Source organism: Lactuca sativa, chromosome 3, assembly GCF_002870075.4.
Source record: "Lactuca sativa cultivar Salinas chromosome 3, Lsat_Salinas_v11, whole genome shotgun sequence".
NCBI classification, from domain to species: Eukaryota; Viridiplantae; Streptophyta; class Magnoliopsida; order Asterales; family Asteraceae; genus Lactuca; species Lactuca sativa.
This window is the reverse complement of record NC_056625.2, coordinates 92,939,201-93,011,289: the sequence shown is the minus strand read 5'-3', so window position 1 is coordinate 93,011,289 and position 72,089 is coordinate 92,939,201. Positions and strand designations below refer to the sequence as shown.

The window sequence follows — 72,089 nt, the reverse complement described above, 5'->3', positions numbered from 1 at the left end:
TCTATTTGCATGTTGGTTATTAATCACATGTGATTGATCTAACAACTAACATGGTTCAACTTGTATCCCCCCATAAAGCATTTAAAACATTTAAAAGCATTTCAAAGGTTAGTTAAAGAGGTATGAACTCACTTGCAGTGATTGGATTGGATTGAAGTGTCGGATACGGTGCTAGGTGACAAATGGAGATTTGTACACACACCTGAGCCTAGTTATCATATAATAAACATATATATAACTAATTAGCCAATTTATAACTAATAAATTAAGTTGGGACACTCTAGAACATGAAACACTTTGTTTTAAGTGTTAAAGATCACAAGGGTTGCATCCAAGTGTTTGTAGGGCAAGGCTAGAGTGTTTGGGGTTCAAGGGTAAACTCCTTTTGAGTTTACGGTTTTCATGACCATTACCCAATTAGTTTACGGCAGTAAACTCAAGGGTTTATGGTCGTAAACTCTACACTTTAAGGCCATATGTTGTTTTGAGGTTTTACAAGTCCTTTGAAGCATTTCTCCGTGATGGTTAGGTCTTTGGAAGGGATTAGGGCATCATTACACTCCTTTGAGGAGTTTATGGCCCCAAGGTCATTTCCTTTTGGTGTTACTACCGTAAACCCATATGGAAAGTGGTATTTTATGTTTTCAAGTCCTTAGCTCATCAAGGTAAAAGTCTAGGTTAGATTTTTGGCCTAAGGAAGGAATATGGTCCATTTATACACTCATTGGGGTGTTTACGGTTTTAGGAGATCCCCAAACCGTAAACACATATAAATGATGGACGTTGGTGTTTTTCAAGTCTTAAACACATCAAGGAAGGATGTAAACATCAATCTAGGGCTAGAGAGAGACTGAGGCACACTTTGGTGCCCTTACTTGGTGTTTACGGCCCAAGAACATTCTTGGACTGTGAACACCTTAATCTTTGTGTTATATGGACATTTTCTTGATGCAAACATGTATAACAAGCTTTATAAGACTCTAGGATAGAAGTACTTACTATTTGGAAGCATGAAATGAGTTAAAAGTCCAAGAACACTTAGTGTGTGTTCTTGGTGTTTTGGAAAATCTAATGAAAACACAAAAATGGATGGATGAAAAGATGTACAATCACTAGATTAAATGTTATACCAAATTGAAATGGCTAGAAACACTTACTAGATTGAAGATCTTGTATAAAATCTTAGATGATACTTGAGAGTGTTTTGATAGTGTTCTTGAGAGTAAAAGTAAAAAGTGACAAGTTTGGGGAGTAAACTCATGCTTAAGGCATGAGTTTACAGTTTTTGGGGGAGTTTACGGCCCAAACATAAAAGTTTGGCCGTGAACTTCTAAGGCACGAGGTATTTGCGGCTTTGAAATTTCAAGACCCGAGACGACACTTCCTTTCACCCGTTCGTTTAAAGAAAATTTAATAAAATAATCAAACGAACTTTAAATTTGCTAAAAATGAATAGTAGTGAAATTGACTTATAAATTGAGTTGATTGACTTTTAGGGTTTGACCAAAAGAAAATTTCGTATTGTCACATCATCCCACCGTTAAAGGGAATTTCGTCCCGAAATTAAAGTCTAAGCAGATAAAGTATAAATGATGGACTTTGGTGTTTTTCAAGTCTAAAACACATCAAGGAAGGATTTAAACATCAATCTAGGGCTAAAGAGAGACTTAGGCACACTTTGGTGCCCTTACTTGGTGTTTACGGCCCAAGAACATTCTTGGACCGTGAACACCTTACTCTTTGTGTTCTATGGAGATTTTCTTGATGCAAACATATATAACAAGCTTTATAAGACTCTAGGATAGAAGTACTTACTATATGGAAGCTTGAAATGAGCTAAAAGTCCAAGAACACTTGGTGGGTGTTCTTGGTGTTTTGGAAAATCTAATCAAAACACAAAAATGGATGGATGAAAAGATGTACAATCACTAGATTAAATGCTATACCAACTTGAAATGGCTAGAAACACTTACTAGATTGAAGATCTTGAATAAAATCTTAGATGATACTTGAGAGTGTTTTGATTGTGTTCTTGAGAGTAAAAGTAAAAAGTGACAAGTTTGGGGAGTAAACTCATGCTTAAGGCATGAGTTTATAGTTTTTGGGGGAGTTTACGGCCCAAACATAAAAGTTTGGCCGTGAACTTCTAAGGCACGAGGTATTTGCGGCTTTGAAATTTCAAGACCCGAGACGACACTTCCTTTCACCCGTTCGTTTAAAGAAAATTTAATAAAATAATCAAACGAACTTTAAATTTGCTAAAAATGAATAGCAGTGAAATTGACTTATAAATTGAGTTGATTGACTTTTAGGGTTTGACCAAAACAAAATTTCGGGTTGTCACAAATAGGAAAGAGTTAAAAACTAGTAAACTATCACTAGGAAATAATGAGTAGCAACACTTGGAATGAATTTCTACAATGTATTCGGCTCTCACTAAAATACTCCTATAGTATTTTATGTTGAATGCTTTGTTCTGTTGATATCTTGAGGTAGGAATACTTGGTAAGTTTTAGGCCTGCTGCAACACCACAGTCACCCCCAAGCACATGTTGGTTATGTCTCGAATAAATATAGTTGGTCAGGCTATATTGACCCTAGACATGATTACATAACTGCCTAGGTTTAACCGCAGTGTCCAACATCTAAATACTTTTGTTTTGTTCTTTTTACGATACAGTTTCTGGCATGAAGGTATACTTGTATACTTTTTGTAAAAATACTTATATTAAAAGTGTATGTTTAGTTCAGAGCGCTTCGACCCCTTAGTGTTTATATTTGTATACCATGTAAGGTTCGGTATACTTAGTTCACTATAAACAATAGCTCTGATACCAATCTGTCACACCCGCATTACATTACAATACAACGTCCGTGGGCGGGTGACGTCATGCGTAGTATCACAACAATCGTATCATACCGATCAAAGTAAACACAACCATTACATTACAATACAAATATTTACATCTGTTTGGAAACACAGTTTATGTACATTATTTTAAACAAAAGATAAAGACGAGACTCCATAAATGCTTCGTCTTATCCAAAAGCTGGCAAGGTAATTGTCTATCGTTGCCATGAGAATACAAGCGGTTTTGAAAATGTATCAGCATAAAGTTGGTGAGTTCATAAGCATGTTTTTGTATTGAAAACTAGTCACTGAGTTTGTACAAATTGTTTCTTTTCATTATAAGTAAAATGTTGTTTGTATCGAAAACCATTGTTATCAAGTTCTGAAATATCTATGCATTCTTTCCAAGAAAATCCAATATTTTCTAACATGTTTGTTGATTTCTATATGAAAAGTATGTTCCATTTGAAAACCCTAGCTACCACCAGTATATAGTGTAAGTTCTATTCGAAAACCCTAGCTACCACCAATACGTAGTGCATGATCTGTTTGAAGACCCTGGTTACCACCAGTATGTAGTGTATGATCTGTTTGAAAACCCTAGTTACCACAAGTATGTAGTGTATGATCTGTTTGAAAACCCTGGTTACCACCAGTATGTATAGTAGTTTTATTACATCAAATAAAACTATAGAAGAAAGAAATCTCGTAAACAAAGGTTAGTCTATACTTATTGTGAGTCGTATAACCATACTAATATAACCGGTGACCTCCTTGACGTTTCTTCAGGCGTCGTACGATTACAATATTTGTCACCCCAGGCGTGTCCGCCTAACTGTAGCTAACAGTTCAGGTGTGGGATTGTCGGTCCCGAATAGATCTACTCACTAGTTTCACGCTCTCCCTCCATGAGACTTAAGTTATACTACTAGAGAGGATTTATTGGTACCCCAAGGGGCATAACGAACATAGGTCTCACAATCCAGAATTAACTAGTTTACGTATGGTTCGGTTGTTCTCGAGTTTGAATTTGTTTGATATAGTGTAGAGTATAAATAATTATACACAAAATAATTATTTAGCAAGATACTCTAGTTTTATGTACGTGGTAATGGATAAACTAAATCTGACATAGTTTATGTGTTTGACGTTGCATGAACTTTGAATATATAAAACCGACAATGAATTTCGCAAACTATACCTATTATAGTTTTACTGGTTTGTTATGTTCATGTACTGTTCGGAAAACTATGCAATTAGTTTTAGAAATCATCCCTTATGCTCTACATAATACAAAAGGGTTTAAGTATCTAAATGTATGATGGAAAAACCGTTGTAATTCCATCAGTTTTTAAGTTATGAAAACCTTTATGTGTGGCTTGTATCCCCCCCCCCCCCCCGAAAAACGTTTTAAAAACTATAAAAGCGTAGGGGTATGAACTCACAGTTTAACATGGGATTCGAGTGTATGATCGGTATGAGTGATGAGTATCAACGGATGCTTCGTATGCAAGTGGTCCCTATTAACTTATCATATCATATATATGTATTAGATTAGGGTATTTCATGACTATACATGACGGGAAACCACTATAAGGACTTGGAAATGCTTGTACTAAGTGTTCTAGGTCCTACACTTAGTGGTTTTTGCAAGTTTAAGGGCAAATATGAGCATTAAAGTGAGTGTAAGGCCATAAAGGTGGGTGTGCGGCCGTACAAAGTGTGTACGCGACCAGAGTGTGCGACCAGGGTGTGTGTGCGGCTGCACACAGGAGTGTGCGGTGGTACAGAGTGGGTGTGCGGCCGTACACAGGGGTGTGCGGCCGTACACTTTCAAGTGATGAAGAACATGAAGAGTTTCAAGCTTAGATCAAGGTGTCTTTCCAGTATAAAAAGCTAAATGATGGAGTTCTTTACGTTTTTGAGGCCTTTGGAGTGTTCTTGGATGAGCATTTTAGAGAGATAAAGTAGAGTGAAGCCAAAAGAAAGGAATGAGTGAAGGGGATCACCCCTTATATATAGAGGGGAGTGTGTGGCTGGAGGATGGGTGTGCAGCCATACATACCTCTCAGGAGGGTGTACGGCCTAGTTTTGTCCCTATACGACTTGTTGACTCATTCTTAATCTCATTCCCAGCTGTACTCAAGTTTAGAACTCTTAATGTTGGTAAAGTTGACCAATCATACAGAATGAAAGTTTTGGGTTGTCACACGAAATGTGAATAGTATGAAGAGAATTAGTTTGAAGTCTAAGAACCAAATTCCTAATTGGATCCAACTCTACATTAATACTAGACTCGATGTTCAAAACCATCTTAGAAATGAACTCTTGAGAAATTGAAGATTGAGTCGAAAGATCAACTGTTGATAACGTCTCTTTAATACCAGACAAGAATTCTTCAACTTTTTCAAAAACTTTATTTCCTTCTCTATTTTGACTCGAATATAATGTGCGTAGTCTTTGTTGATGGTTGTTATATCTTCTATCAACCTTGTAGTTGCATTTTCTTAAACACCCACCTTCTTGTGTAACAAAGAGTAATTGTCAAAAAAATTCTTCACATATATACCCATTAACGTTCTAATTTCCTTCAGCTGGTTCTCTAGAAAACCTTTCGTGTCTTCAAGTTGTTTCTAAAAAGGTTCATGACATTCTTTTGCTACGTCACACAGCTTGGAAATCTCATGGTTGAATGTATGAGAATGAGTTACTACTCGATCATCATTGCGCTAATCAACATTTTCAATTAATCTCTTCAATCAAGACTCTTGAGCTTTCAAGAGATATTCAAATTCATCCCCATTGACTGAGTACTTGCTTCTAGTATCAACTAAAAATTGAAGAATCAAATTCATTATTGAACTGAAGAATTTTTAATTGCTTACCTGACATGATTAAGTCCTCATGTATACCTTCTACTTCATTATTGAACTGTAGCTCAATAAATGAAACCATCACATTTTCATCATTAGTTTCATCTTCATGAATTGTTTTCTCAGCTTCTTTTGATTGTGGTGAAAAACGAGTTGTGATTGGTTCTTGAATAACCCCAAAAAAAGGTTGGTGAAACTGTTGTAACATGAATTGATGTTGTAACAAATGTTGAAATTGGTGATGATGGTCATGATAGAACAACAGATGTTTCATCCATCGACTTAGTTTCGATTGTATTCATTCCTTCATCCATATTAACATTTGTATGCTTATCAAATAATTACTGAATGATGTCTGGAGCTTCGACCTCCTCCATAGCGGACTCGGTATTCGAAACATCGGATGACATCACTTTTGGCTTCTCAGGGATGGTTGTGGGTTGTTATACACCAGAATTGATGTTTGCACCCGTATCTGATATGTTTGCAGTGACATCAGGAATTCATGTCTCCTCTAAAATCGATTTGACAGGGGTATGCTTTCGTGGTGATACGTGAAAAGAATCCACAATTTGAGTGTCTAACCCATATTTATCACTATAATATTCAATCTCCACTTTTACTTTCTCAAATTGAACTTCAGCTTGATCGTGCTTTCACTTTTTTTAACATTTGTGCAACATCTAAGGCTTGATGATTCTTGGATGTTGGAGATCCATGACTCAAAACCTCACAGAGTACAAATCCCCTTCTGATAAACTATAGCTTCTTAACTCTTTTCAAAGCACTCTTTTTCGCAGTTGGTTTACCTTCTTGTGTAATTCTAGTTGTACTAGGAACAAGATTCTTCATGGAAGTTTTCTAAGCTATTGGTTCAACAACTTTTACAAATGGTTCATGATTAGGCTTCTTGTTTCAGAATCAAAAGATTTCTTAGCATATTTATTAGTACTTTTGAGTACCCCTTTACGAGTGTTCGTGGGTACACTTTCTTTAACCAATTCCTCTTCCACTTCATTTTGCTTTTCTGCTTGTTTCATTGTCTTATGAGCCTTAGACCTTTTCGATAGTCCTTCTACCCCTTTTTAAGAAACCTTTGGTGGAAGAACACTAGTTGGAGTAGAATCTATTTAAGCCAAATACTGCACCAATAATGGATTTTTAGGATCCGTTAAATTGAGAATCGAATTAGGGATTCGAGCAACAACATGAAATAGCATGGAATCTTCTACAATGACTTATGGAAATGTCATTATTGGAAACTCAGTAGTATCTACATCAGTTGGGATAAGAATATTGTTCTGGATATACACCTCCTTAAATATTAATTCCCAAAACCTAGCACCCGAAACCCCGATTCCTAGTTTTGAATGAGAAATAGAAGTTCCAAATTCCTCCCAAAATGATGATGCATAATTGACATTATGACCATAATATAGACCATCCATAACATAATATAAACCTCAATCTTGGCCTTATCAAGTTTTGTACTCCTCCCTTTTAAACACCTTAGAATAATTTCGAACAAGAAACTCCATACAACCGGCAATATGGATTTCTTAAAACGATAGATAGTCAAATAAGTAGGTTGATGACCCATCTCATTAAACATGTGAATCACTTGATCAGTTTAGACTTCATATAAATTACTTGAAGGTAACTGCAATATTTGTGTGAACTCTTTCTTGGTAAATTTCTTCATTTTGGAAGACGACATCTAGAACGTAACAACCTTGGTCGTCTTCTTGTACAAAGCAGTTGAAGCAGCAAGTGATAACCATTCCATCAAAATGGAAAATGATGTAGACAGTACAAATGAAAGAATATAATTGTTTAGAGTTGGAAAAATCATCAACAGTTCATTTGGATAAACATCGGGAGATGGATAAAGATGACGATTTGTATGTAGAACCATCATCGTTGGTTGTGAAATCTCCTCATCACTGGTGGTAACTGGATCAACATTGAGTTGTGTAGCATCCATTTGAGTTAATCAGAGAAAACTTTTGGAGAGAAAATTGGCGATTAATAGTTAGGGTTATTGAGAAATTTCAGCGATTATAAGCTTGAAATTGGAAGAAACCTTTTCCTTAAATAAGTAGCATGAATTTTGAATTCAAACCATTGCCCAATAAAATAATTCCACATGGAATATTGGTTATCTAAACATCCCCATAAAAACTTCCATATATACAAGTGATGATTACTTTTCTCCTAAATTCTTGTTTAAATCTTGAACCGTCACTTCCACCAGATCTTTCGATTCTCCCTACCAGATAAGAACTGTCATAAGTTTCATTACTAAAAGAGAACCATCCTTTGGTATGGAGGCTAGGCTCATTCAACTAAGGGAAGGATAAGCAAAATCATATGCCAGAATTTGCAAAATCTATGATGGTTTTGGTATTACTAATATCATTTAGGATTTTAGTGCTCAAGTGTGCCAAATAAAAATATAGAAGCAAAGTAAGAAAATTTGGGTTTTAGTGATATCAAAGATCCTTTAATATAAAAGAAAATTAATCCCGGAAAAAGATCTCTTTATTCGATATCAAGAAAGTTGACGAATGGCTTTTGTGGTTTCCCATGAATGACAATCGAAAACGCATTAATGAGTATCGTAGGAACTTTTTCCTTTAGGTTTGATGGTAGCTTCAATTTCATACAAATTAACAACTTAACATAAGTGTGGATCATTTATATGCGAATTATGACCTCATACTAAATGATTTAGAATGTGATGCAAACAATCGAAAGACCCACTAATCGAAGCTGATGCAAACAATCCAATGTAAGATGAAATTCATATTCATGTTAAATTCAAGGAAAATTATGTAGAAGCAACGTCCTTTTCGAATGGCTTCATAAATAAAAATAGTTAAACTGTTATTTGGAGAGAGAAGAAAAATTTATTATATTATTATATGATTAATAAACTAATTGGAAATTATGGAAATGGTTTGTTACTATATAAATTGGTTAATATATTAATTGGAAATAGATGATTAATTTGTTAATTTATTATGTGATTAATAAATTTATATGACATCAATAGTTAAATAGTTGATTTGTTAATTTGTATGGGTAATAAATTAATATGAAATCAATAAGAATTAATTAATTATTAATCAGGATTAATCTAGAACTAAATTGAGATTGATTGGAATTAATTGAAGCTGCAAGGGGTGAATTGTAATTGTTCAATAGTTGAACAAAAGAAGAAATTATAAAACCATCCAAGCGTGGACGGTTTTGAGAGATTTTTTAAAGTTTCTGGAAGCCTCCTGGTAGCCTATAAGGAAATGATTTGAACTATGATTATATCTATTATTTAATCAATTCAAATCTTGCTTTTTCTACAAGTTACCTAAACTATAAATAGGACCCCTTGGCTTGTACTTTTTGTTCATCACATTCCCTATAGGCATATGAAGGATTATCCCCTCACATCTCATCTCTCCTCTTCATTCTAGGGTTTTTGATTTTAGGTGTGAGCCAATAGAGGCATCATAATTTTGGTGCAAGGTTTCCAAGGTCAAGAATTATTCAATAGTGTTGTTTGCAATGACAACACAAAGGAATGTACCCTCACAATTGAATTTTGATTTTACTAGGGCTCTTGTAGCTCGTAGTCTGTTGTTATTAATTGTAAAGACTTAGATGCTTAGGTTGCATGTGCCCTTCAGTTTCAAAAGAATTTCCACAAACATATAGTTTTTGTAACCTTAAAAAGCCATCATACATATCATAGACTCATGGCTCTAGCACAACTGATGAGTTTTACTAATGCTCTCAAAGAACAAATTCATAGGCTGTAGGAACAACAAAAATTTTTCTAAGGCAAGTTAAGATATAAACCCTACAAGGATCACTAGTCTAATAATATAAACAACAATGATAGTCAAGAAATACTAATATTTGGCAAAACCAATTTGCTTGAAGATTCCTATTGTGTGTCTATTTATTGAAGCTTGTGAAAGGTATAATATCTAAAGTAGAATGCTTCTAAAGTGTCACACCCAAAAGGAGAAATGCTAGAACCTGAAACTAATGGTCCTTAGAGTAATCCACTAGATTTCAAAAAGGGAGAGGGAAAAAAAATCAGTCACAAATGTAAGAGCATGGGAACAAAATTATAGGAGGCTAGGAGGGGTATTTATAGCTGAATATGAATGGTTGGAAAAAGAAAAATGATAAGGACAAATACCAAATTTTAATCATTATTTAGTTTGAATTCAAATCAACTTCTACATCCTCTCATCAATAGTGAACTTTGAAAATCCGTAGGGATAAAACCTAGCTGATTTTCGTCCCCTCTAATAAGGTCAATATTCTTGTTGTTTAACATTGTAATAATTAACATCTAGTCTATGTATCTTTATTTCATACTAAATTAATTCTAATTAATGTCAATTGATTCTGAATTAGTCTAAACTAGTTTCTAGTTAATTTATCAAACTAACAAAAATAATAAACCATTTATCTCTTTCTCCTAATTTATATTCTAACTCTTTAGCTCTTGAGGGCAACCCGAAAAGGACTTTATAATTATTCGCAAAATTATATCAATTAGTTATGGCATTGGACATCTATTTCTAACAGTATTGCATGATAGATACTTTATATGATGTTTTGTATGAATTGTAATGATAGGTTCATAATAGTGTAAGCAGATACTTTATATGATGTTTTGTTTGAATTGTAATGATAGGTTCATAATAGTGTAAGTGACATGAAGTGTTAATGTTATGTGATCTTATGCTTGATTTTTTTTAATAAATCAAGATTTATGTGATGATAGAACAATGCATGATGGTGATTCTATATGCTTTCATAATATGATGATGTATTATGTATGTTTACATAGTGTTGTATTACATAATAATTAAAGAATGAAAATTATACATGACAATATAAAAATGTAAATGTCCCTTGTATGTCAATTAATAACAAATTAATAATACGGCCAAACATACTAAGAGGCACAACAATAGCAACCTAGAATTAGGTGTATCTTATTTAGATTGTGTGATGTCCTAATACGTTAAAAGAGTACACATAGGATATGTTTTTTAAGCCAATAATAAAGTTCAACGTTTTTTCTAGACAACCATTTGATACATGGTCCTTTTATGCTAGGTCTGTAGTACTGTTGGTGGGTGGACGGCGCCATGTACAAATATCACGTTAGAGTAGGAAGTATATAATGATGAATAGATAATGATATGTTCCATTCTCAAACGAGACACGCATAATACTTTTATGTGAATCATCATATTAGCGAACACAGCAAATCGGAGGGAGTGTTATGGGTGAGAGTCGTGCTCACTAAGTGCGTTGGTGCGAGACAGTCAATTAGTAGTGAATGTGATATTCATTTTTGAGTATGGTGAAAATTAATAATAATAATAATAATAATAATAATAATATTTACAATGAGGAACAAGTAAAAGTAATTATGATGATTAATTAACAATAATAATAATTACAATGAGGAATGAGGACAAATAATTACAATGATAAATTCTTATTAATAGTAATTCAATGAAGAACAATGACAACTAATTAAAATGTAAAATTATTAATGATAGTAATTAAAAAGATGAATGAGGATAGGTAATTACAATGATGATAATGAAAAGTAATATTAAATATACTAAAATGATGTAAGTGATGATAACGAAGATCAATATTTAAAATATTATAATGATGAACAATGATAAATAATTACAAACATGAATAATGTGGGCTAATTATAGCGAAGATTATAATGAACATAATATAGTGATGATTATATGAAGTATGTGATATTATGCGTTGTGTGAAGTTGAATACATGGTATATGATGATTGATTTTCCCGTTTTTAGATATGTATGTTATCATTTGACATTATACTTATGATTGAATCACTTAGCATTTGATGATACCTACTCTTTTGTTGTGTGTTTGCCTTGCAGTGGTTCAGGTGCTTTAGGACATTGTCGGTGAGATCGAGTTTCTTTGGGTAGTTATGATTTTTGTATTTCCTTTTATAGTTGATAGCATCTTAGACATGTTTGATTGATGTTTCACTTACAGTTAAGTTTAACCAGCTTAAATTATTTTGTTGGTTATTTTTGGAAATTAATTAAAATTGGTGATGTTTCTAAATAATTGCAAAATAAGACTTCCATTCAAAATAAAGAAAAACAATCTCAGAAGAAAAATCATGACGTTACATGTAAGGATTTCCATCATGTTGATGTATTGAATACTTTCTCGTAGGAACTATAAAGTTACGTAGCTTTTTCATATATTTCACCGACTAGCCTAATTTGGACTTAAAAACATATGACTTCCCGGCATCCAACTTTGAAGTGTATTATATCCATCAAAATTCCTTATTATGAATAACACAATAGAAAAGTAGATAAACAAAGTTTATATGAAATAGTTATGAAGACTTGAAATTGTTTTTTTTTCTTAATTTTCACCATCTTGCCTACTTTGGAGCTTAAAAAGTATGAATTTCAGACATCCAAATTTTGAGACAAATATCCATGCAATGTCCTTGTTCCAAACAAACAATGAAAAACACAAATCAACTAAAATTGAGATCATATAAAAGATTTATAAGGGTTCGGAGTTTGCAAAAAACAAAATCACAGACGATGTCCTCTAGGAAAATTGTGGCTAAAATTGTTATTTTTCAAATTTTTTCTAGGTATTTTGTGGGTCTTTTTATTTTATGAAATGTCTATTACTGCATTTTCAATTATATATATATATATATATATATATATATATATATATATATATATATATATATATATATATATATATGGGATTTTATAATATGTGCCCTAAGAGCACATATAAAAATTATTAAATACATTAATTATATGAAATACTATCATAATTAAATATAAAATTCATTAATAATCTCCACAATTAATGCATATCACATTTAATTATGATAATAATTATGATTAACTAACAATTGTGATTAACTAATATTTCTTATATGCGCCATTAAGGCACATATTAGAAAATCTCTCTCTCTCTCTCTCTCTCTCTCTCTCTCTCTCTCTCTCTCTATATATATATATATATATATATATATATATATATATATATATATATATATATATATATATAAAACTTGGTTAACAATATAAGCTACATTATATTGAGAAGGTAAATCTAATAAGGCTATCTTCGACATGTTATAACTAGCTGGTTTTTTTTCGAGGCTTTCATGAGTTATCAAGAAAGCAGGATATAGACTATTTTCATTAGAGTTATTAAACTAATGTTTTATGAAGCTTATGAAATTCTCCAAATATATATTTTTTAATTATAAAAAAACACACTTTTAAACACATTTTATATCATTATATATTTCCAAACAAATTGCTCGTTAGTTTAATGGAATGTTATTCTTTACTTTAGTGTTTAAGTTGTAAGCTTGTTTTTTCAGGTAAAATTTCAGCTTGTATAGAAATATATTAAATTATAGCTTTTTAATATGTAAAAAATCTTTTGAAAAACTAAAACCAATTTAAAAGATCGAATACTTATGAGATGTTACTTCAAAAGCTTGTTTTTCCGTATATTTTAATTTTGTTTTAGGTTATTCCAAATTGGTTTCATATTTCTTAGGCTTTATATTTAGTTAATTAATTAATTTAGTACATAATATAAAAATTAATATATGAAAAAGTTATATTATTAAAAACTACTCATCAAAACTTTCAGAATTAAAATATACTAACATTTACAAAACAAATGTAAAACTTTTACCATTTGAAGAAAAAACATCTAACCAAGTTGTTTTTTTGCTTTGTTACTAAAAGGATACTCCCGATGAATTAAATAAAATACTATTCAGAAAAAAAAAAATTAGCTAACCTAAATTTTTTCTGAAAAAGTTTATCATTAAAGAAATTAGATGATAGAATGTTTTTATCTAATAAAAATAGGAGGTTAACTAACTGTTGATTTTGTTTTACATTTGATTTTTTTTGTACGCAATATACGATCAAACTTGTTATTTGTGTTTACCGTAACCTTTTTGACCGGTTAAAATGGTTACAATAAACACAAACAACAACTTTGATGCTATTTTGCGTACAAAAAAAATGGACAAAATGTGAAAGAAAAATCAACAATTGATTATCATTTTGAGTCGGTTTCCATTTTGTTACAAATGTGTTAGACAAATACTAATTGGAGATCAATGAGATAAATGGGGTTCTTCAACGATTATTGGCAAAATCGTTTACAAGTGCAAATCGAAATACAAACAACTATAAGAAAAACATAAAGAAATTAATTTTGATGGTTATTTCATTTCGTATGTATGTAAAGTCAACGAACATCCATAATATTAACATCAAATGCTAAAGTTGAAGTTGGTCATCATAATCTGACGGCAACTCTTGTCAAACTTTTTATAATGATTTCGGGGAGGACATTTATAGGGTTTCTTTATATGACGAGGATGGTGAATACAAACTTTTATCAATGAACAATACTATAGTTTATCTTTTTTTAAATATCCTAGTAGGTCAAAAGATAGATTTACTTGAGATATCTAATGAGTATTAGTGAACATTTTCTACTGATAACATTGATACAAGGAGAAGAAAATAATAAGTAAAATTGTAAAAACGGGAGCGTAATTCACTATACACAAATGTTTTCATGTGTAAAATAAAATGAAACCTTGCTTTTGGGAAAATAAAGAAAATGATTTAGGATAGTAACCAATTATTGTTTTTGTTTATATTTTGTAATTTTTTTTATAAAGTATACCATCGAACTTATTATTTGTGTTTACATAATCATTTTGACCAGTTTTTAACTATAATAACAGGTCAAAAGGATTATGGTGAACACATACAAAAAATTTAATGATATATTGCATAAAAAACAAAAAAAATAAGAATAAGAACAATCAACAATTAGTTATCTTTATGCATAATTTTCCTATAAAGATAATGCGATTAGAACAAAATTTTGATAAAAATTAACCATTAAAATTATTCTAAAACCATAAGTTTAAACATTAACTAGTTCGGGTACCGCGCTCTGTGGGGTTCAGTTTTGATCAGGGTTTTATTTTTTTCCTTTTCGGTATGTATTACGAAGTAATGTTTGTGTTTTAATGGATATTTTATTTTTGTAACATATATATATATATATATATATATATATATATATATATATATATATATATATATATATATATATATGGTAAATTTACTGGATAAAAATAATAGGGTTGAAGGGACATAAGGGAATGATTAAGGGGACTTGAGTTATATTCAATAAAAGTTCTTACAAATTTGACTAAGAATTTATCAAAAAAGTAAAAAAAAAAACAAAAAAAAAAAAAAACATAATAAAGTACATTGCTATTTAAAAACCCATTGTAAGCTTGAAAATAGATTTAATTAGAGCTTCATCGGCTTCTTAAGCAACGCTAAAATCATAACATTAAGAATTTATCAAACACTATAATCAGAACATTAAGCATTGGAATCTTAAGCAACACTAAAATCATCAGATTAAATAGAAAGTGGGTATCTAGAGACTGAACCGACCATTGATTTGCTTTTGTAACCGATTTTTTTTTTGAAGTGGATACCCAGAACCGGAATTGGAACCGCCTATTCCGGTTCCAAAATATTGGGGAGAACCATTTAAGGTGCCAAAATCGAGTGTATACACAATTCGTTGGCACTTAAGTGATGAAAAGAGCTAAGTGCAATGCGTACCTGTCAATGACAAATTTCAAACACTTCACACAGTAAACAAAAGCATTGGTAAATTCTTCATCACACCGGGTATGACATATTGCCCATAAACATGGTGTTATGACAAAGCAATTTTAACTATAATTGAGTAGATTTTCCAAATTAGAATTCTTTATTAAAAATATATTTGAATATAAATTGTTGTAATAAAAGAAAAGTAAAGTAGGATGGTATGAAATTATATTTCTATTTCATGCAACAATCTCTATTCTCTAAAGTTTAAAATAATTTCATAGGTTTTATTTGAATATAAATTGTTGTAATATTTCTATTTCATGCAACAAAGACGCAGCTCTTGGTTACTAAATTATCATAAGACTGCCAATAAAACCTTCATAACTATTTTCCAAAAATAACACAACTTGCACATAAACTATTATTTGGAATCTTTGACCAATTAGCACACTCACAACCTCCAAATCTCAAATATTCAAAAAGCGTAGTTGCTACCACCTCCACCATGAACATCCATCTTTTTCACCGTTCTTGCAAATAAATGAGACAGTCCTAACCTTCTGTAGTTTCACCTACATAGACATCCAATCAAGATGAATCACAATAAATTTGACACCACACACATTTAATTTCACGTTATGTATTTTCACCATAGCTTCTGTAGTTCTAATCTTCGAGGTTTTTAAATTTGGATTTGTCTGGCAGGATTTTACCTTCGAGCTGAATTTTACTTGTAATCTTTCTCCAAAGCATTGTCCAATTGCAGAAGTGCACTATACATCACAAGGGTATTTTGATCATTTAAGAAAAAAAATGAAATTGAATTTCTTCCATCTTCCCTCATAGTAATAGTGAAATTCATCAAACATGAAATTTTAAAGATTCTAATTGAATTGGAATGACATTTCGGATTCCAATTCTATTTGAATCCACAAACTAAACATACTTTTAATTATATCATTCTTGCAACATTACGTTTTATAAGCAAATTTAGAGCTTCTCTAGATTCAAACAATAATATTGATTTTTCTTATCAAGTAGAATATGCAGTAAATATAATGAGGGTATTTTTGTATTTTACTAAAAAAGAAAAAAAATATTAACTTGAATTTCTTTCCACCATTCTCTAGGAATAGTAAAATCCATGTAACATGGATATTGATGAAATGGAATGGAACCTCAAATTTGAATCGATGATACATTAAGTTTTCCTACAAATTTTGAACTTGCCTAAATTTAAATAATACTTTTGATTTTACTTACACAACATAATAATGCGGATATTTTATATTGAAAAACTCTTTTAAATGATAATAATAATATATTTATAAAAAATTAAATAATTATTTCAGAATGAAAGAGAGCTCACCAAGTAAACACCAAAAAGTGCTCAGATGTTTTTACCACCTGTCAATTATATCATTTGACCTATTTTCCTCTCAAATCCTCTAACGTTAAAACTGATGAATATTGTAACATATTTTTAAGTGTGAAGTAAAAATGGTCATTTACTCTCATTCCAAAAGTTTATTCAGTCCAATTTTTTTTATGTATACAACTTTTTATGTTCATAGTAAATACTTACATCAGCATAAACAAGATGATGTCTACGAAAGATTGGTAGAGATAAGATCAACTCCTCATAACAGAAACCTGCTTGTTTTTACCTATAAAACCACATAAACCGTGATAAGCCCTAAGGGAAATTTGTCTTTTTTATCCACATATAAATTAATGAAGCACTCACAGTTGCAATGAAACATATATTTCAACAAGTTCTCTCTAGGAATCATGACCTGCCATAAATGTAGGCAAAAAAAATAATAAAAAATAAACAGACATCATTGAATTTTATAGTAAATAAGAACAAAAATAAAGAATGTTTGGGATTTTGTTCTTACATCTCAACATATTTGTGGAGTCAACCGATGGCTGTTAAAATATGTCGACGGGCCTTTGTTATGGGTACCCTTGTCATACTTATAAGCTACAAATGTTTAAGATTGTTAGAACTTAGAAAGGTTATTTTGGTAATTTAAAGATTGGAGACTTATTTTTAGTTTTGAAAAGATTTATGTCAACAAACTACATAAATAAAATTAGGTTATATTGTCAGTTTTTATTTCATTACATGATGGAATGAATAAGGAATGCGTATTACCTTCTTCGGGGCATATTAGTGTTCAAAGAAGCATAGACGTTATGATAATAGAATGTAAACTTTGAAAGATAAATTTGCAAATGGATGACAAATTTTAGTTGGTGGAGAAACATGACTGAAATTGATGAGAATAGTTACCATTTATTGATTTCAAACACAAATTTCAAATATGCATTTTATCAAACACCTGCTCCGCTTCTTCTGTTTCTTCAAATTTCTCTAATAATCATGAAAACACATAGTTGTTCCTGCTTTCTCATCTCATCAAACACCTACAAATATGAAACAAAATCAATATAAAGAAACGATTGTTTTTGCAGGGGAAAGATTAAATTGGAAGTTGTTATTGAGGGTGATAAAAAGATGTCGTACATGTGGTGTAATTTAAAGATAAATATGAAATGATGAGAGATAGAGACCAATAAGATAATCAAAAACTGGGTTCTCAAGATATGCAATAAACTAATCAATTGCTGATAACGATAATAAATTGAATGATTAAATAAATCAGATTTAATAATTTAGAAATTGAAACGCGTAGAGTTGTCTGCTAAACCTATTTCAACTTTTCAAGCTGAAGCGCATCTATTCTGGGAAGAAATAAGTAGAAATCATATTCCAGCAACCATAAAATTACAAGAATTATATACCTTAATAGGATTTAAAGCTATCAATAACTCAAAATTCGAATCCTACTAAGTTCATTCTATAAAACTAAATTGTAGATTTTATACGGATTATATAAAATTTAGAATTTTAATTTGGTCCCTTTTAACTTTTGTGTGTATGTGATTTCGTTGGTGTACTTACAAACTATTTGGTAAGCACAAGAGAAGATCACATATCAAATTACTAAATATGTCCGGCTTCTGGTAAGCCTAGCTTGGCATCTTCTCCTGGTCACATATCAAATTATTAAAAAAATGAAACTTGTGTAAAGAAATCATAAATAATTAATGTTGAAGTTCAGGTATATCCATGGTTCTTCTTTCCTAAATGAGAATGCAGTTGGGGCATTTCACTTGTAAAAATGGAAAAAAAAAATTACATATAAATTGAAAGTGTGTTACCATTTGGGGCATTTCACTCGTAAAAGGGAAAATGCACTTAATTGCATAACCTCTTATTACCAGACCAAAGATTGGAAGGCGTTTAGAAGCAAAACCTGCAAATTAAAAATGCATATCAGCTACACTCAACAACTAAAATTGCAATTTACTCCTATGTTTATGTAATTTGATGTAGGAAAGCTTTGATTGAAATTAAAAAAAAAAAAAAAAAGTCAAATACACAGGAGCAGTAGGCTCCGACGGCATCAGTAGATTGTCTCTGCCGCCTATCGTCGTTGTTTCGATAAAGATGCTTTGATCGACCGAATAATACAATCAATACGGTCGAGTCCGACTACGAATCTGAGTCAGAGTGAATATTGGAATCCGATCAATCAACATTTTTATCAGAGGACAAACATATTTTATCTAATGATTTGACTTGATGATTACTTAATTTTCTTTTTTTGTCACTAAATTGTCATGTTTCCTCTCCACTGTAATCTTCACCATCGCCACCACCACTATGACTGCCACTGCCATCCACCATTGACTGAAATTCTCCGCTATAAACTATCTTCAAGACTGTTGTTCGAACTTCATCCTGTAACAAAAATCACATATCAGTTGTAATATGAAAATACAAAATAATCTAAAAACAACATCAGGCCAGATGAAGTTCCATAGATAGCATATAATCACTTTCAGTTAGTTCAATACGAACTGGAACCGGAACTGCAACAAACCCAATTATCATATGGTAGAGTAAAATAACATTTCTACCCTTGTCTATCTCATTTCTTTTTGTTCTGATTATTCCATATCATATACTCATCACTTTTAATTCGAACATCAACTAAACCATATGAAGATTAGACAGAAAAACAATTATACCTCAATGGATTTGCTGGGAACAACACGAATGATATTGACCAAATTACCCCTAAAGAGGCTAGTCCAACCGCAATAGAGAGAGAGAGAGAGAGAGTTAATTAAACATACCACTAAATAATTTATGAAATATGTTAACCCAATTTCAAACCAAATAATTAAAACTACAAAACGAACGAAATTGGAAGAAACCTATGAAAAGAAACACAACATACAAATTGAAAAATAGTATGATAAAGAGGTAAGGTTGCTCATACCGTATAAGGCAAAACATAATCGCCCTATAACTGTTTACTAACAAAGTATGGATTTCTGTTTTCATGTGATAAAAAAAACCATGGTATCACAAGAAACCAAACAAAAAGGGATTAAAGAGGCTTCAAAATCCAGATTCAGATTCTTATTATTAATATGTGATATCTAACTAAGAAACGGAGCACTAATAAAGTTGGAATTGTCAAGTTCTGCAGATGTATTATTTTGATTAATACAAAAACCCATCAATGTTATGAAATCAAACACAAATCAATTGTAATTTAATACTTTATAATGTAGCATATTGAAGAATACTCACATAGGCCTTATAGGTGGTTGTTGTTTAGGGTTTAGGGTTTAAAACCCATTAATGTTATGAAATCAAACACAAATCAATTGGAATTTAATACTTTATAATCTAGCATATGGAAGAATACTCAAAGAGGCCTTAGAGGTGGTTGTTGTTGCAGCAACGACTGTTTTGGCTGTGGTGGTGGCGACGTTGGCGCTGGGTGTTGAACACGCCCCATAACCGGCCGTTGAGGGTGTTCTGGCAAAACCACTTGAGTCCTCGCCAACGCCGACGCCGAGGGTACACTACCACCGATGCTGTTAAAATCCAGCTATCGTGTGAACTTTTTTGCAGCCGAGATATCCATCAGTGTTGCCATCGATACCTCCGCCGCATCCGATTGATTCTTTTTCGAAGGGATTTTGAATCCCCCCCGCCTTCACCCGTCTCCATTATTATCTCTGCAATTTGAGATTTCACTTTCTTTATCAAGAAACTCTACATATGTATGAAAATATAAAAAAATTCAACAAATTCCCCAAATTCAAACAAAAATCAACAACCATTCGAATCAAAAACGGAAACCCAAAAAGAGTATGATGATAAAATCAATAAACTTATCGCTCCCACTCCAACAGCTCAGATTCGCAACTAAAACATCATCAGGACGATACGAAAGGAAGAGTGGAGAAGGATCCAGAAACACAAAGATAAACATCAAATAAATATAAATCTAATGAACAACACGTGTTTAAAGAACGTGTTTAAAGAATGTAAATAATTAGTCCAAATTTTAACGGTATTTCCAAAAAAAACCCCAAAAAATAACAAATTCATCAATAAAAGCGCAACAATAATACAAACACAACTTATATATATATATATATATATATATATATATATATATATATATATATATATATATATATATATATATATATATATAGTTACCTTATTTTGTTTTTATTATCTATTGTCTGCATGTATGATTGATTATGGACCAATCATTTTAGTTATTTTAAGAAAGTAATTAATGCATATTACATGTTGAAGATATAATGTATATTAATTACATCTTCAGCATTTAATATGCAAAAATTACTTTTTTAAAATAACTAAAATAATTGGTCCAGAATCAATCATACATGCACATAATAGATATTGAAAACATTTGAACCTAACTCTCTTTCTCTCTCTCTCTCTCTATATATATATATATATATATATATATATATATATATATATATATATATATATATATATATATATATTATATTGTTTTAACTATCTATTGTGTGCATATAGGATTGATTCTGGACCAATCATTTTAGTTATTTTAAGAAAATAATTAATTACTTTTTTAAAATAACTAAAATGATTGGTCCATAATTAATCCTACAAGTACATAATAGATGATGAAAACATTTGAACCTATATATATATATATATATATATATATATATATATATATATATATATATATATATATATATATATATATATATATATATATATATATATATATATATATATATATATATATAATGAAATGTGATGTTGACAATTCTAGAAATATTCGAAACCTAACAAAAGGTCCACTACTGTTAAACAAAAGATCTAGAGTTCTTAGAATATAATAATATTATTAAAGTATATTTTAAATTCCATAAGTGGAATATAAAAAAGTCAACTGTAGCATGTGAGGATAAAAAATTACGCGAAATCCTAGGTTTATATAAATTTTTAAGATAAGATAATAATGGAAGTTATATAAATTTTAAATAACTGGTACATAATATTAAATAGAAATTAACTATTTTTCTATTTCTTTCTAATTATATTTCATACGTACGAGAAATTAAAGGAAAATTTTATAAAATAAAATTATATATTAATTACTTTGATTTAAAATGTATAGGTCATATCAAAGTTGCATCATAACTGTCACTCAATCATCTAACATTTATTGTATTTATTTGATATTATCATTAAACCACATCATTATTTGTAATAAAATAAATAAATTAAGAAACTGAAACATTAGATTCCAACTAAAATTAAAATATCAAATTAATTTAAAAAGAAACAAAAATTACAAAGAAGGAAAAAACGTTCCATTATTTAAATAAAATAAAAAATACTTAGTATGAAATTTAATTTTGAACTTTAAGCATTTACATGTGCCCAAGGTAACGATTTTCAAGAATTACACTACTCATTCTAATCATTGATATATGAAAAATGTTTACAGTTAAGTTGACACTTTTGTTTTTGTTTCCACACAATATCAATGACCAAAGAGTCGTTACTTCTAATTGGATGCGTGTTTTTGAATGTGATCATTGTAAACTTTGTATCACGCCTATTTGATGAAAGGTCATTGAGATGTTGATAAACACCTTTCCTTATTTCTTATAAAAATTCTTTATAGATTTTCTATATTCATCTTAGATTATCATATGACAACCGAAACAAGCAATTTTAATACATGGAAAGAAAAACACTAGAACCTACAAGGATGTTAACTTAAATAATATGAACAACTACAAGAAGAATAAGAATATTTACTTGAAGAACCTTTAATATAGATCGAATTCCAACAAACCAATGAAAAGAATAACCAAAGTAGATTGACTTTAATGGTTCACATCTAATAAGTCCTAATTATTGATAAAAGAAATTAAACCTTTGAATAATAAACATTGACTAAGAATTTAATCAAGAGACAAGATAAACTCTACATGTGTAGAGTGACATGAATTTAAGGAGTGCAATGGAGAGATGGATGGAACGAAGGGCAACAGTCCCTCCTTTTCTGCTTTAGTTTTTTTGGCAACCTAGAGAGAGAGAGAGAGAGAGAGAGAGAGAGAGAGAGAGAGAGAGAGAGAGAGAGAGAGAGAGAGAGAGAGAGAGAGAGAGAGAGAGAGAGAGAGAGAGAGAGAGAGAGAGAGATGTGGGCATTTGTTAGTCCTTTTGATAACAATTATGTATACATATAAGGCATATATATACATATTATTGGTATGTTATACATATATAATATATGATGGGAAATCAGGTATTGCAAGAAAATGAGTACCAAAATTTATTATACATGTATAGGTTTTATAATTTTGGATACCATTTGCTTATACATTTAATATATACACTTATGAGTTTTTTTTTCATAAATATATGTAACACACATATACACATACACAAACGCGCACACACATGCTATATATATATATATATATATATATATATATATATATATATATATATATATATATATATATATATATATATATATATATATATATATATGTGTGTGTGTGTCAAAAGTGCTAATGTATTAAAAGTTGATCTTTTACTTTCATCATTGACAAATGTATGTGTGTCTATATATATATATATATATATATATATATATATATATATATATATATATATATATATATATATATATTGATTTATTGATGTCCATTTGATATCCTGTTGCATGTTTTTTAAAAACTATAGTAAAAGCACCTATATTCTTTTTATAAATTGTTTTGGTCATAATCGACTAAATGGATATCAACCAAGGTGTATGAGAGGTTGTGGTGTTGTGAATAATGTGAGTACTGAATTTAGATAAAAATAGCACATACATTTTACAAGGAAAATCATTGAACCTTACTAGGATCTCCATCATAAAACCTTAGGAGGTGATAATGATCACCTACCTTGTATGATCTTACTGTTTTGAATGTAAATTACAGAGACGATGATAAAAATACGATTACAAGTGTTTGCCTAGGTCTTGGTCTATAAGGTGTCAAAAGATTGTGCTCGTTGTGTGTCTTTTACAGGTGTAAATATAGTCTAGGTTAAGTAACTAAATGTCTGATATTTTCTGGATCCTGCTGAACTGGTGTTTACAACGAGTGTTGACTTTGTATTCTCAAGTTTTAAGCCTGGTTAAAGTGGGTCTTCATTGTGAATGAGTCTTACGTTGACTAATTTTGCACATGTGAGAAATAAACAAGAAATATAGTCGTTAAACTTGTTTGGAAATAATAATGGAAATGTTCTGGATGTTGATGTATATTCGGGATCCTAAAACTCCTTTAAGATTCGGGATCATGTATAGGTTTAAGGAACCTTAGATAACTTTGAGATCTGGAATCCTGGATAGGATTGAGTATCTTGGCCCTAACAATTGCTCCCAAATTATACCAGCAAAATATTTGAATTAATTTCAAGTATTTTAAGTGTATAATTTAATAAAGGATTTGAAATTGAAACTCTAACAGATAGAAATGTATATGATCAAAATATATTATTATATTTTCAAGTCTCTTCTCTATCCTCTACGATCCGCATAAACAAGATTTAATGGCTATCGATCTTCTATTACTTCTTTTAGCTCTATTTCAAGCATTATCGATTATTTTGAAGGTAAATTTCTTGTTCCTTCCTTCACATCTTTCTTGTTTGATGATCATCCGTGACATCCCCAAAATCTCGGCCAGAAAAGACCGATTTCATTTATGCTTTTTTAAAATAATTTCAGAGTAAATCTTTTTGATTTAAAAGAGTTGCAGAATTTGTTCCCAAAACAAAATATGATAAAATGATATTTATCAAAGCATTTCATCAAGAGATGCATTTTCATTATATAATCGAAAGAGTCTGTGGTCGTTATCCATACTCCGCTGAATAACGAGATCAATAACAACAACATCGAGGCCTCTCATCTGTTTATCACACATCAACTATTTACCCATGTTCTACCCAACATATTAGTAGATAAAAAAATATATTTTTATACATAGTTTAAAACCTGTATAGCATGTTCAATCAATACATATTCCACATAACAGATGAGGCACACACCTACATAACACGTATTTCATAAAGAATAAATCAGATCTATGAGATAGAAGAAAGTGAATATACATTCACACACATAACAACAAAATTATACACATAACATGTATTTCGTATAAAATACTTCATAATTATGCGTTAGAAGAAACTAACTACACACTCACTTGATCAGAAGATGATCGGACAGCACTACGACTTGCAGAAGTAGTATTCTTCAGTAGATCTGGAAGATCTTCACAAAAAAACCGGGCTCCTCGCGGGCAGAGCTTCGGCTCGGGAATTGCACTTCTCGGGATCTTCGGGGCTTCGGAACTTGCTTCAAGGTATAAATAGCACGCAAATCGAGGCAAAAACTAGAGAGAAAGTAAGAAATTGGCAAAAGAATTAGGCTGCCCTCGCATGCCCTTTTATAGGAGGCTGAGGCCTTGCAGTACGTTAGGCGTACTCCTTTACGCGGGGCGTACTCCTTCGAAGTCGTCACTGCATGCGTCATCGGAGCATTCGAGTGCGAGGCTTCGTCATGCTTCGTTGTACGCTGGGCGTACTTCGGATAAATACGGTGACTCCCCTTCGGATAATATCAGAATTAAAGATTAAATAATAAATATTAATTATTTAATAAATTTGGAAATTCATATCTTCTTCATACGAACTCCGTTTTCGACGTTCTTTATATCCACGCGTAGTTGAGACTACGCTCTACAACTTTCGTTTAGGCACCGTCGGCTAACTTTGAATTTATTTTTATTATTTATTTTTAGAAGGCCGGGACAAGAAACTTCGTTATAAATTCATAACATCTTTATCTGACATCCGTTCTCGCCTATCTTTTTATCGCTTCACTACCACTAACGAGATCTTCGATTCTTGTTTAGATTGTTTAGACCAACAATCACTTGATCTCGAATCAAGTATTCGAGCTGCATATTGCTAAGTCGAAACTTTAGAAAACCATAACTTCCTCATACGAAGTCAGATTTGGGCGTTCTATATATATTCGGAAACCTCGTTTCGGCCATTACAACTTTATGTAAAGATATCGAGTTTATTTTACACTTAAATTTTGACGCTTATTGTTATTCGTAATTAATCAAATCACATAATTAAGCAATTAAGCACAAAACACATAATACTCAAATAGTACACTTCTATTATTTCAAAACGAGTTACAAAGGTTAACCTAGACTATTATATCAACATTAATGACAAGCCCAGAAACACAGTCGTTACGTCATCGGTATAAAGGCACTCCATTTTTACTCGAGCATCCCTGCTCTTCCCAAAAAGTGCTTCCTCGATCAAAAGATCATGTCTTACGAGGGAACTTGCTCTTTTGATGATAATGACAATGGGTCCTTGAAATTGATCGGAGCTTTTTAAGCCTTCTGATGGTAAGGCCCAACCTGACTTCATCTCTACTACTTGGGTTTGCTTCCATCCAAACTATTCATGTGATCTGGAGGATTCTGTTTTAGGTTGATCAACTGAAACAATCTAAGAACTATACATGGAATTAGTTGATTTGACCTATGTTTATGATCTTCAAACTTTTGGTTCTTCTTGTTTCCTGGTCAAGTCAAGACAAATAAATCATATATTATTTTGAAATTGAAACAAAACAACGGTTCATGGAAAGAGAAATATTTCTTTTTTGAAACGTGAATCCATCCCCGTCGGTGATCTCCTGCCAAGAAATTAGGTTAGAAAGGGTAGGGTTTTATTTTATTTTGTTGAGGATCTGAAATTCACAATTCCTTGTTTTATTTGTTTTGATGTAGCTTTCAAGTTCGAGGATCCCGTCCCTTCTTTTGAGGATCTTGGCCCTAACAATTGCTCCCAAATTACACCTGTAAAATATAAGAATTAATTTCAACTATTTAAAGTGTATAATTTAATAAAGGATTTGAAATTCAAACTCTAACGGATAGAATTGTATCCGTTCAAAAGATATGATTATGTTTTCAAGTCTCTTCTCCATCCTCTACGATCCGCATAAATAAGATTTAATGGCTATTGAGCTTATATTACTTCTTTTAGCTCTCATTCAAGCATTATCGATTATGTTGAAGGTAAATTTCTTGTTCCTTCCTTCACATCCTTCTTGTTTGATTATCATCGGTATAAAGGCACTCCATTTTTGCTCGAGCATCCTTGCTCTTCCCAAAAAGTTCTTCATTGTTCAAAAGATCCTGTCTTACAAGGGGACTTACTCTTTTGATGATAATGACAATGGGTCCTTGAAATCAATTGGATCTTTTAAAGCCTTTTGATCCTAAAATATCCTTTAGGTTCGACCAACCCAACTTTCAAGAGAGTTCATCTGCTACTGCCCCCATGTCGATAGGTAAAGATCCTCTGTCTGACTATTTTTTTTTCATGAAGAATCCTGAACATATTGAGTTCCTTTGCTATGTTTTGGATCCACGGTTACACGCTCTTGTGCTTGGTTCACCATTGATTATATCAACTTTGCCATGTTCGGTGGCCAACTTGTGGTTAAGAAGGAGAAGACTTCATCTTCTCTTCCTCCAAATAGATCCTCGATAGATCTGACCGTCAAGACTCCAGGATCCCAGAAGAGGAAGTAGGCTAAGACTTCGGATTTGGAGAACCTTAGAGTGGATGAGGCACCGAGGAAGCTGATCTCTTTTTTGTAATATGTATTCTTGTGCCTTTTACTATTTGACTTCAATTTACTTTCCGTAGTCCTTTACAAGTTGCTAATCATGTTTCTCGATCCACCAACGATATGAAGGCCAGGCTTGATCGGACGGAACATGTCTTGAAGGAGAAAGATAGGATCAATAGGGAGATTTTGCAGAGGGTGGAGAAAGACAAGAAGTATGTATTGGAGATCGAAGAGGTAATTTTTGACGTTAAAAGTTGCTGAAGTTGTCTGGGAGGCAAAGATCAAGCTAGCGGAGGATGTGGAGGATGCAGGACCCTAGAATGTGGTCGGTCCACGTGAAACCCTTGCAGGCTTGTAAATGCTAATCAGGATCTTGCAAAGAAGATGAGAAGATACAGACATAGTATATCCCAGTTGGGAGCGATCAAACCTTAAATTAAGTTTGATAAAATTTTAAAACTATTTCCTTTTTGTTAGGTTGGAGGGAAACCCTTTTTAATAATGATGCTTTGGTTTATCTCTTTTCTTGGGTGGTTGATTTGGTTGTAGAAATAGGGTTAAAAAAATGTTTTTCTTAGGGTTCTCAAGTGATCTAGATCCTAATTGATGGGTTTTTGAGGTAACATCTACAGTTCACTAAGCGGAAATTTATTCAAAAAATTTAAATAATTAGGGCACAAGCAACCTATTTTTATCCATTTCTTTCAAGTATAGCAACATACTATGAATGGCTAATCTACAAAACTTTTCCTATGAACAAACTAATTCATAAGACAAGAAAACGAACCTTTAACATTGTTACTATAAACAATCTTGAATCCTAACATGCAAACGTTTGATAGCAAGCACCGCAAGTGTCGTGCCTCTAATAGTTCAAACCCAAACTCGAACAACCAAGTGAATTGAAGAGAGGGAAAGAGAGGAAATTAGAATAAAAAATTGGAATTTCCTCTAAGAAATAAGGCATGGACAAAATTAAACCCAAATAGGGGTTGATATAGGTGTTAGCAAGGTATTGGATAAGGTATGTATCTCTAAGATAGCCCTAATCCCTTAACTTTCTCCCTAAGGCATCATGGAACCCTTAGAACCCAAGGAAACCATAGAAACATTCTAGATTTCATTTCCCCCCTTTATGGGAGGTTCTAGAATTCCTCAATGCTTAACTATTGAACACTGTCACTTTTAGTCCACCTACTTTTAATTAATCTAATTAATCCCAAAATTAATCCAATTAATTTCTGATTAATTATTAATTAAATAATACAATTTCCAATTAATGTAGTATTCTCATAATATTTTACAAATTATTTATTTTGATTTCCAATTAATTTACTAACCATAAATTAATAAATCATTTTGTCTCTCTAAAAGCTATCATATTCAATTGCTATGTCTAATGGCAGCCTAAAACGACTGTTCTATTATCAATTCATTTTTATACCAATAATAGTTAATGGCTTAGACACCTAATCCAATAGTCTTCCACTTGGATAAGTCTAATAACTATACTGTCAGTATAACTACCAAATTGATTAGCAAATTGTAGCTACCAAAAGCCGTTGTTAACTCTAACCCAATCAGTTATGTGTCCTAAGATAAGTGATCAAATATTACTCTATTCTACAAGATATCGTACACACATGATACCTATATTATAATCAATCTCATTGTCTTAGATTTTGTTTCCCGATTTTTGATTTGTGATGACTGAATTCAGACTGCTAATTGAACACATCGATTAAGTCCAGGCTTGGCCAAGCACTCGTAGGTTGACACCAAATCTTTGAGGTGCCCAAAGATATCACTTTTCTCAGGAAAAAGGAACGAATAAACTTTGACTTATATGCTTGAACTATTTACTCATCAAATCATGCACAAGAATACGTTTTATACGATCAAGTTATTGATGCATTTATGTATTATAAATGCACAACTAACTTGTAAACAACAACTCATATATCTCCATTTCATGAATTTAAGATATTATCATCTCAAAATTACTTGTTATAAAATCCATGAAGTAATTCTCTGAGCGTGAGTTTATCCATTACTCAAAATCCCCATTTTCCAAGTACTCATGAACATTGCAGCAAAACTATTGTTATGTCTAATCTCCATAGACAATCTACAATCCAATTCATGATAGTCTTGATTTACTACTTACTTCCAAAAGCATGAGGGGCTATGGAATTTTGAATAATCAAATTATTCTGGAAGTAAAACATGCAAAGTGAAAAACATTAATAACCTAATTAACTATGGTCTCAAAACTATTGAATATAAATAAAAATCTTATTATTTAATTATCATATTAATTAGACTTTATTCATTGTATAAAGTTTTAAGTAATCAACTAAACACTTGAATTATACATCAGTCATGCCATGTCATAAACGTGCATAATATGTCGCTCTACGGTACTTTCGTCATGAACATATCGACTGGACACTATTCCAGTGACACTTATTTCACAATTCCAAATTCTTGTCACTACTTAGAATGTGTTAGAATTCCAACCTTACATGCATTGTCTTTCTGTGATGTCAATGCTTTAAAATTACAGCCAACGATATCACAAAGTATTCCATTGGAGCCTTATTACTTAAAAACAATTCCAAAGTAATGAAGCTTCAAATTCAATGCACAGTCTTTAAACATATTCCTTTCATTATAGTTTTTTACTCACATGTAAATTTTAATTATCAACTCCCTATACAGAAACATTTCCATATTCCTACATGACCATCAATTTTCACCAAGAATCATCCCAAGAAGTATGGTTATTACAAACCTTCCATACTTCCAACTGTCCACAAGAAAATGATCCTTTGGTTAACCTCTGAATGTTCCTGGGAGTTGTTTAAAAACTTTAGTGACACCAAGTTCTAGTCCTTTTTCCCTCACAATGACGTTGGCATTTGGAAAAATCAGAACAAGGGAATACTATAATGTATGTAATCAATCCTATATCCGAAGCATATGAGACTTGGTTCAAAATGTTTTAGATAAATACTTGATATCTGATTAGTCGCTTGTTATAATATTTTCATATATCAAATTTCCTATGTTGAAACATTTCAACATGATATTCATATACGTCTGACACGAACCTCTATTAAACCTTTCAATTTAAACATTTAGATTTGACAAGAAGTATGAGTGCCCTCTCCCTTAATTCTAACTATAGTGAACCAATTTCCAAACATTTCGACTTGTAAATTTGTAAAATTTGTTTCCTACAAATAGTATTGCCAACTTGCAACACTTAGCATAATAGTTATGCTCACTAGCTTTGACATGTACCTGGATATCAGTTGGACTTCTAGAAATCAATACTCTTGACTTTCTTACTAAAGTGCATATTTCTAATTCATGATGCTTCAATAATTCTCCAACTAGACTTCCTAAGCTTATACACCTTCATTAGATAGCATATGCATGTTTAAACCCCTTAAGAACTCATAGTTATATGTCCTGAACATTCAAACATTTCCTTTCCAATTGTCACAATTTGAACTATGAAATGGGATGCCGTAATCAAAATGCGAATTTAAGAATGCAATTATTATAACTACTAACCATAATGATATTTATCAAATCTTTAAAATTTACTAGTGAAAGTGTTTCTTCGTAATCATTCTTATGAATTAGAGTGAAACCTTTTGCCACCTAGATTTTATGGTGTACATGTTCCCATCCATGCGAATCTATCATTCCGAACATACAATCATAAGACATGGTTTATGACAAAAACCAATTTCAAATTTAGCTTTCATGTATCGAACTTTGCTTACACTTAATTTTTTCCCCTCTGGTAGCATAAGGGGCCTACCAGTGCTTCCGTGTTGTAAAGCAACTCATCCATATTGATTATTTACTTTCATTGACCAACATGCTTGGCTTTCTACAGTCAAATGAGAACCATAGACCTCATAACCATTACCAATCAAACTGGAAGGTTCTCGGAAACAAGAATGTGTCAACTTAACACGATAGGCTATCAACCTCAGGTCGTGTCCTAGTAATAACTTAAGCTTTATTCTTGATTGAACCTTGAAACTCTTGAAGATCAATAAGACTCCCACTGAATTCTTGACATATATGTTTCTATCTTAAGGAACATTCCTTGATGAGCTAAAAAAAATATTCAAAACTTAGTGTGAATTCTTGGCAGGAAACACTTCACGGAATTGGCCTTAGTTCATCCTTTGTTTTAACCAAAACATCACAACTTCCAATTCCAAATGTGCTAGATTAAGAAAACATTATTACTTCACATTTCATAAGGAATTATAAACCTACTTAGTACAAAATGAGTTTTCAAGATATGATTCGAAGTAACTAGAGCACAGCTCTAAAACTTGATTAGAAACGAAGTATGACTCATTTCTTGATTGAAGCATTTCAACAAAATTTGATCCTCTTATTAGTCAAACAATTGCACTAAGATTTTCTTCGAGGATTAATTGTAATATAATTCCATAATCATTAAGATGATCGCAAAACACGATACTAAAGTACTCCCCTATCCTTTCAGATTGGAAAAACCTTTATCTTTTTGCCTAATTGATTCTCCTTATTCGTTATGCTACTCTTTGAATCTTTTCAAAGTATCGGAATCATGTTAAATCTTATAAACACAACCACACTTACAAAAACATCAGTAACTTATGACTAATAGACTTATCGTCCTTTGTGGTGGATCTGAATAGTCTGTATCAACATATAATAGATCCATTAGTCATTCATTTTGACTCAGAAAAACATGTGATCAATAAATTACTCATAATCTTCCAACGATCAAGATTCTTATGCATCACACAATTTAAATTTCATGATTCCAAGTTTCTATCCAACTGAAACTTGGGTGATGGGAAATCTTTATCACTGAGTCAATTATAACAATACCACAAGTGATATAACAAGAAATAAATTAACATTGATAATTTTAGAAATGTAACAACACTTTCGTAAAGGCCATAGAAAGGAAATACAAAGTAAAGCAACCATATAAACCAATATTTAAATTCTATTGATATTAAATGAAAAATTAGAACTTGTCTGTACAATGTATAAATGAAAACAATGATTGCTATACATTTCCTATGCAATATATTGCTATAACTCCCAAGTGGTGATCGTGAAGGGTGATGGTGGCAGGAAGTGGTTGGTGGTCGGTGGTCGTAGTGATGGGTGGTGGGCAGTGATGGGTGGTAATGGCGGCTGGTGGTTGGTGGTGGTGGTGGTACTTGTGGTGGGTGGGTGTGGTGGGTAGTGGTGGTGGTGTCGGCAGGTGGTGGTGATCGGTGGTTGGTAGTGGTATTGGTGTTGGTGGCGGGCGGTGGTGATGGGTGGTGGTGGTGGCAGGTGGTGGTGGTTGGGTGGTGATGGTGATGGGTGGTGACGGTAGTGGTGGGTGGTGGTGGTGGTTATGGGTAGTGATGGGTGGTGGGTGGTAGTTGGTGGTGGTAGTTAGTGATGGGTGGTGGTGGCGCGTGGTGGTGGTGAGTGCTGTTGGTTAGGTGATGAGTGATGTTAGTTAATGGGTTTTTTAATTGTTTATTTTTGATTTATATAAATATTATTTTATAATTTGAATTAAAAAAATTGAGTTTTTCAAATTTGTTCACAAATGTTATCGCAATAAGAAATGTTCTCGATTGAACGCTCCTATATATATATATATATATATATATATATATATATATATATATATATATATATATATATATATATATATATATATATATATATATATATATATATATATATGAGAAAAATGAACATACCCTTAAGGGTATATAAGCTTACGTACCCTAAAACACCATACTACATCGTTTTGTATCATATATATACATTGTAATTGTCCAATTTTCTTATAATTCAACTTTTAACTTGATTTACTTCGAAGATTTTTATAAATATCACATTTATCGTCCTTTTACATAACATTCATTTTCAACTATAATATATATAGCCTAGTAGTCTTCGACAAAAAAATGTGATGTAAGAGGATGATAGTAGTGAAATTTTGAAAATTTATAAAGTAAATCAAGTTAGAGATTGAAGTTTAAGAACATTATAATGAACATATCAAACAAAACGACGTGTGTGTGTGTGTGTGTGTGTGTGTGTATATATATATATATATATATATATATATATATATATATATATATATATATATAACACCCTTATACACTATCATGCACCGACTTGTTAGGAGTAAGATAGTAGACATGATAAATCTACATAAAAAACGAGCGTAATATGCTCTATAAATTACTTCAATATCTTTACAGCCTTTATAAACCAAAACCGCCTGATACAATCTTCTGACTTTGGCAAGTTGGAACTTCGGACAAAAAAAGAACTTCACCTTTCCACAAAAAAATTGCACTCAATAATATGTAATCGCTAAATATTTGTAATCGTGTAATGTATGTTACCACTTGTAAACGAAATGTGTCTTCTACAATCTTCTAGCTTTCGCAAGTAGGAACTTTGGATAAAATAAAAAGAACTTTAGACTTCCTTGATAAAAAATTACTAAACAAATTCAAATCTATTTGACGTAAGAACAAAATTTGCCAAAATGATGAGCAATTCGTACTCCGATACTACTTGATGAGTAAAAGGCTTAACAGTGCAACTTGTCACGTGTTTATCTTCTCATTCGTTGTACGATAATAACTAAGATGTATTAATTGTTTTTTTTTTTAAATGCAGAATTTAATAAACACAACAATGTAAATATTAATTGTCTAGATAACTGATTGATGACGATCTTGAGTTACAATTAACAGAGTCTAAGAAAGGTAATAAGCACAAGAGTGTACAAGAAGTAGAATGTGATCTCATGAGTAACACCCTTATATATAGACAAAGGAGGTGTAGTCAACCAATCATACATAACACATGGACATACACACGTGAATTCCCTAACGAAAGGCTCACACTATCATGCACCGACTTTTTACGTGTAACATAGTACACGGAATCACCCTACATACTAAAGTAGCATAATATGCTCTATAACCTACTTCGGTATCTATAGAGCCTTGATAAACCAAACGTGTCTTCTACAATCTTCTCACTTCGGCAAGTTGGAACTTGATAAAAAATAACTTCCGACTTCCTCACAAAAATTGAACTCAACAATATGTAATCGTGTAATGTGGTTGCTTAGATTTCTCACGTATGCCACATGCTAATTCTTTGGTCTTATTTATTTTTAGATAGGTGTTTCTATATCTTGTAATGTTTATTCAATCTTAAAACATTTTATTTTTTTCCACTACAACCTGACTGTTTTGTTTATAATTCTACCTTCTCTTTTAAAAATATGTTCTTTGCTTATTCTTTTAACAATTACTACTCCAAACAAACCTTCCGATCCTTTAACACTAGAAACATGTAGATCCAAGCTTCATAGTTATGTTTAGAAGAATTAGTCTAGGAGGTAACCAGAATATATATGAATAGTAGGGTAGGCGAATTTAATTAACCATAAACCGAATCCTTGAAGAGATTATACTTGTTAACCAAGCATAAGAATGTATCGTATCATCTGTACATAGTCATCCTCTATATGTAAAGTGTTGGAAAATAATCTAATTATATGTCATTTGACCATATATGGAGTGAAATAAGTTTATTGGGTAAATTTTTATTTGCATCTTAAGGTTCCCGTAAATGACTAATTATATCCCACAGCTGTGTTTTCTGTTAACTAATTGGAATAACAAATACATAAGTTATCTTATATACATATCCCCAAAACATTCATTTTATATATATATATATATATATATATATATATATATATATATATATATATATATATATATATATATATATATATATATATATATATATATATATATATATGCCATAATTTTTTAGGGAACGATAATCCGACACCCGAATCATTCTAATGAACCGTGTAATATTTTCTCATCCCAAAGAGTGTATCATTTTGGCCAATCAGAGTTGATCCTCAAGCAATATATTAGTTCTCCAATTCTTATCTGGTTTGTCACTTTATGTGACTGAAACTGTATTAAATTAAATACTAATTTGATATGAATGGCTTTAAAATATCAACAAAAGGTCTACTCATGTCGCAAATAGATATCACCTATATTGTGATTTGAAATCTCCTAAATGTTCAAAAGTGCGTTCATTTTCCCCCAAGAATTTTAAACACCATAGTATCAATTGTGGATTACCTCTCGTCAGTCCTTTTTATCCAGAGTGATGAAAGTAGATTTATTTCCTACCATTCTTCGCACCAATGATCTTTCGTTTGAAAGCATTAACACAACTTCTGACATGGTTGGTCTAATGCCAACCGGTGATTGTGTGCATGTTAAAGCAATTTCCATTATCTTCTTGACATGTTCTTGTTCACTTTCGTTTAGATCTAAGTTCTCATCAACGACCTTCAGATGCATGTTGTTCTCATACGACCTCCATGCCTGGTCATATTTCATCGCAAAAAAAAAATATATAATTATCAATCACTCTATAAAATTGGTTCATCGATAGAACATAGATAGCTAAACTTTATAGTCGATTACTAATTTTCAAATCATTATTCATTAAAATTTTATAAGGTTGTATCTTACATCTTCAAGGAGGTAATACATGTCCGATCTATGGGAGTTCATATCGTTGCACCTTCGGCCACTAATGATTTCAAGGGCCACGACACCAAAGCTGTATGTATCCACCTTCTCCGATAAATGTCCATGAGTTGCATATTCTGGTGCAGTATAACCCCTATATTAACAGTTAGTAAAAATGCAATGACATGTTTAAGCAAATTGAATCAAATTAAAAGAATAAAGAATAATGAATAAAATATTAAATAATAAATAAACTTACAAGGTCCCAGCGAATTTAGTGCTGACATGGGATTCATCTTCACTATGAAATCTTGCCAATCCAAAGTCTGCAATTTTTGGCTGAAAATATTCATCAATGAGAATGTTTGCTGATTTTATATCCCTATGAATTATTTTGATATGGAATTCATGGTGCAAATGAGCAAGACCCCGAGCTATCCCAAATATGATCTCAAACCGTTGTTTCCATGTTAAACTTCCTCGTGCTTCACCTGTTTATTATGGATTTGCATTACAGAAATGAAATTATCAACAAAATAAACAATCAATTATGTAATAATCATTGTGTTCATAATAAATAATACCAATCAACTTACCCCACAAGAATCTATCAAGGCTACCATTAGGCATGTACTCCAGGACCAAAAGGAGCTCTGGTCCTTCACTCGACCATCCAAGAACACGTACTAGGTTACGGTGACGAATGTTGCTCATCAGTTTGACTTCATTGTCAAATTCTACTCTTGCTCTGCCATGTCGTACAAGGAGTTTCTTTACAGCCACAACATTCTTGTCATGTAAAATTGCCTATAAAAAATACTAGACTTTTAATTTAAAATATAACCTGTTGTAATATTATCCTTCCAATTCACACGAAAAAATTATGAAATTATGTAATGGTTCTTATTTATGAAAAAGTTATATAAATGGTCTTTGTGTAAAAAATATGTAAAATGGTACTTTTAGTATGACAAAATTATAGAAATAGTTTTGTCTAATTAGTAATAGTTATTAAGTACGAAAATTTTATAAAAAGGGCCTACATGTAATAGAAATTTTACAAAATTGGTCTATATATAATAACGAGATTAAATAAATTATCCACATCTATGATAACATTATAGTGATTCTTTCGGTGTAATATCCAAATTTTAGAAATGGTCCTTATACAACATTATATAAATTACATAAATGGTGTTGAAAATGTAGAATTAATAAATCTGTCGCCATATAGGACATCTAATTAGTTACAGTCGAAATATACACATTAAACATGATGATCAAACCATAAACTTTTAAGACCAAATAAATTGAGTTATGCGAAATCTTACATCAAAACATTTGTACTAGTTGTATTAGAAAGTTAAATAAATTATCTTGTATCCTTAAATCCTCAATTGCTTTTAAAAAAAGTGTCAGGTTATAATGGGTTTAAATGGTTTTAAAAGAACTTAATATGATGTGTTAAATATTGCATTGTAGTATGGAAAAAGTATTGTAAAAAATTGTTATATTCTATAAAGTCTATCATGAGGAAAGAAAAGTTGTTATACATCTATAGTACTTATGATGAACAAATTATTTAGAATGTAATTGACTTTTTTTATTTAGCAAATGTAGTAACAGTTTAAAACAGGATTATATGTGTAACGAAGTATTCTATAATATTTTTAATTTTTAAAATATTAACCTCTTCCATACCGTTGTTTATAAGATTTAAAACTAATCAATAATAAACCAAATTTAATTTAGGTATTATTCTAACATTTCTAATGAATGCTTTAAAGAATGTCCATTTACATCTACTGTTTAGCATCTCAAGCATAGTAGTTAGTATCCTTGCATTACCTTGTACACTTCACCGAATCCACCTTTCCCTATTATGTGTTCTTCGCTAAAATTACCAGTTGCTAATTGTATATCTTTGTAGCTAAAATTTACTGCAGCTTGTAGATCCGAAGAATCTATTTGTAGAAAATGGTGGAGATACACATAATTAGATACTATGAGTCTATGCAATCACACAGAACCAGCTAGCTCAATATAATGGACTAGAATATAAATTAAATGGTCACCTTCTTTGTGTGCCTTGGACCTTTTTCGTAGTCGAAACCATAGTGATATAGAAATGATAAGAAAGATCATGCCTACACCCACAATTACTGCAACAAGTATTCCTACTTTGCTTGAATCCACTGCAGCATACAAATCAACTTGATATGATACTAAATTCCCATGACTATATGAGAGGATAAACATATTTAATGCTTTTTGTTGTAAATGTTATGTGCAAAACATGTTTTAGACCATTATATTATACTTTGCTCTTCGTTTAAACAGCCAATACATTTGTAAAAATGAGAAACTACAACACGGTTGGCAAAAGAATGTCAATAAATGTCTTTCTACATCATGCAACCTACTCATGTTGTTTTCTAGTATATTGGCAAGTAAATTTATTGTTTAGCATCAGTATACGAGATATAATGGTTGAAATACTAATGACAACTGAAATAAGAACGGGAAAGTATAGCCTTCTTCTAGAAAAATTCAAATCGAAGAAGTTACACCCTAATACGTACCTTCCTTTAGGAATTGTCTGATGTTGGTTGTCTGGTTATCTTTAAAAAACGGTGTGCCGGAATACCTCATAAAGCACCCCATCTCAATTGCTCTGCCTTCGGTATTGGGGACACAATCCTTTATATTGTTATATGCCATATTCAAGCAGTCTTGGCAAATGGTCTGAGTTGTGTTTTCAATGCATTGTGCAATTGCGTATAATGTTACATTCCCAGTTGAGTGTGTCCGTATAGATGATACGTAAAAATCTGATGTTTTCGGAGTTGCAACTCGAATATCTGATAAAAAGCCCTCCATGAATTTGTTAAAGGTTGATGACTCAGATGTTGATTGATTACCACATATTCCAGCTGAAGTAATTCCTATCCCTACATCCTCTATAACTGTTGGATCATCATAGTAGTTTTGGTAGTTCTGATACCTGAACGAAAGAGAGAGAAAGAGAGCATTAAAATTTTAAATTGGCAGTGTTATTCCATTATATAAAGAATATCACATTTGGTTCAGTGTAGGTGTTGATTTCACAATTAATTATTCCATTAAATATCACATTTGAAGTGGAACATAAATAGATGTATACACGTGATTTTGTGTGCACCAATAGACTTTGTTTTAGATGCAATCCATCATGATTAACAAGATATAGTGAGTTTCAATCGAGCAATACGAACTGAATATGATAAGCACAAAGATGTAAATAAACTCTATTTGGTTCTTGATTATGTCTGAATACATACATGGAATACAAAGAGAGTAAAGTGCTCTAGCTTACAAGATTTCACAATGTTACTCTCGACCCCTATACCTATCCCTATTTATAAGGAATAACAAACACTTACAAAAAAATATAAGGGCTAGACATGTAAGCTTCGACCTACTAACTATTTCTTATGTAATACATACATTTGAAGTACAACATACAAATTTCGAAACTGACCAGGCGTAAGAGTACTTCGACATCCCACTACATGATTCGAACTATACAATTTCCACCTTAATAAGAAGTTTTAAATCTATTTCATCATTAACTTCACGACCTCGTGAACTACTCTGCAAATCTTAGTATACCAAATGATAGTCTTTCAAATTTCAACTTTGTCTTCAGTAGAATTCTTCTTGCAATTACCAAGACTAACCATAATACTTGTATACTAGGAGTTTCGTATACCTCTCCACATGACATACTTGGAATATAAACTTTGTCATCTTTTTATTATTGTTCTTTTCAAGAAAGACTACTCCTAAAGGTTTGTGAACTATCTCCCCATCATTATAGTCTTTAAGGCTTCCTTGTCCTCTTAGCATCGACTGAGGCACCTTCGAAGTTTTGTTTACTGCCATAGCAAGTTTGATGTTTTTCATAGCTAAACAATCATATTAATTGTCTATGAAAACTTTGGTATGTGCGAATCCTATCAGAAAATCATCCTTTTTGCTATCCGTGAGATTCGACACATCTTCAAAGCTAAAAAACTTCGTTACAGTGATTAGATCATTGAGATTCATCAAAGGAAATCAGCTACAGAAAAGTCACAAGCAACATTGTTTGCCCTGACCATATAGTATTGAAAATTCTGTAACAACCATTCGAACAAGCTTTCTCTACAGATGTTTAACACCTTAACAATCTTCACAAGAGACCAGACTTCTTCTTTATGCTTTCCCAGAATAGCATGAAACCTTAAGTTGAATCTCTTGTACTTATCTCTATCTTCGAACTTGTCAATCAATTTATACTGAGAAGAGATGAACATCACATGATCCACCTGGTCTAAACAAAGTTGAATCTCATAGCTTCTCTTTGGAATCTTTATGAAACTATGCACCTTCCCTGAAGATACCACTTGCTCGATTGGCTTGTAGCACCACTGTTTTCTTGGATCACCTTTGTTTAGACCAGGTGGATCACTTTTCTTTTGTCTTAAAATACTTTTAATTTTCCTTTGTCTCTTCATTTCCTTTCCACATGTTTCTTCTTACTTCATTAGAAATCACATTCTCAATAGTTTAACTTTTATCACCTTTATCGACGTTGGAAGGTAGTGGCTTTGATCTAGACTTCGAACATCCAACAGTTTCTCCAATAACAACGCATTTGGTTATTGGTCTCGAAGTAGTTGTCGTAGAAGTGGTTGAAAAAGAAATAGGAAGTGATGTCGAGATTTGTGTTGATATCACCTTCCCAACCACTTTGCCTTGATTATGATACTTCGAATAGCTAACCCCTTATCTACCCCTTGCACCACTTGTTTTACAAGGGGGCACTCATTGGCATCAGTGTAACCAACATAAATAAAGGAGCAAGTCCGGCTTTCAGATTCGATTCAAAAAGAGGAAACTATCTTCGAAATTGAATCTAGAGAGACAAAAGTTTGTTGAAACAGATCAAGCTTCGTCGAGCACTCTTTTAAGCTCTCCAAGAATTCTTCTATCTTGTCAAAAATTTTCGAATTTGTTTCTGTCTTGGCTTCTAATTTGGTTAAGAACAAAGTATTATACTCCACATGATTCTTTACTACCTCAGCAAGAACGTTCACCTTGCTACGAAGACTCGAATAGTTTAGCTCAATCTTCTCCATCCCCTTTGACATATCGGACTTGAGATCCTCCATTTTAAGTTCAATAGACTCCTCCAACCTTTTAACTTCCTCAAGAAAAAGAACATGACGTTCTTTGGCAACATCTCGAAGTTTGGTCACCTTATCCTGAAAATTTTCAACATGAAGCTTTTAACGTTCTTCATGCTCCTGCTCAATCTAATCCATGGCCATCTTTAAACGATGCTCTTGTGATTTAAGCATCACATCTATCTCGAGCGCAGACACTGAATTGAGACCCCTTGAATCTACTTGAATTTGTATCAAAGAATTCGACTTATGGTTAATAATTTTAAATTGTTTCCCTGGCATAAGCATTTGATCAGAATGTTATCTTCTTCTTGGTCAAATTGAATCTCGTTAAATGATACCATCACATCATCATCATCCTGATCATCTTCTAGAATTGACTTTTCCCCTCAGTGGATTGGAAACAAAAAAGTGATGTAATTGGTTGATGCATAATGTTTAAAAAAGTGGGTGAAATGGTAGATGCAGGTAATGAAGATGGAATAGGTGAAGAAAAGTGTGGTAAAGAAGTTGAAGTGTCGATGCGGGTAGTTTCTATGGTTGAGTAGAGAACAAGTGTGGTAGGAATAGAAGTAGTTTCAATAGAAGATGTACCTTCAGCTTCGCTTTGCTTTACTCCTCTACCCATAATGACATTTTTTTGCATATCAGATATGTTCACATTGATGCCCGAAGTTGGGACCTCCTCTGAAACAAACATAGTTATCGAAGCTTCGGGTGGTATGACCCTGGCGTTCTCAGGAATGGTAGGAATTGGAGATCCAACCAAATTTTTGGTTGTATCCATATTAAATACAAGTACAAAGAGAACAAGACCTCCAGTTTCCTCAAAGATCGACTTAACTGGAGAGTCTCTTTGTGGTGTCTCGAAGCCCAATCCAAATCATGATGAACTGGAGATCTTTCACTCCCACTGTTAAAATCTATTTCCACAACCACCTCATCTAGTGGATTAGCAAGTTGCTTCTTCTTCTGCATAATATTATTACCCACCTCAAGAGCTTTACGTTTCTTCAAGGCTGGTGATATCGGAACTAGAACATCACAAATTTTCACACCCCTTTGGTTTAGCTGGGGTTTGCGAATTTACCAAATCTTCGAAAAAAATCTCTTTTTTGGTGAAGCAAGAGGTTCATCAGAAACATCGTCAATAATCGGTGGTTCAGGAGAGAGTCGAGGATGATGAGTTGGTTTCTTGGTTCGCTTTAGAATACCCATGTTTTTCGAAATAACCTCCTTCAAAACTTCCTTATCAACTTGCTTACGAACTGATTTCGAAACCTCCTTCTCAGTTTGTACTGGAATTGGTTTAGGTTTTTCAAGGTTATTTGACTTCCTGGAAACTTTAAAAACCTTTGAGGTGCCTTTTACCACTTTTGGGAACAAAACCCATACTTGAACAACTGGATTAATCGTTGTCAAGTAATGATAAAGAACAGGATGAGAAAGATCGACCTTCCATAACATGGCATCTGGGATTCAAGCCACTGTGGGAAATAATACAGGATCATCAGAAACAATCTTAGTATGTTGATAGGTTGAAAACTCCGCCTTGGTAACATCGGATGATACCAAAATTATTTCCTTCTCATCCTCTATGAATCGAAATCCAATACCTTACACATGAAACTTTGTTCGTAACATTGGTATGAGAAATATTTGTTCCAAATTCCTCCCACAATCGAGTCACATAATCAACATTAAGGTCATGGTAGAGACCTGCAATCATCACATAAACCTCTAATTCTGCTTTATCAAGAACAGTGTTATGACCAGTTAAACATCAAACAAAAATCCCAAACAAAAAGTTCCAGATATAAGGTAATGTAGTCTTTCGAAAGTGACTGATTCCTGTGAGTAAGGGTTGATGACCCATATCATTGAATATATGAAAAACCTCTTCATTGGTAACTTCGTAAAATGGACCTGTATTTAGGATATTTAGGATTTGAGCGAATTGATTCTTGGTCAGTTTGTAGAGTTTATCATTCGTGAGTTGAAATGTCACCACCTTAGATGTTTTGTTGAACACACAAAATGAAAAAGACATAAATGTACAAAGAATAAAATCATTGACAACAACAATCTTCATCTTTAGTTGTTCTGCATACTTCAAAACATCAGGATGAACACAAAAATTATAACTTTGAATCTTCAATAGCGGTTGTGATTATGCTTCTTTAGTAATTTTTGATGGTTCAATGTGACTGGTGGGTGCCGCCATGATTAGTGTTTTGAGAGCTTTGTGGAGAGTGGAATATCGTAAGAGAATAATTGGGGAAAACTCAATCAGATTATGTAAAGTATTTAATTTAGTCGACCAATAACCGTTTCTACTCAACGCAAAATTTTGAATTCGAATCGTCCAGTAATAAAAAATCGTCACGTATTACCTTGAAAAGTGGGTTAGCTTTCGGAAAAGTCGTCACATTTGAAAAAGTGATGACCAGTTTTCCCTTGAAAACTGTGAATGAAATTAATCGTCACATCCGCCGAACAATTCGTTTTCCCCAAGAGGATTAGAACCTTCACTTGACCTTCGTCATTAAAATGTAAATCGTTATCATTAAATTAGCACCTGGACCATCACTTTGAGGTAGGTCTCATTCGCTTTTGCGATGACAAACGAAATCATAGCCAGACTTTGCAAAATCTAGGTATGAGTTGGTATTACCCAATACCTCGACGATTTCAGTGCAAATATGTCCCAAAGAAATAGTGGGAACCATGTTCAAAAAAATGTGTGTACAGTGACATCAAATAAGCATTCGATGTAAAGCAATATAATATATAAGTATTCAATCACTGTTTACTTAAGCTAGTATTGTTTACATGAGTGAGTTAAAACTCCAAAGTCGGAATATCCCCACCACATGGGGTGGTGGGGGTACTCCTTGAATATTCTATATTTTCTATTACAAATTAATTCATCCATAATATCATTATGATCATCGCTTTTTTTAGATAGGTTCGCATTACGAGAAGCAAAGTTTATCGGGAAAGTTATGTAAAAAATAATTGCATATTATCAAGAATAAGAAGTTAAAAGTTCATGTTTTAGAACATGAAGAGGTCCTTAAAGGAAAAATCTAGAATCTTGGAATAATTGTCGTATAGAAGACTATTTTTGTTGATGGCTTCGTATACGCTAAAAAGTTTAGAAAACAGTTTTGGATGAGGAAAAAGTTATCTATATGTATTATAGATGACTTGAAGGGTCGATTTTCATATTGTAAATTGAAATGGGATGCGAGAGGTAGAAAATATTATTCACCAATACAAAACACAATGTTTCAATTTGTTGATTAGAATACAACATAGGAGCAACCTCATGGCATGAGTAATGATTATGTCCTAGCTAACCACATAGGAAAAATGTTTAGAGGTTTGATAAAGTTGAGGTTTTTGGTTTATAGAAACTAATATTTGCACAAACCAACGATCAATGACATGCACAAATGTACATAATGCATGAAAACAAGCATTTGTTTCCTAAAATGCTAGGTAACATTGATTGCATGCATTGGGCTTGTGCATTCTTCCTAATGCATTGTTCAGTCAATACATACGATATGATCATAAAGAGTCGAATGTAATTCTAGAAGCAATAATTAATCCCATGATCGTTGAACTTGACATGCATTCTATGGCTTACATAAGCAAAAAGTATCAATGTTTTTAAGTAGTCATCAGCATTCAACAATATCTATCTTGGATATTAACAGAATGTGTCATTCAAGAAAATGGACTATCATATAAGTGTGGAGAAATATCTTACTAATAAGATGTAATATACCATATTTTTTTCATCAGATCATTCACATGTCTAAACGAAGAAAACAAAATAAAGTTTAAACAACCTAAGATGCAGCTAGTAAGAATGCAAAAAATCCGCCTAGTCCTTATTAATTTCCGATTGGTTCCTAGATGCTACCCGACAGAGTAGAAGGTGCTTAACAATGAATTTCCGCCTAAAAGTAGCAAACAATGAAATTTGAATGCTTTGAAGAAATCTTATCTCAATAAAAACTATTTAAGAAATGATTAGTGTTTTATCAATCACATTAATGTAGTTTGTTATGATATTAGAGGTATTTATGAACTTTTATATGATATTAGTCATATCTACTTTTAAATTTCAATCAATTAGCAATTTAGGTTCCTTGTTTAATCCTCCGATTAATCATAATGAAATAGCAATATTAGTCACACATGATTATTTATATATAAATATGGTGGTTGATGATAGAGTTCGTGGTAGTGGCGTTGGTGGTAGCAATGTTATTGGTGGTGGGGGAGGTGTTGGTGAAGATGATGAACACTCCTATACGAACATTGTTCATCGATTACTGTTTACTGATACTATACTTTTCATTTGAGGGGGGGGGGGGGTTGGGAGTTATTGTTCACTGATTACTATGTCACCAACATTGTTCATCGATTACTGTTTACTGATACTGTTCATCGGCACTGTTCATGGATCATTGTTCACGGTACTGTTCATTACATTATTTGCATGCACTGTTCATCGACTTTGTTTGCAAATTTATGTATGATTTTCTTGCTCGTTTCTGTATCTGGTTTGATTTGATTTGTTTGTTTTGTTGGTTTTGAGGGTTTCGTTTCATCTGTTGGCTTTGCTGATTTCGAGATCTTGATTTTTTGCATTGCTACATGTATTTATCGTTTGACTGAAATTGAAATATGGCACCAAGAAATGATTCTCTTCAGTCCATTGGTATTGAATTTGATGGAAAAAACTATGTCTGTTGGAGTTATGTTATGAAAAATTTCTTGTGAAGCAAGACTATGTGGGGGATTGTTACAGGTGACAAGAAGAAACCAATAGACGAGAAGGTTGATAATTATGCAACCTTACTGGATTCATGGGAGACTAATAACTCCAACATCATTACATGGATTAATAATTCAGTTATCCAGTCTATTGGTACTCAGTTGGCGAAGTATGACATGGTAAAGGAGGTTTGGGATCACTTTGCTAGGTTGTATATCCAGTCTAACTTTTCAAAGTAGTTTTAGTTAGAGTTTGATAAACGAGCCTTTCAATAGAACAATCTTAGTGTTCAGGAATTTTTATGCACCTATGCCGGATTTGTGGGATCGGTTAGCTCTTACAAAACTTGATGTGTTTAAGGCCTTTAAGCCTTATACTGATAGAAAGGAAGAGTAACGTTTGTTTTAGTTCTTGATGGCATTACATTTATATTTCAAAGGTCTACGTGGATCAATCTTGCATTGTGCACCTCTTTATACTGTTGATTCGGTTGTTCACGAGTTGATTGCTGAAGAAACAGATATCAAGTCCCATGCTAACAAAGCTTACAAGATAGTCACTCCTGCTGTCTATGCTATTCTACAACGACCTCAGTCTTCAAACAAAAATCGTAGGAGAGTTACATTTGATGAGTGAAGAAGAATCATTGGAAGACAAATTGTCCTTTTCTGACAAGCAGGGGAAATCAGCAGCAGCAGCAAAAAAGATCACCAGCACAACCTCAATCATCACTACAGAACAAGTCTTCTAGACAGTCACCTCCCTCATTTCCATCTTTTAGGCCACCACAATATACTGTTGCTACACCTTCAGTTAAGAATGAAAGATACTTCACACCACGATCAACCTTGGATACACAGATTGTTGAGCAATTCAGATAGTTCTTAGCTACCAATCCAACTGACATGTCAGCTTCCATGTCTCATTCCGATCTATCTTCATCCAGCATGCCAAGTATTCCTTCATCATTGTGGATATTGGATTTTAGTGCATCTCGTCACATGTCACCATATTTGTCATCTTTTGCTTCATTATATTCTTGTACACCTATATATGTTATGTCCACTAGTGCTACACCCATGTCAGTAGAGGGTGTTGGTTCTATTGTAACTCCTTATATATCTTTAAGAGATGTGTATTACATTCCTACAATTTCTTTTAATCTTGCATCGGTCAGTCAGTTGTGTAAATCTGGTTGTTGGGTCTTCTTTTCTTATTCATTATGTTGTCTACATGACATTCGGTCTCGTAGGGTGATTGGGATGGGCCGTAGACTTGGGAAGCTCTATGTTTTTGACCAGCTACATGTTGCTGATGTTGCTGCATCTATTGTCGATTTGTCATCTCTTCGTTTAAAACATTCATCGTTTGTTTTTTAACTTTGGCATTCTCGTTTGGGACATGTGTCCGCTTTTCGTTTACAATTTTTGGTTTCCACTGGTTTGTTAGGCTCTTTAAAATTCAATGATATTTCTGATTGTAAAATGGGAAAATTTTCTATATTACCGTTTAATAAAAGTGTCACTTGTTCTGTTGCTCCCATTGATATCGTGCATTCTGATGTGTGGGGACCCTCTCTGATCACCTCTAAATTAGGAGCTAACTATTATGTTTCATTCATTGATGATTACACTCGGTATACTTGGGTCTATTTTATGAAGTTTGGGTCTAACTTTTTCACCATATATAGTGAATTCAGAGCTCTTGTCATGACTCAACACTCTGTAGTCGTAAAATGTTTTCGGTGTGATTTTGGAGGAGAATTTACCTCCAATGATTTAAACAATTATTGGCATCTGATGACACTATACGTCAATCATCTTGTACAGACACTCCTCTGCGGAATGGTGTTGTAAAAAGAAAATAACGACATCTCCTAGAAACTGCGAGATCCTTACTACTTTCTGCTCACATTTCCAATATGTTTTGGGGAGAAGTTGTTCATACCACCACTTATGTTATTAATCACATTCCTACTGAGTACACTTCGAGTAATTCTCCTTATAAAATGTTGTTTGGACAACATCCAAATTATTCTTTATTACGAGTGTTTGGATGTACATTTTTTGTCTTGAAGCCTCATGTTAAGAGAGATAATTTGTCTTCAAAATCATCTCTTTGTGTTTTTTTTGGGGATATGGTACTGATCAGAAAGGTTATCGGTGCTATGATCCTTCAAATCAAAAAATTCATGTCTCTCGCAATGTTACTTTTTGGAGCATATTCAATTCTATAACATTCCTATTTAGTTACATGATATAACCTGAGAGGAGCTTCGTACTAATGATCCGTTTAGCAATGACTTTGATGTTCCACCACATGTCACTGATCCACCACTTGCTGTTGATCCACCATTAGCTGCTGATCCACCACTTGTCACCGATCCTCCTTCTGCAGATCATCAAGACCACTCTCCATCGACGCTTTATCGTAATAAGAAGTCCACAAAGCTTCCTGCCAATTTTTATTCCCCTTACTCACCGGTGTTTGCCTCCTTTATTGCTAATGTACATTGTGTCTTTAAGCCAACATCCTACAAAGTGGTTGTTTCTGATCCCCTTTGGCATACCGCTGTGGCTGAGGAACTTGTAGATCTTTATCAGACTCATGCATGGGATCTGGTTCTGCTTCCGCCCAAAAAACACATGATTAGTTGTCGTTGGGTGTATAAAAGCAGAACAAATTCCAATGGATCCGTTGAGCGTTATAAAGCCAGATTTTTTACAAAAGCGTACACATAAAAGTATGGTATGGATAATGAGGAGCGTTTGCTCCTGTTGCAAAAATGATGATTGTTCGCACCTTGATTGTAGTTTCTTTCATTCGCCAATGGAAGATTTAACAGATGGATGTCAAGAATGCTTTCTTGAATGGTGATCTTCATGAGGAAGTATACATGTCTCCTCCTCTTGGTATTGCTCACCAACGAGGTGAAGTTTTTCGACTACGGAACGCTTTATATGGCCTCAAACAAGCCCCACTTACTTGGTTTGATAAATTTTCTACGGTGATTACTTCCATTTATTCAATGTATGAATACAGGTCGGATTATTCTTTCCTTATATGTTGATGCATGATTATTACTAGTGATGATCATGATGGTATAGAGTCTTTAGAGCATGATTTGATTGAACATTTTGATATGAAAGACTTGGGTTTGCTACGTTATTTCTTAGGGGTTGAAGTTGCTCAATCTCCAAAGGGTTATCTTTTACCTTAAATGAAATATATTTCATATTTGGTTTATGTGCACGACTCACGGATCATCGAACAGTTGATACGCCTATAGAGAGTAATGCAAAATACTCTCCAACCGATGATTTCCCATTATTAGATCCAAGCCTTTATCGTACCGTTGTTGGGAGTTTGGTTTACCTGACTATCACAAGACCAGATATTGCTCATGCAGTTCATGTGGTTAGCCAGTGTGTCACTGCTCCTACTACTGTTAATTGGGGAGTTGTTTTTCGTATATTCAGGTATTTACATGGTACTCAGTTCCGCACTCTTTTGTTTCCACGTACATTCTCTTTCGAGTTGCATGCCTATAGTGATACAAATTGGGACAGTTATATTTATGATCGTGTATCCACTACTGGGTATTGTATTTTACTTAGAGATTCATTGATATCATGGAAAAGCAAGAAACAACATGTTGTTTCTCGATCTTCTATAGAATCTGAGTATTAGCCTACCCCTTTGTATTGTGATAACGAGAGTGCAATAATGATTGCCAAGAATTCAGTGTTTCATGAGCGCACAAAGCACATTGAGATTGACTGTCATTTCACACCTCATCCTCTCCAGAAGGGCACTATCTCCATTTGTGTTATACTCCTTCCTTTTTGCAGATTACTGATATTCTTACAAAGCCGTTGACTGCTCCTCAATTCCATTTTTTGTTTGACAAACTCTCATGATTGTTGATGTTGCAGTGTGAGTTTAAGGGGGGATGATACCTAATAAGATTTTGAGCTTTATTTTTTGGGTTTTATGATTGGGCCTTTTAGCTAGGAAACCCTAAATACCTAGTCTCTATATTATGTTTTTCACTTTCATTGTATTTGTACTTCTCTTTGATAATAATACGAGACCCTAGCCGTCATATGTGTTTTCACTTGTTAGATTACAGTGATGACAACAAACAGAAGAATGTACTTATATTTTTATTTAAATATAAATAATACTTTTCTCCAACATGTTGGTACAGAGGAAGGCTTGTAGAAAAAACAATATATGACCCACATTTATTCTTGCATTCTTAATTACACAATTGCTCTCTCTTTCTCTCTCTCTCTCTCTCTCTCTCTCTCTCTCTCTCTCTCTCTCTCTCTCTCTCTCTCTCTCTCTCTCTCTCTCTCTCTCCTAAATGTAATAATTCAAAACAAATAAATATATAGCGGATGATGCACTATATGCAAGGTTAGGAGAATAGGGGATGGTAAAGATGGATTAATCACCATATTTCCACATGCTTCTTTCCATCAAATTTCTATCTAATCGAATACTCCATTAATTTTACAATAACTAGGGAAAACACTATATTATGATAATAGCTGTGTGACGAGTTTACTAAAGTGTAAACAAAAAATATTTTTTAAATTAAAATTTTATATAAGAAATGAAAAATATATGCATTGCAATTTAATATGATATTTATTATATTTAATAATTCACATATATAAAATATATGAATTTTTAATGTAAAAACTGAACAAACCAGAATACAACAAAATAACAAATCTCAAAGTTAACAGAGATTGATTGACACAAGGCAATATATATATATATATATATATATATATATATATATATATATATATATATATATATATATATATATATATATATATATATATATACTAATAAAAAAGTAGCTCTTTTGTCATGCGTCATCATATTAGACATTTTAATTAATGTGTTGCCTGTTGTCAATCTATTAGTTTTCCATTTTAAATTTATTAGACATCCTCATTAATGTGATTCTATTTTAAATTTTAAATTTTAAATTATTGTTTTCATTAATTCACAAATAAAAAATATCTAATATATATTAAAAATTAATTTTATATATTTATTTGAATCAATGACTATAATTTCACATAACTAATAAAAATATCTCTTAAATTAATAATTTATTTAAAATAAGTTATTAATAATTTTGAGTTTTTATTATAAAAGATTGATTAATTTTATACCACGGGTTATATATATATATATATATATATATATATATATATATATATATATATATATATATATATATATATATATATATATATATATATATATATATATATATATATATATATATATATATATATATATATATATAGTAACTGTTGGATCACAGGCCCTCAAGTGGTCTCTCAAATAAAACACACTCACAAGTATATATGTATACAGAAAGCAAATATGGAGAGATGGAAGTATTTTGGACTCAAAGCTGCTGTACACTAACTTTACATATTCAGAAAACAAAGGCTATATGTATAGCCTGTAGTACATATCCAATGGAAACAAACTAAAACAGTCTACAACCTAGCTAACTACTCCTTAAGACTAGGATGCTTTAAAGACCAAGTATACCCACGTGCACTTCTAATGAACTAGTCAAACACCATTTATTTAAACTAAATAAATCAAACAAATACTAACCATTAACCCATACTCATATCCATATCCTGAATCAAGATTACCCAACATTCACCCCTTAATCTTGATTATCCAAACCTCTTCCACAGTTCCTCCTTGCTCATGGATAGCTTTTGCATTTTCTGCCATCTCTTGCTAAGTTTTTTGAGTTCCAAAAAACATGTCTTGATCTCGTTCCTGCGTATTTTCTTCTTGCTTCTTGCTTGCTTTCTTTCTTGCTCTCTCAATCTTCTTTTGCTGAGAACGCATCTTGCTTTCTTGTCTGCTACTTGCTACAGACTTGTTTTTCTTGCTTCATGCTTGCTAACATTTCTCTTGCTATCCAAATCATTCTTGCTACTTGCTTTAAGAACACAAGGTTCTTATCTCTTGATCTTGCTAAACTTACTATTTTCTTGCTTGATTCGAACTTTCTTGTTTGGTCACTTCGAATCTTATTACTTGCTATTCAAACCACTTAGGTTTGATCTTGCTATCTTGCTTTAATCTTGCTCTATCTTGCTTAGATTTCTTGCTGTACCTTGCTTCAATTTTCCTTCCTTCTCGATCAAAAGTGATCGCTTGCTGCTTCTTTCTTCTTTCTTGCCTGCTAACATGTCACACAGTTGTGTTGTTTTTTTTTTCTTCTTCTTCTTTCTTCTGATCACAAAGACCTAGCACCACCGAGTCCTTTTTCTTGCTTCACTCTCTACAATGAGTCTATTTCTCGGCAATGGAGGTGATCGGCTCCAACAATGATCGACCTCTTCTCTCCTGTCTCTCTTCTTTCTTCATTCTACTTTCTTCATTCTTCTTTCTTCATGTCTTTTGTCTTTCTTCTTTCTACTTTCTTCATTCTTCTTTCTTCTTGTCTTTCTTTCTTTCTTCTGATTTCTGCCAATCAAACCTTCTTTCTCTTGCCGACCTGCTACTGCTTCTGCTGCTCTTGTTGCCCTGCAGCCAAAGCCTCCTCCCTCCGAAAGTCGACTCTCAAACTAGCTCTCTTCAACGTGCTCTGATACCAAATGTTGGATCACAGGCCCTCAAGTGGTCTCTCAAATAAAACACACTCACAAGTATATATGTATACAGAAAGCAAATATGGAGAGATGGAAGTATTTTGGACTCAAAGCTGCTGTACACTAACTTCACATATTCAGAAAACAAAGGCTATATATATAGCCTGTAGTACATATCCAATGGAAACAAACTAAAACAGTCTACAACCTAGCTAACTACTCCTTAAGACTAGGATGCTTTAAAGACCAAGTATACCCACATGCACTTCTAATGAACTAGTCAAACACCATTTATTTAAACTAAATAAATCAAACAAATACGAACCATTAACCCATACCCATATCCATATCCTGAATCAAGATTACCCAACAGTAACAACTCACCTGATAAAACAGTCGTCAAGAGTAACATATGCACCGTTCCCGCTAGTGCAACCAGCCAATGTAGACACCCCGCTATCGAAGCAAGCCAGACACTGGACTGTTGTGAGGTAGTGCCTGCATTGGGCTGTACCATAAACTGAATCTGCATCCCCTACGGTCTGGGCTCTGGAAAAATACGAACCATTTACCGATAAATCCTTTCTGAGTGCAGCAAGAGTGGAGTTGAGATTGGTGGAAAATTCCGATTGAGAGATCACAGCAACCCGACCACAGAAAGATCTAATTGGTATGTTAATGGTGCTACTGTTGACTGTTGACTGTGAACTGCTAGGATTCAAAATCATGCTTAGAATGACAAGCATGGCTGTTAGCCACCATGGAAACCAGTAACTTGCTGACATTAGCAATCCAACAAAAGAAGAGAAAAGAGGGAAATTATTCAACCTTTGACAAACAATATGACATGAAAAAGAAGAGAGAGGAGGGATAGTTAACTGATGAAGAGGTTCTGGTTGACTTTCTAAACTTTAAAATAAACAGATAAGCAAAATACATAAAATAACACCAAGTGTATGTATGTCCCTAATCTATGGCTCCCTAATCCTAGGTTGAACGTGAAAATAGAATATAAAAAACAGAGAGAACCAGTGGACTTTATATTCCTGGATCGATGTAATTTAAGTTTTCTTTACCCTATTTTAAATTTCATGTTGCATGTATAAATGTAAGACTTTTATCATACTTTATCTATTGGTATCGATCTTCGCTGGTTAATTAACAAAGTGGTGACGTTTAGCAGACGTCAAAGGTTCTTATTCATTGTATTTTAGTTGATTTCATATTTTCATTTCAGGAATGTTAATAATTCTAAGAAGTTTTCTAATTTATTCATTATAGTTCATTTGATTTGTTTACCAGCTCATGGTACCAAATAGTTAATTTTTTTTAGAATAATGAGACTTTTATATAGATTTCATCAAAATTTATATATAATGTATAAACGTATTTTCTACGTTTTTATACTTAAATTTACATATTTATGTATTCTTTTAAGTTTTTATATGCATATGTTTATGGTTTTTAAGTATTTTAAATGTATACATGTATTTTTTTTATGTATTCATATGTATTTCTAATTATTTTACATCTTTTCTATGTAGTTATATGAGCTTTTTATTTATGTATTATGTATTTGTATGCATTTTTGCGTACTTATGTAGTTTTAAGTTTTCTATATAGATATTTATATATTTCTTTGTAATTTGAAAGTAAAAACATATTTTTCTTACATATTTATATATTTTTTTTAACTAATTTATATATTTTTCATGTATTTTTATGTGTTTTTTATGTATTACATATTGATTGATACTCCCTCCGTCCCAAATTTATTGTCCACGTTTGACTTTTTTAGTCTCTTTTGTTCAACTTTCACCTTAAATAATTTACTTGTTGTTATATAATTTTTTATGCAAGATATATGAATAAATTGTTTTTTAAATGTATTTTCATTGTTATAAGTTTCATAAAAAATTATATAACACAAATAAAGTTATTTATGGTCAAAGTTTACATGGAAAGACTTCAAAAGTCAAACGTGGACAATAATTTTGGGACGGAGGGAGTATATATATATATATATATATATATATTTATTTATGTGTTTTTTTACATGTGTTTATGTATTTTTATATAATTTTAATCTATAACCATATTATTTTTATGTATTTATTTATTTTTTTACTTCAAATCATCTTCACTATTGCATTTAATTAATACATCTTCTTCGAATATTTCTAGATGGTTTCCTACATACCCACATAATTTATTTCTTGTACGAGCAAATAATATGTCCAATTGTCGTTACAAACGCTGGGTTTTGAAGAAAAGCATTCTCATCCGCATCATACAAATTATGTATATAATTTAAAATATCAAACTAAAAAATTATTATTACCTAATAATTAAGTAACAAGCACACTAATTCATTAACAATTCATCAAACTATCAAACCATTAAATGAATTAAGTTGTTAACAATATAACAAACTATTAAACCACCAAAACAATGAAGTTTTTAACATTTTAACAAACTACCAAACTACTAAAAATTAGTATAAATGGATCAAGTACTTAACAATATAGCAAAGCTACTAAATTCTTTATGAATTTAATAAGTACACGTGTTAGTTGTAGTGCTTTCAACTGTGACTAACATTGGGATGGATCACGTGTCTTTGCTACAAAAAGGGGTTAAGGCTCAATGCCTCTCACATGGCCCTTCGAGCACCTAACACCTTCTCAAATATTGTGATCCGATCAATAGAGTCTGGATCATCACCAGTACTGGATATGTGTTGAGTCTGTAAAGAAACCTCAATCATTATAGCATTCTGGACTTCACGAAGATTGTCAATATACTTGAAAACTAACAATAAAAGAATCTACTTCATTTTTAAGTAATAAAAACTTACATATTGGTCTTCAACTAACATATCAACAAATTCCCTTGTTTATTCACATGCCACGGTGAAATGATTCAAGTCTAATCAAATTCTGTTTAACAAGAAAAAATATGTTAAACTTGAATAACCATTAAAAAGTATGTTATAACTGAAGAAATATTATTATAACTTACGTTCTTAAAAAAAGAATTACTGTAGTTGCAGGTCCCTCCATGATTCTTAACTACTTGGTTCTTTCGGCATGCTTTGTTTTCTGTGGATCGTTTTTGATGCTTCTCTATTAAGAAATGGTCAATAGCATCAATCCAATGTTGCAGATCCATACCATCAAGGGATCTAGCCCTTGCTGCCTCTACATCACCTTTAAAATCAATATAAACGAGTTTTTGCAATATGTTTGCGGCCTCTATACCGCACACATATCCTATTGTTTAGTGTAAAGATTTACCTCGATGGCCCATCACAACAACCATGAGATGGAGGAATATAATCTTAAAAAATAACATCCAGAAAAATTATAACATAATATTTGTGTGTGTGTGTATATATATATATATATATATATATATATATATATATATATATATATACACACACATACATACATAAAATATGATATGATTATAACAAATACCAATCTCATTTTACTAGTTAAATGTAAAGATTTTTTAATCATTCTCGGCTTCAGACACTTCTGCTCATACATCACTATCATAATTGGAATCCTCCTCATCATAACCAGTCTCGTAGCAGTCAAACACATTATTTATGACACCCGTTGGCGGACCAACTTCAATATCATCCTCAACCGATTGAGAATTTTGAAAGTATCGGATAAAGTCGATTGCAAGAGTGAAATAAGAAGACAAATTAGTAAGCACAACATCGGTTGAATCATTGTCGACATTTTCAATGTGATCATGGTTAACATCGTTGATCGGTAGATCCTAATTCTTCTATGATTAACATTTTCAACAACCCACCATTGTTCGTCATTTTTGTCACTTCGAGAAGGTTCTCGGATGTAAAATACTTGCATGACCTACGTAGCAAACATAAGTTGATCTTCGCTGCTCAATTCATATTGTGGGTCAATATTGGTGAAATTATTATGGGATTAAAGTCTTGCACTATTGATACACTTGCAACGAAAAAGTACAGTGGAATAATTATGTGGATAATTCAACTCGATAATCTCTTATAGCTGATCATAATATTTCTGCTTATTCTCTCCCTCTGTTAGAACTCCTGAGTTTTGTGTTGATCATTGGACGTCATGCATAAGTACCATAAACCTAAAACCATTAACCATGCGAGTGTTGTAGGTAAATGCATTCGCATGCACACCAATTGAAAGAGACGATAACTCATTGTTAAACTCTAGAGCTTTTGTTTTTGCATATTATAGACCTTGTAAAGGAACCATTTCAGGAATTTGTTTTTTTCATCACATTCTGGATGTAATGATTTAAATTAACTACATTGATGAACAAAATATAAAGATTTAATAAAAAAAGAGAAATTAAAAACAGACAATGAACTAAAAGATAAGAACACTTGCACAATATAAGTTCTGACTTTGTTACAACTATGAAGCACGAACCATTGTAGATGTTTTCTCTTCTATAGATTGAGTTTTTTTCATTTTCATTGCGCTAGCCAGACGATAGTTAGACTAAAACACCCATAACTTTGTTTATTCTATGACAACATCCTCGTTTCTTTTGATGCTATTGAATAGAGACTCGACATCTTCATGGTACATTAAACAAAAAGACAATGCCTCTTCAGCGACATAACCCTCAACTATAGAATAGTGGCGGAGCCAGGATCAAAGTAAAGGGGTATCCCAATTTTATTTTTAGGGTAACCCAAAAAATTTTTCGGGGTACTTGGGCTTCCCCGATTCAATTTCAGTTTTAAACACAAACCTTAATTGAATCCTTAGCTAACCTCAAGTCTTGTTATATAAACATGAAGTTTAAGTATATTTTGATACTTGAATCAATGTGGGATTCAAAGTAGATATCAAATGAAGTATGAGGATATCAGGCTTATATAATAGACAAAAATGGTTGAGTTTACATATGTTTGGCGATGTGGGATAGAATAGCTGGGAAAATAAAACAAAAATAAACAAAGAATATGCAAGGAGCAAGAATTGAACCTAAGAGCTTTACTTTAATAAGGCAACGCCTTAACCAATAGCTCTACTATTTGTTTTTGTTTAAGATTGAAGGAATACATATATATATATATATATATATATATATATATATATATATATATATATATATATATATATATATATATACATTATACCAAAAAAAATTAAAGAATTCGTAAACAAAAATTACACTACCGAAAAACATATGAGGGATATCCCGGGCTACCCCGGGATCCCCTTAGATCTGGCTATGCTATAGAACATTCCGTTCTCACCTTGTTTCTGACATAGTTTTTTAGTTTTTTTTATATACCTTTTGAAGTGTTACATCCATCTCATATATACCGGGCCTCCGCAAATAGATTCATCAGGTAAATGCAAAACTAAATCAACGAAAATGTCAAAAAAAAGGCAGTAGGATAGATCACTTCTAATTTTCATAGTATTTTAATAACAAATTCTTTAACTTCTTTCATATCCCTCACTAACATTGTTTTTGAGCAAAGTTGCTTAAAAACGTACAAAGACCTACTATTGGTGTATAAATATGTTTAGCCACAAACCCTTTAAATCCAATGAGTATGAAACGTTGCATAAGAATGTGATAATCTTTAGATTTCAACCCAATAATGTTAGTATTATTTTCATTCACTTTCTTATTGATGTTAGATCCAAACCCATCTGAGAATTTCACATCTCTTATAAACTTACAAAAATGAATGCAGACAGGTTTCATGAAAGAGTAAGGTGGATGGGGTTTAAGGAACTTGTTGCAACTCTTTTTCAACCATTAACTTTTTTGAATGTTCAATTTTGTCATATCTTCTCAAGCATTTGATGTGTCTTTAGACTTATCACCATCAGCAAAGTACCTAGAAGACTATAACCCATATTTTTTTTCAGTATACATAAGATCAAAGTTGTGCTTCAGCTCCAGAGAAGACAAATACTCATGTTGAAAGAATATGCTTTTTTTATACCAATTTGTAACGTCCCAAAAATCCATACCAAATATTTTTCTTTAAATCATTACTAAAACCATTTTTTTTTATAAAAACATATCATAAAGAATAACATAATTCAGAGTATTAATTCCAAAACATAATTTCATTATCAGAGTAAAACATCCTAGGCTAACTAATCAATGGTGTGTGCCATGTGATCACCCCGAGCTCTTCCCTCCGCTACTAGAAGTACCTGAAACCAAAACTAAAAATCGTAAGCACCAAGCTTAGTGAGTCCCCAACCTACCACATACCCTGCATAAACACATACCGCACATATACCAACACATACTAACACATAAACATATCACATCACATAAGCTAAACATATACTAATGAATCTTGTCCTAAGGCCTCGCCTATCTTGGGCCTCGCCCTTGTCCTGCTACTGATGAATCATGGAACCCCGTCCACGCTCCTACTGATAGTGAAATATGGGCCCATCCCGCACTCATTCTTTCCCTGACTTGGGCCTCGCCCCTGTTCTGCTGCTAATGAGATGTGGAACACCGTCCACACTCTGCTATTGGTGAGATATGGGACTTCGCCCACACTCACCTTCCTACCAGGTACATACAAGTATCACACAGACAGCAAGTATAACCTATCATGCAAACCATTCCTTAGGCACCCACCCGCTATCAATGGACCTTGATCCTAATTATCATACTAGCATACAGTGCCTAGGGCTAACCCCTGGGTCTTCCTACTCATATCTACATGGGCCGACATTGTGGCTGTAGACAAATTCACACAAAGGGAAACTCACCTGCACTGCTGAACTTGCTGATAACCCTCTTGCTGTTGACCGGCAATTCTCTGAACCGCTGCTACACTAGCTCCCCAAGTTACCAATATCAATATATATATATATATATATATATATATATATATATATATATATATATATATATATATATATATATATATATATATATCACTTAGTCCCAAAATAAACTCTTAGAAATCGTCTAAGTCCACTCTTGTCAAATTCAAAGTCCTGGTCGAAGTCAACCTTCTTGACTGACTCTACTCGCCGAGTCACCCCAAGACTCGTCGACTCTAGAAGTTCCGAAACTCTCATAATACAACTCAACTCACCGAGTCACCCCAAGACTCATCGAGTTCAATGATCTCTGAGTCTCATTATGCCCAACTCACTGAGTCACCATTCAACTCAACGATCTAAGTCTTAACCTGGAAAGGGTTGAGGTTCTGCGACCAAACTCACCGAGTCCAAGAACAGACTCGCCGAGTCCAAGAAAATCTTCGACAGACTCGCCGAGTTGTTCTTCAAATTCGCCGAGTCCATGCTCAAGTTCATAAAAATCACCGAGTACACCCTTGTGACTCGCCGAGTCTCTTCAGATCTCAAACCATACAATGGATTTTCGAGCCATGCAGGGGCTCCAAACCATAGCTCCACTCATCTATAGTCTATCCCCCTCGTAAAGTTGCAAACTTTATGTGAAACCAAGAAGTTAAAAGCACAAAACACTCTAGGGCTAGGGTTCTAGACAAGCATGCTTCACCTACATCCCCCAAGACTAATACTTTATGGTTCTTTAGGCCGAAACACACCTAGATCTGAAGTAGCAACTTCAGATCTGGACTTCTAACTCAAAATGGCTCTTAATCAAGCCATAAAAGCCCCAAATCTCAAAGCAAAGGTAACACTTTATGAAAAAGAGTGAAGGTAACAAATTCTTACCTCCTAATGCTCTGAATGTAACAACTCAAATTTCCAAACAAAATTTTCTTTTTAATAATAGAGTAATTTCATTCAAAACAAGGCATAAATAATTTAAGCGTCATGTCAAATACAAACTGTCTAAATCCCAAGATCATAAAAACATTCTTCAGTGTGTATCGATCACGCCGGCGCCTTCCCACGGTCCTCGCTAGTACGTGAAACACATACATAACCACTGTAAGCATAAATGCTTAGTGAGTCCCCCAATATACACTTACGCACATACGCCTTTCCAGGCCCTGACCTTCCGGTCCTCAACACAACGCCTTCCGGCCCATAACATAATCGCCTTCCGGCCCATAACATACATAGCACATATATAACAAATAACTTACCACATATAGCATACATATCACATATCATATCTGACCTTCTGGTCATAAAGTCAAACCTTTCCGGGTACAGTGTAGTGAGAAGACTCACCTCGTAAATGCTGAAAGCTAGCAAATCCTGAAATCACTCGTGCACAATCCGACGAGCTACAACCTCCCTATAACATCACATATCTCTCATTAACACTTATATTTTCTATGTGTGACTATCCCTAAGAAGTCAGACTTAGGTCAACTCTAGTCAACGGTCAACGGTCAACTCGACCGGACTCGGCGAGCGCCATGGCGACTCGGCGAGTCTAGACGTTCTCCAACTCTCTGAGAGTCCCTATCTACTCGTCGAGTATCCTCCTTGACCCGACGAGTTACTCCTGGAAGAATCGCGGGGCCACCCCGACTCCACTCGTCGAGTCTGAAGAACAGCTCGACGAGTTCCAGTCAATCTCCAAACTACTCGCCGAGTCTGTTCATCGGACTCGGCGAGTCCATGCCATGCAGTCGATTAAACTGCTTCCTGAGATAAGTTTCGTCCCGAAATACACAAGCATGGGACCTTCTGGACCTCTAAAGGTCCTAATACAGGATTATAGTCATTGGGTAACAAGGTACTAATTCATCTAATCACCAAATGGGTTCCATAAACCCTAAATCCATGTACACATCAACATAACAGAAAGGAATCGGAAATATTACCTGAAATATGCACTCTCTGTGTCCCCAAACCGCAGAACTCGAATCCCTTGCTGTTCGTTTAGCCAAAGCTCTTCTTCTCCTTGCACAACAATTTCTTCAAAGCCCTAATATCCTTCAATCTTGCTCTAGATGCCCACAGCCGTTTAGGGTTCTTCTCAGTCGACTAAAGACGGACAATGACGGCCTATAAGTGCATTATATACGACCCAACCCTGAACGGTTAGGGTTTTCGCTAAACAACGTAGACTCGCCGAGTCCATATCGGACTCGTCGAGTCCAGTCGCGAACCCGCGACCAAGTCTGCGATCCTACTCAGCAAGTCTAGGCTCCAACTCGCCGAGTCCCCTCTTAACTCACTCCAAAAACATAATTTAACAATACCTGAGATTCCGGGCTGTTACAACTCTCCCCCACTTGGATTAGACTTCGCCCTCGAAGTCTCACTCTGAAAATAGTTCTGGATGCTGCTCCCGCATCTCACGTTCCGGCTCCCAAGTCATTTCCGACCCCTTACGGTGCTGCCACTGGACTAACACCAGAGGTACTTCCTTGTTCCTCAGAACCTTGATCTTCCGATCCCTGATGGCCACTGGTCTCTCGGCATAATTCAGGCTCGCATCCACCTGAATATCCTCCAATGGAACCACTGCCGACTCATCGGCTATGCACTTCCTCAATTGCGACACATGAAAAGTGTTGTGGATCTGTCCCAACTCCGCTGGCAACTCCAACCGATATGCTACCCGGCCTATCCTTGCAATCACACGAAATGGCCCAATATACCGGGGCCCCAACTTGCCCCTCTTCCTGAATCGAATCACTCCTTTCCAAGGGGAGACCTTTAGGAGAACGAAGTCGCCGACCTGAAATTCAAGCTCGGATCGGCGCCTGTCTGCATAACTCTTCTGTCGGCTCTTGGCAGTCAATAACCTCTGCCTAACTTGCTGAATCTGCTCTGTCGTCACTCTCTGTCCCACCTCTCCCCAGCAAATGGGGGTCCGACATCTCCTGCCATACAACAACTCAAAAGGTGGCATACCAATGCTCGAATGATGGCTGTTGTTGTAGGAAAACTCTGCCAATGGTAAATACGCATCCCAACTACCCCCGAAGTCTAACACACATGCCCGGAGCATGTCCTCCAGCGTCTGAATCGTCCGCTCGCTCTGACCGTCTGTCTGGGGATGGTATGCGGTACTAAAATGCAATTTAGTACCCAGCTCCTCATGGAACTTCTTCCAGAATCTGGAAGTGAAGCGCACATCACGGTCTGAAACAATCGAGATCGGTACTCCATGCCGAGATACCACTTCTCTCACATATATCTCTGCCAACTTCTCCGCTGAAGAACTCTCGCTGATGGCAAGGAAGTGTGCACTCTTTGTCAACCTATCCACAATCACCCAAATTGCATCAACTCCCCTGGCAGTCCTGGGCAAGTTGGTGATGAAATCCATAGTGATTTGTTCCCACTTCCACTCGGGGATCTCCAATGGCTGTAACTTTCCATGCGGTCTCTGGTGCTCGGCCTTGACCCTACGGCAGGTCAAGCACCTCTCAACGAACCATGCGACGTCCCTCTTCATACAGGGTCACCAATACTCTTTCCTCAAGTCCAAATACATCTTCGTAGCACCGGGATGGATCGAAAATTTCGATCTATGAGCCTCTTCCATCAAAGTAATACGCGTACCGCCCACAAACGGTACCAAAATCCGACCCTGAAACGTCATAAGCCCTCGCCCATCCTTAACGAACTCTGAAATTAACCCCACAACCCGCTCTTTCTTCTGCATTTCTGGTCGCACAGCTTTGGTCTGCGCCCCACGAATAGCATCCAATACTGGAGTCATCACAGTCAGTCTCAAGCATACATCTCGCAATGGAGTGCTCTCCGCCCTGCGGCTCAACGCGTCGGCTACCACATTAGCCTTACCTGGGTGGTACAGGATCTCACAATCATAATCCTTGACCACATCCAACCACCTCCTCTGACGCATATTTAGGTTGGGCTGATCCATCAAATACTTCAAGCTCTTATGGTCCGTATATATTGTATATCGAACCCCATACAGGTAGTGACGCCAAATCTTGAGAGCGAACACTACTGCTCCCAACTCTAAATCATGCGTGGGGTATCTCGCCTCATGAGGCTTCAACTGCCTCGACGCGTAAGCTATCACATGACCCCTTTGCATCAACACTGCACCCAGTCCCGAAATCGATGCGTCGCAATATACCACAAAATCTTCCATCCCTTCTGGGAGAGCTAATACCGGGGCTTCGCACAACCTCTTGCGAAGTGTCTCAAAGGAGGTCTGCTGCTCGGGCCCCCATGAGAATGCAACACCCTTCCGGGTCAATCTGGTGAGTGGCACTGCGATCTTGGAGAAATCCTTGATGAATCTCCGATAATACCCTGCCAACCCAAGGAAGCTCCTGATCTCAGAAGGTGACTTCGGCACCTCCCAACTCATCACCGCCTCAACCTTGGCCGGATCGACCAATATCCCTTTCTGATTAAGGACATGTCCTAGAAATTGGACCTCTCGCAGCCAGAAGTCACATTTGGAGAACTTTGCATAAAGCTTCTCCGACCTCAATACCTCGAGGACCTCCCTCAAATGCTCCTCATGCTGCTCTCTAGATCTAGAATACACCAGAATGTCGTCGATAAATACAATCACTGATCGATCCAACATCGGTCTGCATACCCTGTTCATGAGATCCATGAACACAGCCGGGGCATTGGTGAGCCCGAAAGGCATCACCACAAACTCATAATGCCCATATCGCGTCCTAAACGCTGTCTTCTGGACATCCTCATCCCACACTCTCACCTGATGGTACCCTGACCTCAGATCGATCTTGGAAAACCAAGACGCTCCCTGCAACTGATCGAATAGATCATCGATCCTCGGTAACGGGTAACGGTTCTTGACCGTCAACTTGTTCAACTCCCGGTAATCAATGCACATCCGGTGTGAACCATCCTTCTTCTTGACGAACAGAATAGGTGCTCCCCACGGCGAGCTGCTCGGCCGAATGAATCCCTTCCCCAGCAACTCCTGGAGCTGCGAGGACAACTCTTGCATCTCTGGAGGTGCAAGACGATAAGGCACTTTAGCAATAGACGCGGCCCCCGGAACCAGATCGATACCAAACTCTACTTGCCTCACAGGAGGTACTCCCGGCAGCTCCTCGGGGAAAACATCTGGAAACTCACGCACCACAGGGACCTCCTCAACTGACTTCGGTCTCTCGGAACCCACCCGCGTATCCATCACATACGCCACAAAACCCTTACAGCCCTGCTGTAGACACTGCCTCGCCCTAGCGGCCGAACAAAAAGCTGATCCCGAACGGGTACCCTCGCCGTACACCGAAAGAACTCCCCCACTATGGTCTCGTATGGTCACCAACTGACGCTCACAGTCGATGACAGCGCCGAATCGGCTCAACCAGTCCATGCCTACGATGACACAGACATCACCCATCGCAATAGGAATCAGGTCAATCGGGAATTCGACCCCGAAAATCTCCAGCACGCATCCCCGAAGAACCTCCGTGGCACAAATCACTTTCTCGTCAGCTATAGAAACCCTCAAAGGTCGACTCAACGACTCACGACTAGCGCTGATATGCTGACTAAAGGCTAAGGACACAAATGACCTACTCGCACCCGAGTCAAATAACACTAAGGCAGGCACAGAGTTCACAAGGAAAGTACCTACGCATATAATAACATGAGCATAACATCTCGACATTAAAATAAATACATGAATTACAACATACCTGCCACGACATCGGGCGCAGCGCGGACCTCCTCCGCAGTCAGCTGAAAGGCTCTCCCATGAGCCCTCGGGGCCTCGACCTTCACCGGTCGAGCCTCAGTAGTCCTGGCAATAGGTGCAGATCCCTGACGAAGCTGCGGACACTCGTCCTTCCGATGGCCGGTCTGGTTGCAATGAAAGCAAACCATAAACCCCTTGGGGCACTCCCTAGCAATGTGCCCCTCCTTGCCGCACTTGTAGCAAGCACCGGCTCGACACGCCCCATCGTGACCCTTGCCGCACTTTCCGCAAGTGCGGCTCTTTGGACCTCCCGTCCTCGAATCGGCGGACTTGATCCGCTTGGCTGACGGCTGAGACTGAGCCAGCCGCCGGTCTGCCTGCTGAGACTCGGCCTCCTCCCTGGCCCGAGTCTCCAACTCGATCTCACGCTTCCTGGCGTTCGCCTGAAGCTCCGTAAAAGTATGATAGGTGGAGTTCGACACAAACTCCCGGATATCCCTCCTCAAGACACCCAAGTACCGGCTCATCCGAGCCTGCTCTGTGGACACCAGCTCGGGGCAAAACATCGCCCTCTCATGAAACTTCCGCGTGATCGCCGCCACCGAATCTGTACCCTGCTTGAGGGTTAAGAACTCCTGAACCAATCGTTCCCGCTCCACCGGGGGAACGTACTCATCCTTGAACATGGCAGTAAACCCCTCCCATGTCACCGCTGTAGTCTCTGCCAAAGTGAAGTTCGCCGTCACGAACTTCCACCAGTCATTCGCTCCCAGATGGAGCTGGTTCAAAGCGAACCGTACCCTCAGGTGCTCCGGGCATGAACAAGTGTAGAAGCACCCCTCTATGTCCGCGATCCACCTCATCGCAGCAATCGGATCCTGCGTCCCATCGAACTCCGGTGGCTTCGTGTTGCTGAACTCTCGGAACAGCAACGAGTCACCCCCCTGTGGCCTAGCAGCGACCACAGCTGCGGTAGCTGCAGCGGTTGCAGCCTCAGTCAATGCGGCGTACCGCTCATCGAATGTCTCCATCAGGATGGTCTTAATAGACCCAAACATCTCCGGGATCTCAGCCCGGATCGCCGCCGCCACCTCCTCGTGAATCATCTGACGAATCTCCTCGTCACTCACACCGCTCGTACTCGCTCCGTGGCGTGGTCTAACCATGATGTCTCTGAAATACAACATAAAACTATCAGAGACTCCATCGAGTGTCATTGCACTCGATAACGCAACCCTACTCAGTCTCCGATATCCAGGGATTCGTACTTGGGTCTCCCACTGACCCGGTGTCTTCGGTAGTACGGGCCCAATACTACCGACCACACCGCATCAGCATTCATCCCAAGTCTTCCTCCCCAAACCTCGGATAGTGAGTACTCTACTTCTGATATGCACTATCTACCCGCATACTAGCAAAGCATCTCACATCGGCAAACTTCCCTAGACTAAGGCATCACAAATCAGGCCACTCTAGTCCTATCATGAATACCTAGTCTTCTAGCATGCATAATAATTTACATTATATTACATTGTAAGGTATTTTGGGGATCTTTACCGTTCGGGCGCTGACTGATCGTACACACTGCTTCTTTCTTGCTTACCACAAAACCATTTACAAAAGTTTATGCCTTTATTTAAAAAGTTTTCCTCAAATCCTCGGTTTGAGTTCAGTTACTCCCGAAGGTGCACCCGAATCCCTCAAACCAAGGCTCTAATACCAATTGTAACAACTCAAATTTCCAAACAAATTTTTCTTTTTAATAATAGAGTAATTTCATTCAAAACAAGGCATAAATAATTTAAGCGTCATGTCAAATACAAACTGTCTAAATCCCAAGATCATAAAAACATTCTTCAGTGTGTATCGATCACGCCGGCGCCTTCCCACGGTCCTCGCTAGTACCTGAAACACATACATAACCACTGTAAGCATAAATGCTTAGTGAGTCCCCCAATATACACTTACGCACATACGCCTTTCCAGGCCCTGACCTTCCAGTCCTCAACACAACGCCTTCCGGCCCATAACATACATAGCACACATATAACAAATAACTTACCACATATAGCATACATATCACATATCATATCTGACCTTCCGGTCATAAAGTCAAACCCTTCCGGGTACAGTGTAGTGAGAAGACTCACCTCGTAAATGTTGAAAGCTAGCAAATCCTGAAATCACTCGTGCACAATCCGACGAGCTACAACCTCCCTATAACATCACATATCTCTCATTAACACTTATATTTTCTAAGTGTGACTATCCCTAAGAAGTCAGACTTAGGTCAACTCTGGTCAACGGTCAACGGTCAACGGTCAACTCGACCGGACTCGGCGAGCGCCATGGTGACTCGGCGAGTCTAGACGTTCTCCAAATCTCTGAGAGTCCCTATCTACTCGTCGAGTATCCTCCTTGACCCGACGAGTTACTCCTGGAAGAATCGCGGGGCCACCCCGACTCCACTCGCCGAGTCTGAAGAACAGCTCGACGAGTTCCAGTCAATCTCCAAGCTACTCGCCGAGTCTGTTCATCGGACTCGGCGAGTCCATGCCATGCAGTCGATTAAACTGCTTCCTGAGATAAGTTTCGTCCCGAAATACACAAGCATGGGACCTTCTGGACCTCTAAAGGTCCTAATATAGGATTATAGTCGTTGGGTAACAAGGTACTAATTCATCTAATCACCAAATGGGTTCCATAAACCCTAAATCCATGCACACATCAACATAACAGAAAGGAATCCGAAATATTACCTGAAATATGCACTCTCTGTGTCCCCAAACCGCAGAACTCGAATCCCTTGCTGTTCCTTTAGCCAAAGCTCTTCTTCTCCTTGCACAACAATTTCTTCAAAGCCCTAATATCCTTCAATCTTGCTCTAGATGCCCACAGCCGTTTAGGGTTCTTCTCAGTCGACTAAAGACGGACAATGATGGCCTATAAGTGCATTATATACGACCCAACCCTGAACGGTTAGGGTTTTCGCTAAACAGCGTGGACTCGCCGAGTCCATATCGGACTCGTCGAGTCCAGTCGCGAACCCGCGACCAAGTCTGCGATCCTACTCGGCGAGTCTAGGCTCCAACTCGCCGAGTCCCCTCTTAACTCACCCCAAAAACATAATTTAACAATACCTGAGATTCCGGGCTGTTACACTAAAAGGTCCCACCAATTCTGGATCTAAAGCAAATCCTTGAATCACCAAAGGTTCTCTTCCTCCTTCTTCCTTCAAATCACCCAAAATGGCAAGAAAGCTTCAATGTGCTAAAATGGAGGCTTAGGGTTTCGTGTTCTGGATAAGAGAGGCCATAGAGAACCCTAAGGGAGAGAATTAGATGTTTATATAGTGCACAAAGCCCCAGACTTAGGGTTTCCCAATCCAGACCGGACTCGCCGAGTCCACTCTCCGACTCGTTGATTCGGTCACTTACTCTTTGACCTAGATCTCGTTCGGACTCGTCGAGTTCCATCCTGGACTCGACGAGTTAACCCCTTTGACTTAGGGTTTTCCTTTCCTTTCTTGGTCTTTCTGATTATGGGTGTTACACAATTCAACTCAAAATCCACACGATCTCTCTTAATACCAACTCGTTAAGCGGCCACTTTACCTGGTGTACTAAACAGTAGAAGCATGTTGTGCTTTTATTTCTTCTTCACTAAATTATCTTGAAGGGTCTCTTTTCTTGTGTTGGCTTTTATAGGCCAAACTTTTTCTCCATGGATGGTCAACATCTAAGAACTGGCGATGACCAAGATATACAACTTCATTTGATACTCAGTATAAGGGAGTGTGTTTATTTCAAGTTGTACTAGCTTTGTACCCTTGTTTGCCCTAACCAGATAAACTACTACGGGTTGGAAAGTCGTTTATTGTCCGTGTGGAAATGCAGTCTATGACAACTCACGAAGCTTATTAAATGAACCATCAATCCATTTTTTTTATCACCAGATGTGCATCAGCTTTCCTAAAAAGTCAAGGGAAGAAAACGAACATCCATGATATAATTTTAATTAGAGTTCCTCTTGCATCATTTAAAATTCATCGTCGTCAGAGCTACCCTCTGTATCTGGTTCCCTTCATAGCAGTTGGTATCGTTTTCAATCACACCAGCATAACATCAACAATAACATCGAACATCTCATTACTATGCGGTATGTCTTCTACAACCGGATGAACTGTATTTTCGCCTTGATACTTCCATATAATATAATGTGGACTAAAACCATGTTGAATTATATGGATTTTCATTATGACTAGTAGTATAAATGTATTTACATTACATTTGTTACACGGGTATCCGATTTGACCTTTGTTAAGCAGATGTGGTTTGGACCTTTTGAGAAAAGATTCGAGTCCTTGCTGGAACGCAGTAGAGTTATCGTTTCAATAGTAGTCCAAGTTTTATCAATAGACATGTTCCAACTGAAACATAAGTTAGGTTTTAGTGTTTATTCTACAAGAACAAAAATTAGGATTGGATATTTATAAGGATAAAGTAACCGTTCAATCGGATAGAGTATTCACAAGGTGGAGTAAAAAATGATGATACAAAAAGTAGTATCAAAACAATGACAAAAAAAACCTAAAAATGGAAAGAGTATTCATAATGTTAGGCTTCTAAACCCACTTTTTGAATACCTTACCTCATATGCAAGTGTGTATTACATGCTTGACCGTTTAATAAAAATTTGGCAACATTTCCCCTTAACGCCTATGTATATATAGAAATATATAACCGATGAGCAAAGAGAAAATAACAACCGAATCTTCCTTAAACAAATAATCATATAATACACATTTACATCCAAAATGAGAGAAAATATTCAAAAAGTAGTCCCAAAACGGAGACAACTCGAAATTATATTCAAAATCAGTTTCGCTTGGAGGGGTTATTCTAGGCTCTTGATGATTTAAAATGAATATACTTTAACAAAAAACTATTTTATTATTATATCATTATACTTTAAATAATTAAGTTTTTAGTGTTTTTTATGTCGTAATTTTTCATATTTTTATTTTTATTTTTAACATGTTTTCTTATGTTGTAAGTTTTTAGCATCTTTTTTTTATGTTGTAATTTTTCATATTTACATCTGTTTTTCTATTTTTATTATTATATCGTTGTACTTTGAATAATTAAGCTTTTAGCATTTTTCCTTATGTCGTAATTCTTTTTTATTTTTTTTTATTTTTAACATCTTCTATTATGACGTAAGTATTTAGCAAGTTTTCTTGTGTTCTAATTTTTAAAATTTATATCATCTTTTCTATTTTTATTATTATAGCATCATACATTAAATTATTAAGTTTTTAGCATCTTTTCTTATATCATAAATTTTCATTTTTGATATTGTATTTTTTCATAATTTTTTTAATTACATGTTTTTTCTTATGTTGTTTTCTATTCTAATATTATATTTTAGTGATATTGTAATTATAGCAACTATTTTTGCATATATATATATATATATATATATATATATATATATATATATATATATATATATATATATATATATATATATATATATATATATATATATATATATATATATATATATATATATATATATATATATATATATCAAAAACTTGACCAAAGGTTACGAGAAAAACCTAAAAGTTTGTCAAAGACAAATCATATACAAAATAACATATATGCCAAACACATAATACATTCATTTATATATACCAATTCGATTCTTTGAACTTGCAAATACTACTTTTTTTCATGTAACAACATGCATACAGAAGTTTCATATAACACTCACAATTCATATACAAATTTCATATAAGAAGTTCATATAAAAATTTCATATATACAGTTCATAAAAAGACTTTCAATTCATATACAAATTTCATATATAGAATCCATATACAATTCACATGCAACTTTCATATACAAATTTCTAGCAAACACAATACATTATATGTACTAATTAGATACAAAAAACATGCATATACAAATTTCTAACAATTTCATATACCAATTTCATACGTGTAACAAATACACATAATACATATTTCTAAGAATTTCATATACAAATTTTGTATATAAATTTCTAACAATTTGATATGTGTAACAAATACACATAACACATATAATTAACAAAATTTAACAAATAAGAAGAGATGCTTGGAAAATGCACTTTTTGCCGGAAAATGCAAAAATCTGATGTTGTAGTGGTGGTGATCGTCGGAAAAATCAATGGGGTTGTTGTAGTGACGTAAAATCACAAAGTTCACCAAATTAGAAGAGAAATCAGGGTAAGAAAAAGAAAGAAGAGAAAGTCAGACGTTGAGCACATACCGTCGCCGAAGATTGAAGTTGTAGAAGCTATTTTCATTGGCTATAGAAGGAAATCCAACGAAACGGTGAAATTATTACGGTGAGTTAATGGTGGAGTCCAGTCAGTCGTGATTAGGCTAAAACTCGTCGTGAGTCGACGTTCGAAAATCGTCATCGTTGGAGGGTTGATGAGAGGTTTCAATAGGTTCGTGAGTGACAGAATTGGGACGACGATGATCAAAAGGTGGACACAATTAGCGGCGATCTAGAGGGTATTAGCGGCGACACGTTGGAGGGAAT

General features: G+C 34.3%; 1 protein-coding gene across 1 annotated transcript; it reads right to left on the bottom strand.

Annotated features, from left to right (window-relative positions):
• Positions 1-35,686: 35,686 nt before the first annotated feature.
• LOC111908499 (cysteine-rich receptor-like protein kinase 2) lies at positions 35,687-53,755 on the bottom strand. Its single transcript, XM_023904322.3, has 8 exons — positions 53,287-53,755; positions 38,827-39,248; positions 38,320-38,439; positions 38,093-38,208; positions 36,841-37,051; positions 36,504-36,735; positions 36,245-36,398; positions 35,687-36,094 (listed from the first exon to the last, which is right to left on the bottom strand). Exons 1-8 carry the CDS (start codon positions 53,685-53,687, stop codon positions 35,852-35,854), a joined length of 1,899 nt encoding a protein of 632 aa, XP_023760090.1. The 5' UTR covers positions 53,688-53,755; the 3' UTR covers positions 35,687-35,851.
• Between the last annotated feature and the right edge of the window lie 18,334 nt (positions 53,756-72,089).

Excerpts from the sequence above, each read along its gene's own strand:
- LOC111908499 (XM_023904322.3), bottom strand. The coding sequence starts at position 53,687 with ATGTCAGCAAGTTACTGGTTTCCATGGTGGCTAACAGCCATGCTTGTC. Across the intron at positions 38,440-38,826 it reads CAGACAATTCCTAAAGGAAG|TGGATTCAAGCAAAGTAGGA; the intron begins GTACGTATTAGG and ends TGTATGCTGCAG. Across the intron at positions 38,209-38,319 it reads GTCCAAGGCACACAAAGAAG|ATTCTTCGGATCTACAAGCT; the intron begins GTGACCATTTAA and ends TTCTACAAATAG.